Here is a 72,089-nt window from a genome sequence, read left to right on the forward strand (position 1 = left end):
AACTGTTCCTCATCTCCAACTTCTTTTCTTTAGGGGCTCAACAGAACCATACATTTTTAGATATCTTCTCTCCTATATAATAGGTCAGGATTATAATGCACCACAGTGGCTCTGAAATTTCATAGAAGCTCATTATCAGTGAGCCTTTGTTCAAAGCTTTGCACCAAGGTTTCAAGCATGATGAAACTCAAGGGTTGTGCAATCACATTGGGCAGATTTAGTATGTGCAAAATGTCCAGCATAGCATGGAGGTGGTAGTCAGTTTTCCATTACTAAAAACACATCACTGGAGACAATCATCTGTTATAGAGGAGAGATTGTTTTAACTCACAGTTCCAGAGGCTTCAGTCCCAGACTGGTCGGCCTCTTGGCTTTTTTTGGCCATAATGAAGCATCACATCATGGCAGCAGCCTGCCACTGGGCAATGTAAGATTGCTTACCTCGTGACTAAAGTGTGCAAAAGAAAGAAGAGACAGGACTAGGGTCTTGCTATCCTGTTTAGGAGTGCAATGACCTAAAGACTTCTCACTAAGTCCAGCCTCTTAAATGTCTTTCAGCAGACCACACTGGAAATCAGGCCTTTGCTTCCTAGATCTTTGGATCACACCTGACATCTAAAACACAGCAATGTCCCAAACACCTCTGTTTCCCTGTGCTAGGAGTCGGGGGGGGGGGGGCATGAATGATGTGAGCTAGATCCATCAGCTGACACACCCGGTGGCTCTTGAATTGCAGCTGCCTTTTGGAATCATACCTAAAAATAGCTCTAGTCCCATTTGCAGAAGTTCTGACCCGAAATGATACAGCTGAGCTCGAGAAGGAAGAGTTATTCTTGATCAGCAACTGCAAGGGACGACTCATCCTCAGCCACCCCAGTAATTAGCACTAATGATATCTATCTCCCAGACTTAGGCTTTGAAGATGAAATGAGACCGTATGGGCCAAGGAGCTTGGAAAGCCATTTAGATATGTGCTGGCCTCATCTGTCGTAATCATGCGCCTCAGAGCTTGAGCAGACGCTTTTACATTTGACAAAACTATTCAATCCAGAGTGAGGCCCTTCCATCACACCCACCGAATCGATCACTCTGGTATTTCAATCTGGGCCTGAAAGCCTCCAAATAGTAAAGCACCATTTCCAAATTGCTTCTTAAGATGAATATCCTACCTTTTATGCGGCAGTTTTGAAACTGATTCAATCAGAAGAGCACTTTGATGTGGTAAATACCCACACATCAGTTCATCTACTTTCAAATTAATCAAAATATTTAGGCATCTTCACAGAAATCTCTAATAGGCCTAAAACAAGGCAGTAGTTATTTACTCCACAGTATCAGAATTTTTTTTTGAAATCTCTATTTGATTTTCATGCAAGAAATAAAAGCTGGTTTCATGGAACTCTGTTGTCAGAATAACTAATGTTTTGAAAACAAAGTGATTCAAAGCCTGTCCAATGTGGCTGTTGAGTGTGTATCTCGATGAGTCTTAGAAGGAAGGGAATTCTTCCTTCATCCATGCTCAGTGTCTCCCTGAGAGATGGGTTCTTCACCACTGTGGACAGAGAAGGGTTCATCTGTTAACGGATTTAAAGGCAATGAGATACGTTGCAAAGACACTCAGGAGACATTGCAGGACCATCAACCAATGCTTCCTGAAGAATCTCTTGCCCGTATTGCTCCACATGCTCATGTCTCAAATTGGCTCGAATGCTTTAAGCACCATGGGAGAGGTGGGAGGTGGATGAGAAGGGGCAGAATCCTGGAAGAAACCTGCTTGGCATTAAGAGGTGGCGCACATATTTCTCTAAGGCAAGTGAGCTCTATAATCATGAGTTCAGATGAGGGCAGCACCGTGAATTTCCAAGTCACATGTTCATCCCTTCCAATACAATAGCATGTTTGCCCTCCATCACCAGACTGCATTTGTGTTAAAGCACTTATTATTATTATTTTATTATTATTCCTATTATTCCCCCCTTTACTATTGTCATTTTAAAATGTACTTTACCAGCTAAGTTAACCCACACATACCTCACCCTCAGTCTAGACTAAAAAAAACCTCAGGAATTATGAGTAAATATCTTGACATTTTGGTTAGCTCGAACTGGAGTGGAGAGAACCTTCAAGCATTAGTGATTGCAAGCATAACCTTTGTCTATACTGACGTGGGCGAGAGGATTCAGGGTTGCATTGGAAGGTGCGTGGGCAGAGGCAGGGGAATTTGGAAACGTATGAAATTGCTTACGAGGCTTGTATGTTGTTGCTCTTTCCATGACACAATATAAAAATAACTAATTCGGTATTGCAAAAAATCATGTTTGGATTACAGAAATGGAATAAACAGAATATAAACGTAAATTATATATAAATAGAATGTGAACATGTAGATAATAGGAAGTATATTCTTTTAAGAATACATGTGATGTTTAAAATTCATTTCAAATTTCATATTGCATGTAGGAACTCTTAATTTTGACATGCTTTGTCAGCTGGGAAGATTCAGCACAGAAATGAATTAGGAGGATGTGAAATCTGGAGAATGCAATGGAGCAGAGAGATGTGGACACATCCCAGAATAAATGCACATGAAATCTGGGTGGCATAGATTAAAACACAAGCCACGTTTACTTCTTATGCAAATGTTGGCACGTTCGTGTGTATGGCTATGCTTTTAGTTTCAGGTCAGCAGCCTTTGGTTGCAGATCTGAGCTCAGACATAATATATAGGTATAGATGTTCCTTAGCTGAAGATGGGACGTGTCTTAATAAGTCTATTGTAAGATGAAAATGCATTTACTATACCCAGCAGGTTAGTTTAGTGACAGTGCACTGTGGGGTCGTGATGTCATGGCTGAGTGACTGGGAGTCAGTTCCAGCTGGTTGCTACACTCTGTTCACTCGAGAAAGTACCTTACTGCTTATTGCTGACCCAGGAAAAGGTCAAAATTCAAAGTACAGTTTCCACCGAGCGCTTACTGCTTTCACACTCTCTAGAATAAAAATCAGCCTAAATTTGAACCATCTTAAGTTGAGGACTGTATCCATTTCTCAGTCCTGGTTGAAAGGACATTTGCTACCAGGGTAAGCTCCTCTCCAGGCACAATGGAAAGCAAGTGTAATCCCATAAAATATCGCAAGCAACTACCAGGGTTTACCCTTACCTTTTAAAGCTAGTGACGCGACCAGCCTTAAATCTGGAGGTGGTGAAGCACTGTCCCCCTGCCATGAGGAAAACGACAAGATTGTGTTAAGTATAATTCTAATGCAGAGGGGTAAAGAACTGGATGGAGCAATCCAACATGCCAGTCTATCCTCCATCCTTCTCACACGCCTCTCTCACACACCACGTCTACCCCAAGGTCCCCAAACGTCCGATTCTTCAATGGTATCAGATTAGACAAGGGTATCTTGGGATCTATGTTAACTCCAGATGCGTTTCTTCTTGTTCTGAGTTCTAGAAAGATTTTAACTAAAAATTAAGTGTTTCCCCTCCCACACGCAAGATACGATAGTGGACCAGAAACAGGATGCCCACAGCTGGCATCCCCACCCTAACAGGGAAGAGTGAGGTGACTATACCAATCATGGGTTAGAGCAACTGGAAAGTCCTGAGAGGTAAACGCTGCCAGGTTCCCCAACCTTGGGAAGGGAATGTACTTTGATTTAACGTCATTATTGTTTCCTGTGTGCAGCTCCCCAAATCATATCCCATCTTCTCCTTGTGGTTTTTGTCAGCATTCATCGAGAACTTCTTTGTCCAAATCCCCTGGTGATCACTTCTCAAGGTGGCATAGTGCAGCCCACTTGCTCCCGTAGCAGCCTGCTCTGGGTGTTTCCTGAGAAAGGAGGGACCTGAGATATTTTTAGTTTTCGTTTTTGAACATTTAATATATGTATATAGCATATGTTGATTATATCTACCTTCTATTTTCCCAGATTCCCCACCTTGATCCCCTGTGTTGTTTTGCTGCTGTGCTCTGTCTCTTTCTAGTTGGCCAGTCGGTGGGTTTGAGTTCCACCTCCAACTCCCAGTAGGAATGCTGAGATTTCAGATACATGCCGCTGCATTAAACTGCTTACATGGGTCATCAGGCTTGCAAGGTAAATGATTTACCCACTGCTCTGTCTCCTCAGGCCCAGGGTTTTGCTTTTAAGATAATATCCTCAAAGCACAGGCAACTAAAGAATAGAAGGGTAATAACTGGCTGAAATTAATTTAATTATTATACATGTATACATGCCTTGTACCACCATAATGTAGCTTATAGAGATTGCATAGGTATTAAGTCTCATAAAAAGGCCCCCTCTTAGATTTTCACAGAGAACACATACATACTCACAGACATTCATATGCACACACATACACAGACAGAAATACACATACACACACTCACATACACAGACATACACATGCATACACATACACACAGACACATACACACACAGACATACATACAGAAATAGTCATATACACATTATAGACACACACGTACACATACGTGCATATATACTCACATATACGCACATTCACATACACATGCTCATATACACACACAGACACACACATTCACATGCACACAGATACACGCATTCTCACAGACACAGACACTCATGTAAACAAGACTTAGACATACACACGGAAATACCCATACACAGACACTCACAGCCACACACACTCACTGCACACATTCACAGCCACACATTCACAGACACACACTCTCTACATACACTCACATACACATATAGTCACATACTCACATATGCACATGCACATATATAAAACATTAAAGAACAGAACATGAAAAGAAGACCCCTTTTCTATTTTCACACCAGCCACCATATATAAGTCAGCGCGTGCTTCATCATGATTCAGAATGGTTGGTAGAAACTATGAGTATGAAAGATGCTTTATAGAAAGGCATCATCCTGTCCGTCATGGGTATTGACTGGCAGTCTAATGTGGGCTCTTCATCCAGGCAGAACAGCAAATTTCCTAAAATGGTCTTTAATAGAGCTGTAACTCTGGGAGACGCTCACCGAGCAGGAGTAGGTATCCCACAGTGTTGGTGTCTGCGGTCCCCGGGGTAAATCGCCACAACTTCATAGTCTTACCACAGGGACTCTGGAGGTGAAAAGCCTGAGCTGGTGTCTCAGTGGGGCTGCGTGCTTTCTGAGGACCGTCAGGGTGGATTTGTTTCCTCCCTTTCCCCTACTCTGGGGAGCCTCCACTCCTTCACCTCCTGCCTTCTCTCAGGCCATGAATGTTCCAGAGTTTATCTCCCTGCATCATTATGGAACGAGCTTCCCCCCATCCTGGTTCCAATTTTAAGTGCCTTACAATCATAGCGGGCCCACCCCATGGCCAGCATCACCTTGTTATATTAAGGCCAACCAATGAGCAATTTTAATTTCATCTGTTCCCTTAATCTCCCTGTGCCATGTAAAATGGCAGCGGTTAGGTATTAAGCCGTCTACCACAACCTTGAAATAGAGACTGTGTTTTGCAGCCACATAAATTTGAAAGTCCCATTTCCCTGTTGGACTTTTGCAACTCTATCACCAAACACTCAGAACTCTTGGATTCAAAAAGCGTCTGACCCCGTCCAATCCAGGACCTCGTGTGTTTTCCTTGCACGCTGCATGGAAATGAGCAAGAAAGATGTCGAGAAAGAGACAAAGGAAGAATTGGTTTCTGGCCTAAAGGAGCTGAAAAAGCTTCCCATTTTTCAATCATTAATTGCAAATTAATACTGAATTAATTAGCGTGGAGGGAATGCAGGGCGGAGGAGCGGAGAGAAACATCTGCATAGGCAGAAGCTTTGATTGCCAAGCTTCTGCTCCGTCACCAGGCGCCAAGCACAGCTGCAGCCGGGGAGCCTGAGCCTCGTTTGCATTTTGCTGCTGACATATTGTGGCTTATGAATACCTTTTTTTTTTTTTTAAAATCCGTCTAGGTCATTTTCTTAATCTCTCGGACTCTGTTTCTCACATGTAAAATTGAGTTAGCATTATCCCTTTCATCGAGTGGGCCGTCATGTTTTTTTTTTTAATAAGGTTTCATCAATTAAAGTGATGAGAAAGGGCAGAGGAATAAAGTCTAGGTGCCAGATACTGTGATGGTAATGGGGACCACCTTGCCAAGGTTTTGCTCCATGTATAGCTTTCCCCAGAGGTTTACTGCATCAGCCATCACTGGCTATGTCCGATATTGTCCCTGTATGCAGACTAGCCAGCATCTTCCACCCTTCAGCGATCTCATGCTGATACCAAGGAAAATAAACTACAGAAAGCTGAGACTTTTTTTTTTTTAATTCCCAGGAGGCATTTGTTTTATGCGATGAGAACATAATGATTGTTTACAATGAAAAGGCCTTGGAAGGCCTCACTTGTTCTGAGATTATTCATGCAGCAATTATGCTATTGATGTCAATCTGTTTCGTGATAATGCATTATAAACTATTCTAAACCCACTCAACAAAGTACAGTATAACGCTTGCACTCTTCCTCAGGCCCTCTCTGGCTAAGATATCAATTTAGTTCCTTGATTAGAAAAAGCCAAATAAGAAGGACATTTTAAAAAGATATAAACAAAGCGCAGAGCAGTCAGAATCTAAAAATGCATTGAAGCTTGTTATTCGAGTGTGGAGAATCTCAAAAGAGAAATTGTTGGTTTCTCTTACATCTAGAGAATACCATTTATCTTGTACAAACACTGTCCAAGCAAGCCCCTAAACTGCAGATATGATCAAAAGGAAAGGGATCTATTTGTGCCAGAGTCTGACAAAACAAACCGCTAGCCCAGCTTGATCTCGTATCTGGTTTCAGACTGGTGGATGATAATGATTTGAAAAATCTACAGACATTTATTTTAGAATTTCATACATGAATACACCATATTTATGTTATTTTCACTCCTGACTTTTCTCCATCTAACACTCCCCAGGCCCACTATATCCCCCTTTCAATTTGTGTCCACTTTTTCTATGATCAGAGAGAGAGAGAGAGAGAGAGACAGAGAGAGAGAGCAGAAATGGAGCAAAGAATATCGTTTGAATGAAAACGCAATGTACTCCTTGAATTTCTTGGAACTGAATCTCACTCTCATTTTACAAAATTTCTTCGTTAATGACCTTAACTACATAACTAAATAAACACACACACATACATACATACATGCCATAACTACATAAACAGAATAAGAAAATGTGTCACTGGCACGCCTACTGCATGCTCACAGCTAGCCCACGAAATGAAAAGCTGGCTCTGTGAAAGGCACTTTACATCCTCCACGGGGTCTTCCTCCCTTACTCATTTCTTTTTCCTCTCAGATACAATTTGAGCAAATCCTTTGACTACGAGTCAAGCAGAAGCTGGGGAAAGCAAGGCAATGGCTTTGTGTCCTGCACATCTTGTCAGTCTGGTTCAGGTTGGGAGTTAGTTCAGGCAGTAAAGTGTTTGTTTGTGAGCACAAGGATGGGAGTTTAACCCCAGAAACTTTGTTTTTGTTTTCCTTTTAAAGCCTGGCATGGTGGGACCTACTGGTAATCTCAGCACTGTGAAATCGAGCCGGGCCTGGGGACCAGCCGGTCAAATGCACCTGACACGCCCCAGTCCAGTGGAGAACTGTCTCAAAAGGATGGACAGGTGGCAGCACCTGGAGAACAGGCCTGAAACTGTCTTCTGGCCCCCACACTGGTGTGCACACACGTGCACACGCACCTGCTCTCGTATACACCTGCACACACAGGCTCGCACACCTACAAGTAAGTGAACTAGAATTTAAAAGTCAGCATAGAAACAAGAGCAAAGGAAGACTGCTCCAGGCAGCGAAGAGGCAATGCCTCGAGGGTAACGGGCTGAGGACCTACAGAGGAACCCAAGTCTGCTTGGGAACTGAGGGAGCCTCTGCCTTGGACTGCTTAGACAGCAGAATTTTAAAATCTACCTCTGTTGTTTCCAGAGAGGAGAGGACTGGTATCGCCAGCTATCTGAACACATCAGATGATACAATATAGTTCTATTTTTAGGCCTGCGACTCAACCATGAAACTTTCCAACAGAATCCAATGTGTTTTGTTAGAGATGCCACCAGCAGTCACGACTAGCTGGCACTGCAAAAACTGAATGTCACAGCAGAGGGAATTACCACAGTGAGAGAGCTAAGGGAACAGTCTTAATGTTATTGATGTCTGGCTGATGGTGGTGTGTATGTTTGTGTGTGTGTGCGCGCGCGTGTGTAAACCCGAACATCTAATGAACCCAGTGATTTCCCCCCATCAATCACGATGCCTGTATTACAATACTTTTCCTGGGGAGACGTGAGGCCGCTGATAACAGACTCAAGAGATGAATGCGTCTGAGCTCATTTTAGTGTACCAGAGTTGATTGGGGTTACTTATGGAGTCTGAGTGACTCAGGCAGTCACACTGCCAGAAAGCCCCATCCCAGCATAGCTAGTGACCTCTGCAGATAAATTACATATCCTCTAAGCCTCATATGTGCCAGGATGAAATAATGTCCTTTTAAAGATAAAATTATTATCTCTATAGCAAAATCCAACTTTTAAAAATATACCCTTCATAAATTTCAATGGTGGCAGAGAAACACACACACACACACACACACACACACACACACACACACAGAGAGAGAGAGAGAGAGAGAGAGAGAGAGAGAGAGAGAGAGAGAGAGAGAGAATACCTCACAAATTCACAAATCAAACCAAACCAAACAATTTTAATCTTGCTACTTGCTTCCTTCTGGTTCTAAATTTGTTCTTCTGGTGTGATTATCTAGACTTTAAATCTAGCTGATTAAAAGTTCACACTGCTGGTTCGGGGCAGCCTTTCCTCCCAGAAGTCCACCATGCTCCTTTGCTGACATCCTCCTTGATTCCATCATTTACCCCTTACAGTAACGTCTGAGAACATGGTGTGTGTGGGGGGTGTTGGCATGGAAGCAGAGATGATGTTTCTGGCCTGGGGGGGCTTCCACTTCACTCCCTAGTGTGATGGTCCTTGTTCCTCTTCTGTTTGAATTGTCCATCACATCTCTCTGCCCTGCATCTGCTGCTACCTGTAGCCACGCCCTCTGACCTTCAGGGTTTTGTACTCCACAGCCTCTAAGCTGCACAGAGGAACTGCTGAATGGAAGTGATGGTGAGGAACCAGGAAGAACTAAGCCTTGTGAAGACGCCACCTAGCTGTGCCTCACTGCCACTTCGGCCTCTGTGTAGTCATTCACAGCACAGAAGACTCATTTGTTGCTGCTGTTGAGTTTACCCCACTTTTTGGTGTAAAATGCCCTCTTCCGTCCTGATTCTACTTAGAGGCTTACACAGCATCCCCAACATCCCATGGTTCTCAAGATGAGAGAGAAGACATTTACCTCCCCCTCCTCCCCACCCAGTGCCTTGTTCCTGCCTGGGAGAGAAGATACTTGCCTCCCCCCACCCCCACCCTCTTTGTCTTGTTCCTGCCTGCCTGGCATCCAAGAGGAATGCTTCCTCTTACTTGTTAAGAAAACCTGTCCTTAAGAATTCTTAAGAAAACCTTAAGAATAGGCACAAGTGGAAACTACTAGAAGAAATAACAACTGGACACTTTATTGGGCAAAATATGTAACGTACAAGTTCAAGGAGTTGAGAAGGTTCTGAACAGGTCAAGTGTCAAGCCACACCACAGTCAACTGCCGAAAACGAGAGTGCTTGACATCAGTGGCAGAGACCACCCCTCACTTGCAAGGGAAATAATTCTAAGCGTGGAAAACTTGTCTGTATGATGCAATCAGAAGTGGTACAATTTTCAAGTCCTAGAAGAAAGAACTGTTAGCCCAGAATTTTGTGTTCAGCAAAAATATGCTCCCGGAATGAGGTGGGAACCCGTGACGTTTACAGAAGACGGCATGAGAATCTGCCAACAGCAGGTCTGAGCGGCCTTGTGATGGGCATACCTGTTCCTTGACTGCATCCGTCCCAACATCCGGGTTGTGCTGCTGGACCCCAGTTTTTACCGGACGTGAAAGGAGAATCTGGTAGACAGGGTGCAAGGGATCTCTGCATCATTTCTTACGGCTGGATTTGAGTTTACAATAAACACAAATGAGAGCCTAAGTAGAAAAATTTTTAAAGGCAGTAACTGAGATCACACAGGTTTAGTTTCTGGTGGGTAGAGGATGTTTGATTTTGCTGGATAAATAAGAATTCTAAACATGGACATATTTATGTGATCTTTATTAAGGATTTGTTATCCTAAAACTTGCAGGGAAGAGAAGTACCCCTCCTCTCTCCTGACTTCGGTTTGTTCTCTTGGCTTTGTTCAGGGTGCCTTAAATGACTGAAGGAAGGATGCTTTCTTGAGACACCAAGTGCTCTCAGAAGCAATTGGAAATTCTTTCCAAAGCATCCCCCCCCACACACATTTTTCGCCTCTTCCTTACTGTGGATGCCAGTTTGACACACTTTGTCCAGCTGATGGAGATCTGAATGGTAGTGAATACTGTACTAAGTTTAAGTTGCTGGGCTCCTGCTTAAAGTAAGCTAGCGCTCAGCGAAACTTTTGGAAATGCGTTTCCCGCTTCTGGAGAAGGAAGAGGGTCATACTTTTGACCTGATGGAGCTACCTGCGCGGAATCTGTTTCCCACCGCTAGAAGCAGTCGTTCAGTCTGGTAGGCACAAGTGTTGCAGAAAAGGAACCTGAGAGCAGGAAAGGTCTCTGAGAACACATTTCGGTTCTCAGAACTGTATAGAACTGTTCCCAGCTTCACAGCGCCAAAGCAGTAGTGTATACACAGTAGGCTACGAAGACAAGATTATTGGGTTATCGGTCGATTTATGCTTCTAAGATAAATGGTGCATAATGGTGAAGTCATAAACACAGTGAGGCAGTCTGGAGCCATCTCATCACAAATCTGTGGAACAGCGCCCTCTCGTGGTCAGAGATTGCCTTGTCGAACGAAGAAATCAAAGCCGAACAGAAAGCAGCCTTTTTGTTGCCAACTGTAACTTGGCAACAACATCCATAAATGTTCAAAGATGGTTTCAGAACTAAAGAAACAGGCCACGCTTCCACGGTTCCTAGCAGGGAGCTGGGTAAAAAGCCATTCACATGTCTCGTCGTCTTTTCCCTTTGCTTTGGATGTTCCAGATTCCCCTTCAACCCGCTTGATCCTCTGGACTGTGTAGCTTCCCCGGTCTCCTGAGCACGGCTCACCATCATCCACACGTTAAGATCCCCGGTTTCTAGCTTCTATCAAAATGTGTGACCTGCTGTCAGACTCACGTCTTTTCTCTAGAACGAGCTATTTCCCACTAGAATTACATTCTAACTTCTGGGCTCCAAATGTGGAGCGAAAGCCGTTACGTTTCAAGCTTTCAGGAGAAGTGAAAATTGTTTAGGGAAGTTTGCTGAGCGCAATCAGGCTCAGCCTAGCGTAGCTCGGGCCTTAGGTTACTCAGTTCTGGATTGTTATGTGGTAAGGAAGAGCCAGTAACCGACAACTGAGGACCAGTGTCCACCAGGCCTCAGAGCCCTGTTTCACAACAGCTCCCTTACCCCAGATAGTTTTACTTATCTTTAAATTGTTCTTTGGCTATTTCTCCGAAGTTGGAAAGCATACACGGATTGCCATGCTCTTCAGGAAACTATGGCTTTGACATTCTGGAATTCTCTCTGTCACGTAAAAATATTCTGTAGAGTAGAGATTGTCAAATATTACATGGGGGAGACGGTGAGGAAAAGTGTAGCTGCCCTAGCATGTAGGTTGGGACTTAGACATAGTTGGGTAAACCACAATTTAAAATTCAACTTTAAAAAAGTCTATTTCAAAAATATTTCAGAATTCTATACCATAAACGATATACGAGACATTGCGTTTTGAAAAGGAACCACTGTAACAAACCAAAGCAAAACAGAGTAAAATCTCAAACCTAATTCATGGAGATGGCCTTGAACTGAAGGGCACAGTGCCGTAAAGATGGCCAGAGGTCACTTGCATGATCCTTGCTGTATGAGGAGCCATGTTATTCAACTGAAGGAAATGCCTGAGATGGCAAATGGATAAATCTAGAAAAAAACATTTTGAGTGAGGTAATCCAGACCCAGAAAGACAAGTATAATATGTACTCACTCATTAGTGGCTTTTAGACATAAAGCAAAGAAAAACCAGCCTACAATCCCCAGAGAACCCAGACAACAAAGAGGACCCTAAGAGAGACATACTTGGATCTACATAGGAAGGAGAAAAGGTCAAGATCTTCTGAGTATATTGGGAGCTTGAGGGTTACAGGAAACGGTAGAAGGGGAAGGGGGAGGAAGGGAAGGGAGCACAATAAAAGCAATAAAAAAGAAATGCCTGAGATAATCAACTTAGAAAAGTTGATTTGGGACCACAGTCTTGGAGTTAGTCTCTGATGAAGTGACCTCTGATGTGTTGTGTGGGTGAGGCAGAGTATAGCACCTTGGGGTAGCAGCTGTATGGTGAAGCCTAACTATGTTTTATGACTGAGAGCAACAGAGAGACCAGCCTGCCTTTGAGACCAATTCCTTTGAGAACACATTCCTAATTACCTAAAACCTCCAGTCACACCCTCTCTCTTAAACCTTCTCCTGTGGAAGAGCTGTCCCCATTACCCTTCTGCCTTGTGGTGACATGGGTAGGGGAGAAATATCCATCCCCCATCAATGCCGGAGGCAGGTGGGAGAGCTGGCCCTGTGGTCTAAGAGCGAGACAGCCATTCCTGACCCCCAACCAGTTGCAATACTCCGGAGAAGCAGGCCCTGCACCTCACCAGGGCCTTCCAGTAGAGCCAACCCTGTTAGCACAGGTGTAGGTGAGCCAGCCCCCAAATTGTGCCCATGGGAGAGCTGTTCCCATTTCTCATCTGATAGACCAACCCGACAGCTGGCCCAGGGTTATGACTTGGCCTGCTTAACATCCACCTCATCTGCCGTCTGCTGGAGCTCATGAAGGGACCTAACCTACAGATCCAAAGCTGTAAGATCTCCACAATACAGAGAGGCAACAGGATGTCCAAGAAGAGTTCTAGTGGGGGCCCAGAATGGATCATGGGGTGGAGATTTGTGGCCTCAAACCGGACCAATGACTCTGCAATGAACACTTGTAAGTAGAAATTTGGACAGAAGAGTATACAGTGTGACTTATTGGGTCGCATTGCAGCTTACTTGATGAGATTTTAAATTTTTTCTCTGTTTTTATCTTTCTATTTAGTTTCTTCTTTTTGTTCTCTTGAATTTTCTTTTGTTTGAAGGGGTTCAGGGGTGGAGGGTGGATATTAAGGGACAGGGAATGAGTGGGATCAAGATACAAGATGTATAAGACACTTAGAATAAATTAAAAATTAAAATTATAAGCAAACAAAACCAACCACCAAACAAACAATCAAGGAAAAAAAACTTGTACTGTTTCCTGGTAGCTCCACTCTGAGGATCAAGCCTTTACCATATTTATGTTTGGGAAAACCTTTAATGTCCAAACTACAACATCCTGTACTGAGTACCATTCCGCAGTAACACATATGGTCTGCAGAGCGATCTCAACCTCTTCCACTCTTTCTTGTCCCGCACTTTACAGGTAGAGAAGTAGAAGAATAACAATTATATAGAGTACCAGGGTGGCCTAACGAAGACATCCCAACTCAAATCTCAGAGGTAACTGGGAGAACCAAGCTGTACTCTGTTACTGGCTCACCAGTGAAATGGGGATGATTTCTACTCCGTGTCCTGTACCAGGCAGCCTCGAGGCCATTTATTTGGGTAGGTGCCGAGTGTGTCAGCTAGAGACACAACTGTGAAGATGAGTATGTCCTTTCCCTCATAGACCTCATGTTCTAAGAAAAAAAAATGATGCAAAATTAAGTCATGACAAAATGCACTAAGGACTGGGAAGGCGTCGATTCTGGGGCTGCATCAGGGGAATAAAGCCGAGCTCAAGAAGAGCACACAGTGCCGTAGCTGCGGTTGCTTTATGTGGAGGAGTACGCTGATCAGCCATTGCGGTTGCTTTATGTGGAGGAGCATGCTGATCAGCCATTGCGGTTGCTTTATGTGGAGGAGCATGCTGATCAGCCAAAAGGAGGCGATATGTTGATCGGGACCCGGTGATCAACTCAGGGATCTCACGGAGAAACACTGGGGACTATGGGAGACAAGTCTCATATGGGATGGCATATGTGAAAGCCCCATGGCAAAAAGAAAAGGAGATAAGTTTATACAAACGGAGAGACGTCTAGCACCAAACTGTGGACACAGAGAGCCAACAAGAGTTGAGAAAAGATGGGGGTCTTTAGTGCATGCAGGTGACTGTGGCTGAGGATTAAGTAGATAATGTCGGGTAAGGAGCACCAAGACTCTGTTTTCTCCTCTGTTGCCCCAAAGCCAAGTGTGTGTGTGTGTGTGTGTGTGTGTGTGTGTGTGTGTGTCTTAGGAAAACTTTGAAGATTTTTTTTCCAGACACTAGACCATGTATGAAGATGATTGGATGCTAGTTTTCTTTTAATAGCAGCTCTCTATTTATTTCTTATATTTTCTCTTTCTCATTTACCCAAATAATATATGATTATTGTAAAATTTAGGTAAATGAAATAAAAATCACTAAGTACCACAATAGCCTACTGTGCAGAGATAAGCATCATCATGTAAATGCACACAAGCGCTTCTGTACTCCACTTTGTTCTTTCTCACAATTTATCAAATTTACCACCAGAAAAGGAGAGCGTGCCTTAACAGTAGGTGTACTGATAAAAGAAGCCGTAGCTCTTCCTCACTTTTTATGGTTTTCTAAATCTATTAAAAGAACTTGACTTTAAAATTACCAGCACAGATTCACTTTTAAAGAATTGTGTCTTAGACAATATATAGACTGTAATATATGTATATCACATATGTATTTCTCTATTACTGTAATATATTCTCTAAGCATATAGACTATATTTTCTATAAATATGTAGAAACACACACACACATAAAGTTGTTAGAGACAAGGTCTCTCTATATAGCTTAGGCTGTTCTGGAACTCTCTTTGTACACCAGGCCAACCTTGAACTCATAGAAATCTGTCTGCTTCACCTCCCAAGTGCCGAGATTAAACATGTGTGCCACCATGCCCTTGTACTTAATGTTTTTTAACTTTAAAGCTACACTATATTATTAGTTAATTAAATAATTTCTACAAATTTACTTTCTGTGTATAGTATTTGTCCGCACATATGTACGTGCACCACACGTGTGCCAGGTGTCATCAGAAACCAAAAAGGGCATCAGATCCCATGGAAATTCAATTCTGGATGGTTGTGCATCACCATGTTGGTGCTTTGATCCAAACCCTGGTTCTCTGCAAGAGCAGTAAATGCTCTTAGATGCTGAGTAAATCCTATCGGTGTGTGCCACCACAACCGGCATGCTGAGTCATTTCTCTAGCCTCCTAATTAAAGATTTTTTTTTTGACTCTTGTTTAAAGTTAACTTTGAGGAAGAAAACAAAGATGGACCTCAGAGCTCTGAGGAGTCTGAGAGACCCATGGAGGCTCCAAGGGGTGATACATCTGCAGAAAAGGGGGGCATAGAGTCCTCATTAGCTCTGAAAGAATGAAGAAGAGGAAGAGAAAGCGGAAGAAGAGGGAGGAGGAGGAGAGGCAAAGTCTTATGGGAAGAGACTTTTAAAAAGTGAATTCATGAAATTGGAAAGAAAGATTGGAAAGAAAGACGGCAGAACAGAGTCCTATGAGGTAGAGAATGACAAATCTGTACCTTTCACTGCCGCATCTTAGCTAGTGAGTCATGCAGCTGCCAGCACTCACGACTCGGAGAAGTACCACGACCTAGAGCTCCCACAGAGGCAGGTCGTTGCTGAACAGGGCCGGTCCAGCAGACCCCCATCACAGAGCCACCGTGGCTGCAGTCATTGCTGCTTGCTTTGCTGAGAAAGGACAGCAGTGCCGGAGGTGGCAGTCACTGAGGGCGAGGAGGAATATGGCAGCCAGGACCCCGACTCTGGGCATCAGCAGGATATCTGAGATGATTCTAGGCAATGGTCCAGTATTTACGGGCCTTCAGAAACCAGAAACCCTGAACCAGACCGACGATTTATCGCAATGAACATTTGCATGTCAAACTGAGCCAAAAATAAACGGTGTGACCCACTGCAGTTTCCAGTGCCCCTGTGACAAACAAACACGTGATGGGGAGGCAAGAAAGATGGAAGAATGGAGCAGCTAGTACGTGGTGGAGAGGGGTGGAGCTAGAGACACCATGGTGGTGACAGGTGCTTGAGAAGGCTGCGGTGGATGGCGGAGCTAGATGCCGCTGGCTGAGTAGGGCCCAGAGGATGGTGTGCACCAGCGGGAGCATGCACAGACTCAGCCCCCTTTCTCACCAGCCAACAACCCGAACACACTGTATGATCACGATTACCACGGTTCTGAGCAGAGTCAGGATGTTTGAGATGAGGAACAGTTCATTTTCTAGATTAGATCCCTTGAAAGAACTCGTGGGTCCATGCTGCCCTGGAGGACGTGCTGGTGTCCGTGGTCCACTATCCCAGGCCATGCTGAAACCTGAGATTCATGTGGATGTCCGTGGTCATGCAGCAGCTGGGGTCATGTTGATATCTGTGCCCCACGTTAACACCAAAGCCATGCAGATGTCTGTGGTCTGTATTGCCTGCCGAATCCGTGTTGATGTCTGAGGGCTGTTCTGCCGCCATGGGCCGTGTTGATGTGAGTGGCCTGCCTTTCCACCTGGGGCCATGCCGATGTCCACAGTCTGTACTGCTGCCTAGGGCCGTGTCTGGATCTGTGGTCCTACTGCAACCCAGGTCCTGGTGATGTCTGTGGCCCTTGTTACCACCACAGGCCATGTGAATGTCTGTGGTCTGTGCTGCTTCCTGGAACTGTGTTGATATTTGTGGGCACTTAAGACCATGTTGATGTCTGTGACCTGTACTGCCACCAGAGACCCTGAAAAAGGTACGTGGCACTTGCTGATGGTGGAGACCATGTGGATAACTGTGGTTTGCGCTGTCTCCAGAAACCATGTGGAAGCCCATGATCCACACTCCCAGACTGTAAAGGGAAAGGAAGCTACTTTCGCAGTGGTGCCTATGACTGCAGACTCACAGTTGAGGAAGAGGGACATAGAAAGTTCCTGTGACAATTGTAACCCCTCTCCCAAAGTAGCAGCCCAGGCAGAAAGCCATTAAAGAGAACTCTTAGGAATTGTGATAAGGCTGCTGAAGAGTAGCTCTCCACAACTGATGGCTTTTGTCAGGGTGGGGAAGGACTCAGTTTCTTTAAGGGGCTGGCCATTGGGAGTTTGACCAGGCTGCAGTGAATATATGGGCAACGCAAATTGGAATTATTTTTTTTTCTCCTTTCTTTGGGGGTGTGTGGTGAGGATGCCGCTAGTTAGTTCTCGGCCACTTAGCCCTGAAATAATCACACAGAAACTGTATTAATTAATTCATTGCTTGGCCCATTAGCTCTAGCTTCTTATTGACTAACTCTTATATATTAATTTAACCCATTTCTATTAATCTGTATATAGCCATGAGACTGTGGCTTACTGACTAAAGTTCTGGCATCTGTCTCCAGCAGGGTTACATGGTTTCTCCCTAACTCCTCCTTCTTGCTCCCACATTCAGTTTAGTTTTCCCTTCCTACCTCTATTGCCTGCACAGGCCCAAGACAGTTTCTTTATTAACCAATGATATTCACAGCAAGCAGAGGGGAATCCCACATTTGGGGGGTGATGGAAATTGCAAGAGTGGGGGTAGACCTGAGAGGACTGGAAAGTGAGTGTATTGTGGTGCATGATGCGAGATTCCCAAATAATCAATAAGAATATTATGTTGGGAAAAATAAAATTAACATTGGTGTCAAACTCTTCAGAAAATGATGGAAAAAGTCTGAGGATTTTGTATTGGCCAATGGTAAGACTTCTGCCTACACTGGTGTTGAAAACTCATTTTTTAAAAGTTCCTCTTTTAAAAACTTTTCTAAGGCATTCTCTCACCAGAAAGAAGTTAAAATAGACGCAAGTTACAGTTAAAATGTTGAACAACTTAGCAGAGTGTATGGGACATGGTAGACACTCAATGCATGCTGTTTTTTTCTCTTATTTCTCTTCTCCCTTCTGAACCCAGGAACACAAAAGCTACCTGATTCGTTTTCTCAGATTAGACGAGGAGCTTCTGCGTCCTCCCCTCTCCTCTTCCTGCCTGTCCTAAGCTTGACTACTCTACCAGCTTGATGAATTAAACATGAAAACTTCCTTGCTTAGGTAAATTAATTCCTCTTAGTTATAATCAGGTATTTATTATCTTTCAGCAAGCCCTCAGTCTAGATATAGTTAAGTCTACCTTGTGTTGGGAATGGTCCTTGGGTCTGTTGGAGGAAAGGGTGGTCGCACAGGAACCATGGGACTAAGCGGCCATAGCACCGGGACTGTTTGGCAAATGATCTCTGCAGTGCTTTGAGAAGCGATAACTCCCTCCCCGTTCTGCATGGTTGGCACAGAACATTGCATTCCCAGCAGAAACCACGACGTTTTCATTGGATTACATCATGCTCCATTGTCTTCTTTCTTTTGAATGCAGAGAGCAAAGATTGCATTTGCCCCAAGAGAGCTAAGATAACATAATGATGTGTTTCTCACTTTTTCTCATGCCCTTGATGAACACACACACACACACACACACACAGAGAGAACCCTCAAGTGTGAAGAAACACTATTTTTCATTTCTCATTTCAAACATCTTTTTATGTGTCACTCAGAGGAAAAAAAATCTCAGTTTGAGGAAAATAATCTAATATTTATTACTTAATTTTATTCTTAATTTTTAAAATCATGTGTGTGGCATGTTGTATGTATGTGGTGAATGCACTTGTTAGCATGGGTGTGTGTGCATACTTGCATATGCGTGGCTTTGAGGACCGGAGTGAGGTCTTTCCTCCATTGCTCTCTGTCTTTACTTTGAGTCTCTTATTGGAACTGAAGCTCACAGAATTGGCTAGCCTGCTCTCATTGAGCTTCAGGGTTCTGCCCCCCTCACCTCCTCTTCCCAGTGTTTATGTGGTTCCAGGAAAAAGTCACTATACCAGGCTTTTATATGTGGGTGCTGGAATCTAAACTCTGGTCTTGTTTGCTTGCCCATTAGATACTTTATTGATTGAGACAACTTCCTAACCCAATCATCTTATTTTAAAAATATTCCATTGAGAGATATTGTCTGATCAAGTTTATTCTACTCTCTGAATATCCCCCTTCCCAGACATAATTTAATACCCTCTCCTTAATCTTGGCAGAAGCTTGGTAGCAAGCTCAGGATGAAGTGGAGAAATGGCCACGGCATCCTAATAAACCATATTGCAGCTTTCATCCACTGGGAAACAATTGTATGCAGATGAGAAAATATTGAACATCTCTGACAGTAATTTAATGTTATCCATTTAAAAGTTATCTGACAATTTTAAAAGTGGAAAATTTTGTTTCTATCCCCATCAACAGATATTAAACTTTCCACAATCCCTTATGGCTATGTCAGTCTTGATGTTCATAATGCCTTTTTAGAATAAAACTCAGCAGAAAAATCTCCATAATAATCAGGAGGTTTGGAAGAAACAAAATTACTTTTTTATTACCAGTGAATAACATCTTAAATCATTAGAATGTTTCTCCATCCAACCCATCAGTTGCCGCTGACAGCTCAATCCCGACTGTATAAGTATTCCATAGCTTGGTAGTTGGATGTTGCATGGAGTGTTGGGGCCAGCTTCATCCAGGTTACAATCTCTATTTCTTAAAGGACTTGCCCAAAGTCCCACAGCCAGATGAGGCAGACTGAGCCTATGACAGTCTGATCTGATTTCCATGCTATGCTGTTCTCTGAGACCCAGATGTTTGGTGACATCCTCAAGTTATCTTCTGATATTCGTTCAGTACTGTGAAAGAAATTCCTGTTGAGTGTGTCAAGACCTGAGCAGGTGTGATGCACTCTGTCTCTAGGTCCTAAGTTTCAATACACAGGTGGGTCATACAGTTACAGAGAACCATTCTCCAAAAGTCAAGCCACAAGTGTTCATTAAATGTCTACTGAGCACATTTAATTACCCATGATGCGGTTTTCTATGGCAGAAATAGCTCATCTACCTTTTCCCTGGATTAAAACCACTGAAATATTTTTATATTTGTCTTCACTTTTGATTTTCTCTACATATTTTTTGACTGTGACCTCCTTGCCCTCTCAAACTTCAACTTGAATTTCATTTTCTCTGTCTACTGAGATTTAGTCAATTTATAGTAAATCTTTTCCCTCTGTGATTCTGAGTAAGCCAGCCCCTATTGTGAAAGACATTTTCAAGAGTATTGCTCTTTTTATATGCTTTTTTGTAAACCACTGTTTTGTAGTTGCAATGTCATGTCTGAGTCATCTTTGCCCTCTCAACATTAGGTGTCAATATCATTTGAGGACTATTTGCCTCTAAGCCGTTTACTGTTTGGGCTTGTTCAACTATTACTTAATCTTGTAGAAGACCTGGGTTAAGTTTAGCACCCACATTTTAGCTTCCAACCATCTGTAACTCTAGTTCTGGGGATCCAATATCCACTGACTTCCACAGGCTCCTGCATGCATAGACACACACACACAAAGAGAGAGAAAGAGACAGAGACATAGAGAGAGAATAAGAGAGAATAAAATAAGCAAAACAGTTATTTTTTAAAAAGAAAATGTTAAAAACAATAAAAAATTGTTGGAGGCACTATTAACTTCATTAATTCATTCAGTACATGTTTTTGTTGGTTGCCTGCTTTGGCTTAAGTATAATAAGAAAGTATAATAGGTATTTCTCTGTCCCATTAGCCAGCTCCCAAATATTGACATGGATATTTATTATTAATTATGAAAGCTTGACCTATAGCTTAGTATTATTCCACTAACTCTTATAACTTAAATTAACCCGTTGTATTAATATGCATTTTGTCTTTATGGCTCTTTACCTTTCTTTAATTTTTTATGATGTCTGACTCCCTCCATGACTCATTAGCATCTCCCGCATGCCTAGATTCATCTTCCACTTCCTCTCTCTCTGCCCAGAAGTTCTGTCTATACCTCCTGTCTAGCTATTGGCCATTCAGCATTTTATTACACCAACCACAGCAACACATTTTCACACAGTGTACAAATATCGCACAACACAGCTTGGTATCTGACTTCATAGCATTTACAGTTTGGGCTTAGAGACAGATGTGTCACTGACGAGAAGAATGGTTTGTGGACATTATAGCAATAGAGAAGCCCCGCGGGCGGGAAGGGCGCATGGTGAGTACAGAGAGCCGTCAGATCGCACAGGGCATTCTAGTTGTGTTTAAATGTTCACAAAATATTTTAAATTCTAAGGAAAACTACTGAAGAACATTGATGAAACTGCAACATCATTAAATTAATAAAGAAATTCATTCCCTGTCCAGGATGACTATTGGATGAGGGGATAAAAGAGGAGGAAACACAATGGCTGTAAGTCATAATTACGTCAGGTAAGATGTGATGTCTACAGTAAGAGGGAAAGGGTGTGGACTTAGGAGACTTAGGGGGTAGAAACCACAGGTATGTGTGTGTGTGTGTGTGTGTGTGTGTGTGTGTGTGTGTGTGTGTGTGTGTTGGAGACAGACAAGGTCAAAGATGCTTTCCAGGTTCTGGATTTAGCAGCTGTATGATGGATCCCCTGGAGAGAGAGTTACAGATGGTTCGGAGCCACTATGTAGGTGTTGTCGGTCTGTGATTAAATGCTTATCTAAAATGATGTCAGAAATGAACAGATGCCAACCTCAGCTTCATTTGTCTTTATTTTGAACCTGAAATTTCATTAGCCTTTAGAAAGTTTTCAAGCGTGCCCTCGAAGACCATGATGATGGTGGTGCAAGGGAGCTCGCCCAGTGTTTTCAGAAGGCAAGCTTGGAACACTAAGTCATATCAAGGAGTGAACTTGGAGTGCCAAACCCTGTCCGGAGGGCAGTTCTTCATGTTGCTGGTGAGAACGGAAGGTGGAGTAGAGGAAAGGCATAGAGAAGGCATCAGAGGCAGGCCTTTCCTGTTGGCAAAGGAGCAATTTGCTGAAGGTCCTAGAAGGGATGTATCATAGTCTTTCATGAATTGAGGTCTTACAAGAGCTATGTGCATCTTAATTCACACCCCCTCTCCTCTGTGCTCAACTTTGTTCTTCACAATCACAAAGAAAATATTCCTCTGTAAAGTTTAAAAGCTGAATGGAGCTTTGGAATTCCTAACACCTGATTTCCTGTAACCTACTCCACGACATATACTTCAGAAGCCCATATTGTATGTCCCATGACTCTGCACATCTTACCAACTAATGCAGTAGATTTAAAAAAAAAAACAAAACAAGAAAGCAAACAAAAAAAAACTGCTCTAAATTTTAGCTTTCTGCCACCCACAGGGTCCTGTCCCTCTGCCTCAAGCACTGAGCTAAAGATAAACCAAGATAAACCTGCTCATCTGGCTCGAGGCTTTATATAAAGCACTAGATGGCAGCAGAGGTTCTTCGTGAATTGGAGAAAGGCCCTGCACCCTGGACCACGGAGGGAAATGGTCCAGTTTCCCGTGGTACCTGAATTGAAGGCGGAAAGGACACGAAGGAGGAAGGCAGCAGTCAGCTAAGCCACATTCCATCAGTTCAGTTTGCTCAGCATCCTTGTGGCTGGTCCATCAGTTCAGTTTGCTTAGCATCCTCGATTACAGCTTCCTGAGTACGCTTGTTTGAGGAAGTGAATTTATTTGCATTTTCTTTATAAGGCACAAAATTAATTTCCTTTCAGTGAACTCTAATTTTCCTCACTGGATTTCATTATTACATAGTGGGTTACTCCTTTTCAAACGGAAGCCCATCCTTAGGTATTTTTGCAGCCCCCTTAACAAGGCAAAGATCTTTTAAAAATAGCATATGAAAAGGAAAAGAAAAATCACCAAGAATACAGATTTCACTGCTAAAATATTTACAAGTGATTCTAAAATATTGGGGGCATTGAACTCTATTCTAAATAAGTCATAAAAGAAAGCATTAAAAGTGAAAGCATGGTGTGATTTCTATTTCTGTAGCAGTAAACCATCACTGTGTTATAGTGTTTACTCTGTGATATTCCCCATTGGCCTTCATTTTTCTCTTATCTGGAACTGTCTCCTGAAAACTGAATATATTTTTAAAAACTTCTTTTTGTACTCAAACTTGTGTTCTTTCCAAGTATTATCTCATGTTTGAATCTCAACGCTCACATGATATTGTCCGTATTTACCTGGTGGTTAGTATTTCCTACAATGTGGTGAAGCTCTTATTATTATTTACATAATGCAAGTAATTGACATGGAAAAGTGTTGTATTTCTTACTAGGTGGTAAGTAAGAAATTACTTACTTAATTAAATTAAATTTCTTACTAGCTCTTATTAAGTACTATTTACACAATAGGCTGTAGTTTACAGATGATTTTCATAACTACCATCTCTGTTATTCTTTATTACCTTATGTTATACAGTGATTATTATTATGTCCATCTTACTGATGAGAAAGGGAGAACGAGAAAGGCTGAGTAACTTGCCTAGAGCTTGCAGACATTTTAAGCGAAAAATGTTGATGGAGGTTTAGGTTCTTTTTCTTTACAGTTTTGGAATGTCTTATGATTTCTCATCACCTTCCAAAAGGCTATAATGGTGAAGGGTTGTGTTTATTTATCCAGGAAAGCACAGAGATGCAGAAAGAAGTAAGATAACAGCCCCTGGTGCATTTTACAAAGGGCATCTGTGGTTTCAGTAGGAAGCATTTGGGAGTTAGCAAGGAACAATGAATGGCCAGCGCATGGTTAGAAGGCAGCACCAGAGGTGGGCTGGGTGTGATGGTGGTGGTGGTGGTGACGGCCTGCAGGTGACATAGTCAGATTTGAGAGGTGTAGGAGCCCACTCTTGCAAGCTCAACTAGGTTTCCTGGATAGGGGATCCTTGAGGCCAAAGAAAGACAGAAGAAACAGAAGACAGGATAGAATCGGGAGGACTGTCTGGTCATGCCGAAGCAGCCAAACAGTCCAGAGTTTATTTCAGAACTTGCTTATATACAAAAACAGAACAAAGCACAGCACAGACGGTCAGTCAGTGTTTAACCACAAAACCATTCCTGTCCTTGAGTGAGCAACCTCCTCTCCAGCATGTACTTGCTGTTTGTAAGCAGCCTTCCTTTCTATCTTGATGTTCCTGAGGTTTGTTGTCAGCAGACTGGCTACTAGATAGAGTGTTCTTTTCTCACGGACAAAATCAGAAGTTAAAGGAAAAACTATAGGTTTTAGGAAACCTCACAGCCCTCAAGGTTATAGGAAAAAGTAGAACAGGCAAGCTTGGACTCAAATGAAATCTTTAAGTCAGAAATGACTCCAGATGGAAACTGAGCCACACGTGGTCTCCCACAATTCCCCCCTTTTTATTATATTTTAAGGACCTCTCAGAGCTTCTCAGAAGACTGCGTCTGCCTTGGGGGTTCCTTACCACACTATAGTCTTACCTGTCACGGGAAAATGGATCCTAGAGCTCCATCTTCTGTCTTAGGTCGAAAAGAGGCAAAGAAAACTCACCTGCCTCTGACTGAAAGTCTCTGGTGTCAAGTTTTTAGGGAAGTGTGTGGAGTTTTACTCTGTGAAGTTTCGAGCTCATTTTTCAGTGAGTTCATAATCAGCTTGAAAACTATAGGTCAGCAAATTAGGACCCAAAGAACCCAAGCTCCACCAACTGCAGTCCTGCTAGGAAGTGAAGTAAATGCTGACCATGGTGGAACAGCCTTTCTAAATTGTTTCAGGAATTCTTTAACTGCTTTTGTTGCACCCATTTCAGCACTTTTCAATTCCAAAATCTCTTGATGTAATTTAGCCAGATCTACAGAGTCATTAGAATCATGCCAGATTCCCCCACGATGTGCTTTAACTCTTTCCCACCCGATAACAATTTCATTATACACAAAAGATGTAGCGCAAATCCACTCATAGTTAGCATGACATTTCAACTAGACTCTGGATTTTAAGTTTTGGAGCATATCCCCTACAGATTGTATTACATCATACAAGGCATTTAATGTATGTTTTATTTCTACATCTATGGCTTGTTGTGTCTCCAGTGTCATAGAAACATTCTTAGACAATTGATGAACAATTCTGGTATTTTGAATTGACTGAGACAAAGCCACCGAAGCACTGCAGTAGTAGTCAACGTAACAACAGGAGCAGAAACTCCTGATGCAACTAATCTAATAGTTTTTGTCTACCTAAAGTTTTTTAATTTTTTTAAATAACTTTTTGTCATCAAACCAAGGATCATTTACATGCACAGGCAGCATTACAAAAGAAGATTATTTTAACACCAATACATGTGTATGATCATCCATTTGAGAAATACAATTAGTCAAAATACAGTCAGGGCACGATACATTAAACACAATACCATTCGTGGAGATTTTCATCTCTTTCACCAAAGGAGCATAAGGTGTTTTGATACAAGCCAAAACAGTTCCTTTCAGGGGCAACGGGTTTTGATTAACTGGATTGACCCACGGCAGCAGAAAGTTTCCAAATATAAATTTGTGGAAATTTTGTACTGGAATATCAAATTCCAGCTGGCAGTCCTTGATCCCAAGATCATGTTGTAGACAAAGGATAAGAGTCGCCATAGTCTTCTTGATTTTCAGACCAGTCAAGAATGTACTGTGACAACCCTGTGATGCTGTGCTGTAATGGGATAATATCAGTGCATTGTCTCCACAACAAAGTTTCATTAGACTCTTGCAGTTCCTTCGTGCATGGAGGAAATCTTAGAAGGGATGAAGTATCGTTTACCCAATTACTTTGAGGAATCAATCACTTTGTAAAATAAGTATATTGTTAATTATGTCTCATAATTAATTTTGGAAACATTCCAAGACATCCCTCCAAAGCAATATTCTTTGCTAAACATACAAGAATTTTTTTTACCATACCCAACATGAGAAAAATTTTAAGTAATCAGAAACTCTTGTATGATAGGTTGATCCAAAAAATGTGTGTTGTTGACTGTGACTACAATCTCTTTTCCTTCCCAAAGAGCAGGAGGTAAAATAGATGGATCAGGAACATAGGCCCAACAGGTCTCACTCTGGCTTTTCTGGAGTATCACCAGGAACATCAGAATAGCATCTTTCTGTTCCACATACCGTACCAACTAAACTTTAATTTCATTTTGTGAAAAAGCACAAACATGCCCTCTCCCTATACCAGAATATTGTTGGAACTGTTTTATAAACAAGTAGATAGATAGATCTTTCCATTAAGCTTGAGCAAATTATGTGGTGGTGCTTTCCCACTGGTGATGCTTTTATGCCAAAATCTATTCATGACAGATTGCTCACAGACATCGATTTTAAAATTTTAAATTTTTAAAATAAAGCACATATATGGTGACTGTGGGTATAACTCTAATTCCCCCTGTTGTTGTCCTTTCTTAGTACCCCAACCATTAAAACATCTATAAGTAAATATATAAACAGCTGTTTGTTGCCTTCTTGGCCCATATTTACTTTTTTATATTTATATACAAGTTACTTTTTATTTTATAATTATTTATTATGCAGTTATACTTGAATTGCTTTTAACTTGTTTTGTTGTGCAGCTAACCTCTTTTTTGCATTTACATTGTGCAACTGTTGAGTTTTTTTGTACTTATATCATGTGACAGCTGAGTTTTTTTGTATTTACATTGTGTGACTGTCTAGTTTTTTATATTTATATCTCGAGATTGCTGATATTCCCAGGATATATTCATTGTCCCTCCAAGCCCCCTTGGAATTTGCAGTGTCCCTACGAAGACACCCCTCCCCAGAAAGCCCCACATTGAGTGCCACCTGTAGGAGCCCACACCTACAAAGTCAGCTAGGTTTCCTGGATAGGGGATTCTCTAAACCAAAGAAAGTCAGAAGAAACAGAAGACAGGATAGAATCAGGAGGTCTGTCTGGTCACGCCAAAGCAGGCAAACAGCCCAGAGTTTATTTCGAACTTACGTATATACAAAGACAGAACAAAGCACAGCACAGACGGTCAGTAGGTATCTAACCACAAGACCATTTCTGTCCTTGAGTGAGCAGCCTCCTCTCCAGCATGTGCTTGCTGTTTGTAATGAGCCTTCCTTTCTATCTTGATGTTCCTGAGGTTTGTTGTCAGCAGAATACTGTCTACTAGATAGAGTGTTCTTTTCTCACAGGCTAAATCAGAAGTCTCTCATAGCCTTAAAAGTTATAACAAAAAGTAGAACAGACAAGCTTAAACTCAAATGACTTCTTTAAGTCAGAAATGACTCCAGATGGAAACTGAGTCACACGTGGGTTCACACAGAGAGGTATTTAGGAGGTAGACTGAACAGGGCCTGGATTGACTGGGAACAGACAGAAAGGAAGAGGATCATTAAGGACGACTATTAAGAGGAGCAACAGGATGCTTAGAAGTGATGGTGTTTGTTGAAATTGGAAGACATTAAAAATGTATTTAATTTTATTGGGATGTTACTTGATCTCTATCTAATTTTCAACAAAAATAACTGCCCACAGGAGCTTTTCTGTGTCCCTCGATTACAGCGTGGAACAGTTGAATTATTTTCCCAGAATATTTTTAGCCTGTATTTTCCCAAGCTGACCTACTGCCTCCAGGAAATCCCCCTGTTTTCCCAGCTGTGGAGCCGAGCTTCCTTCGCTTGTCCGTGACAGCAACTGTAGGCATTCAGCACAGCTTCGGGTGCATTCTGCCTGCAATGTGGCATTTGCCTGTGGCTTTGACTCTTGACTTGTACTTTAGAAGTATTTACTGAAGAAGTAATGAATTAGTTGGTTTCTACATCCAGTTCAGCACAGAAAATGGTTTTTCCATTAAGAAAAGGATGCTTTCATAGCACAGTGTATCTAAACCAAAGATGGAGGAAGGAAGGGATTAAGAGCTATTTAGGCTCTAATCTAAAACAAGGTTAAGTTCCCATTGGAAATACATTGTTTTATAGACCAAAAAAAAAAAGACTACCTGTGATCAGAATTAGGAATGATGCTATTTTAGAACATGCAGAGACTGTTGGATACCTTTGGGGTAGGGAGCCGACACAGATGTGACAAGAACAAGGTAAGTGGGAGAGTGGTTGTTTTCAGAAACAACAAATCACTGGTTTGATTTAAATCATAAAATAGTCACTGATTAATCATCCCACTTATTTATTCTATAAAACATTGATTACTGTGGATGAAGACATGAGGAGGATCCTCTTTGGGGGAGACAGAAACGTGGGGCGCAAAGGCAATATGATATATCTTGTGTTGTAACAGAGGTGTGTAGACACTGCTATGGGAATACAGATGAGAGAAATTAATTCTGTCTGAGTGTGTGGTCAGAGCCAGATGCAGACAGGAAGTGACATTTGAGCTGGTTTTTAAATAATGAATAGGAATTCCCCCAGTAATCAAATAGAAGGAGCAACAGAGGCGAACAAAACACACAATCAAGTTATAAAAGAATTATAGCATCTGTCTGAGGAAACATCATTGGATGGACTAAGAAAGGAAGAATGACGACGTAGGTTAGCAGGAAATTTTAGGGCACATTTTGAAAACACATGGTTTATATATATTCAGGGGAAAATATACTTATGGTTTAGGACTCATGATGTCTGGCAGGGAGAAATGCCTAATAAATACTAAATAGAAAGAAATTTCTTCAGCAAGGGAGATTTCAAACATACAACAAACATCCATGTACCAGATGTGAACATCTGGAAACTATTTGAGAAAGGATGCTCTTTGCCACTGTAACTATGTGCATGCTCACAGGAAATAAACTAGCACCTACGTGACCAGAACAAGACAATAATAAGTGATATAAACCATGACTTGAATATGTCAAGACACTGGATGTAGGTAATTGATATGTAAAGATGTCCATTCTTAAGACTGATTTAGAATGGTGATGTTTCAAAGAAAATCTCAGTAAATTTAAATGTATGTAGGAATACTGAGATCCCATAAAGGCAATTCTGAAAAGCGGGGACTAATGGAAGAGACTTCTTGTTCATGGATATAGATTGAAATATCTGAGATAGAATGGTATTGGAACCAAACAGAACCTGACCCAAAGATCACTAGACCAGCAGAAAGAGCTTAGAAATAAATTCCACGAGGCAGAAAGTAAGTCACATAAAACTAACAGGTAAAATAATTTATTCTGTAAGTGACGTTGACAGAGTGTGTGAACCATAAAGATTGTAATTGCACCTTTATGCTGAGCCATATTTAAGTGCTTGACTTTATCGTATTAGTCAGGGGTCACGATCTCATGACAGACCGATTCTTCAGAAGAAAGTTTTATTATAACAATATCCCATAGAGTCTGTCTGAAGGTCCAGGCTGGAGACACTGTGTGTAGGCTGTGTGTAGGAGTAATAGCTCACAGCAGAGTGTGAACTGGTCCAACGACCAGTAGGGTGATAATTGTGACCAACACCATTACTTGGGGATTCAGCTTCACTGCCACTCAGCCCTGAAATGCTATGTTTCTGCACCAGACTCGAGATGATTGCCACCAGAGACTTTCCACTAGCTAGCTCTTCGTGACCCATGCCTCTGGTGGATGGGCAAATGCGATTGGTCCGTATGCCTATGCTAATGGAGAACAGTTCTTGTTTTCTGCTTTGAGGAGGAAGGACCAGAGGCTGAGGATTCTCCATGCACAGTCTGGGTGTTTGAGATATTCTACATCATTCACACAACTTGAGGACAGCCTGTGGGATTAGAGAACACGGTGCTAGACTCTTTCCTTTGTTCACATGAGGAACTGGTTAAAAAGGTTAAAGATCAATGTCACCACGTCTTTGAAACTAGGAAGTGGCAGAACAAGGACCCGAAGTTTTTCTAGCTCCAAAAGCCATGTGCTGTCAGCCAAGGACACACTGCATGATGACTCACACACAAAAAGAAAACCTGAGCAAAATCCTAAAAAGACGGGACTTTTCAAGCTCAGTGCAGAGGGACCAGGGAGCAGTAGACGATGAGAGGAAGGCAGGATGACAGTGGCAAGGTCTGTGTCCACTCCAGTCACAGGTTGCACCCACAATTGCCAGTGTGATGGTATTTGGAGAATTAGCTCATAATGTTGGAATCCCCGTGATGGCATTAGCACCCAAAAGAGACACAGGAGAGGAAGCAGATTGTTCCCTCCTTCCCTCTCGGGGTCCAACCAAAAGACGGACATCAGTAAACCTAAAAGAGATACTGAGGCCAATAGCCCCTTCATCTGGGACTTTGCGCCTCCCAAGCTATGGGAAATCCATGTGTCTAAGCCACCCAGTTAATGGTGTTTTGTCACAGCAGCTTGAGCTGTCTAACACAGGTGGTGTGGCTTGGAATCCAGAGCAGAGAAGAAATGAATGGCAAAGGCCAGTACATGTATGGCCCACCTGTTTGATGCCAGGAAGAATCCAGTGATACTCACTCCTCTCCTCTGCCTTGCTCACCCTTTTCCATTCTCACATATACAAAAATACCCATTGTAAGTAAACATGCCTTTAAGGAAGGAGCAATAGGGCTAGAAAACACTAAGGAATTGTTCTACAAGTGAGGGGAGGAGTCAGAGCATGCTACTACTTGAGTTAGCACAGTGGAAGACAGAAACAAATGCTCACAAGCATTTAGAAGGCCATTGTGTAAGAAAGAATTTCCCTTTATCTCTCTCACACTCCAGAAGTGAGAAAGTGCTGGAATGGGAGAGATTTTCAGTATGGCTGAGAGCAAGTAGGCGGTGAGGACCAGAGGGAGCTCGGGGAGAGAATGAGGATCTTGATCTTTAGGTTCTCTTAAATTCTCAGAGGGCACATAGCCAGATATCACCAAGTTTTCATTATTTAAATAAGTAGAATATAATTATTGAAATAAATGATCCAACAACTTTTGGGGCCATAACAATTTCTGATAGTTGGGAGGGGGTGGCAAGAGGAGAGGGTGGCCTTGTTCAGAGAGATGCTCTGGTTCTCTCGACATCACTTTTCTTCTGTGGACCACAACTTAACAGTCCATTCCATGGAGAACATGGAAGTGCTTACTGAGTGTGAAATAGCAGTGACAAGCCCAGAACTGACGACACCAGGAAGACAGAAAGAGCAAAAGGGAAGCAGGATTTCTTTCCCGGGAAAAGCAAGTAGCTATAAGGCAATGATCACAATAAAAGCACCAAGTCTATTTTTATAATTATTGAACATCTGTGGTGTGACAGACACTACAGACCAAGTTTTGCAAATGCTGTTTTAGTTCATTTAAAAAACCCCAGGATATAATCATATAATTGCCCATCTCATAGATAGATGTGAAGTAGCTGATGGCAAGTCATGCTGGAATTATTACACAGGTCACTTAAATATGTTATATGCAGGCATTCAGCATTTGAAGTTCATGCACATGACAAGTTCATGTGACAAAGAGCCATTTTTTTCATGCCAAATGAATGAGACAGACAGACATGTCTAGCAGTTCTCTCTTATCTGCCCTCTCTTATCTGGGACAGAGCTGGACCGAGTTCTATAGCCAGATGGATCCAGTTCAGATTGATGGGGGTTCTGGATGTTTACAAAAAACAATTTTGTGTTCATCTACCCATCTGCTTGGTAGCCACGCAACCATGAAATGGAACAGCTTTTGCATATTTATTCCTGCCTCTTCCTGTTATGCAGGAATGGGGATTACATGGTCACTTAGGAGCCTGACTGTCCATTTAGGAGCACATCATAACATCCAATAGAATACAATGATAGAATAAGAACATTTTTTCCTTCTTCTTATCCTTGAGAGAGATGACCGTGGTGCAGTGAGCCATATGGGCACTATTTGAACTGACTAAGTCGTTCTCAGAGATGCTCACCTAAGTCTGCAGGTCAGTTCTCCAAGTGATTCATCTGAGAGCAGACAGAATCCACCTTGTCGGCCAGTCCTTTCCTTTGTCTTTTAATTGTATATATGTGTGTTCATGTATGTGGGTGTGTGTTCCTGTTTGCGTATGTATGTGTGAAGACCAGAGGTCAATGTCAGATTTCTTCCTCAATTGCTTCTCCACCTTTGTATTTTTACAGTGTGTGCGTAATAGAGTGCATGTATATGCGTGTGTACACATATGTGTGCACATGCACATGCCATAACAGGTACACGGAAGTCAAAGAACAACTTGTAGATGGGTCAGTTCTCTTCTTCCAGCATGTGTATTCTAAGGACTGGGCTCAGGGCATCAGGCTTGGTGGCAGGTGCCTTTACCCACTGAGCCATCTCACTAAATGCAGTCTTATTTATTGAGATAGTGTATACTCTAAACCTGGAGCTCATCAACTGATGGAGGAGGGTCTTCTGTCTATGTGTTACTTTCATTGGTTAATAAAGAGACTGCCTTGGCCTTTTTGATAGGCCAGGCTTTAGGTGGGTGGAGTAGACAGAACAGAATTGTGGGAGAAAGAAAGCAGAGGCAGGCAGACGTCATGGCTCTCCTCTCCAAGATGGAGGTGGGTTAGAATCCTCTCAGTAAGCCACAACCTTGTGGTGATATACAGATTATTAGAAATGGGTTAATTAATATGTGAGAGTTAGCCAATAAGGGGCTGGAGGTAATGGGCCAGGCAGTGTTTAAATGAACACAGTTTCCATGTAATTATTTTGGGGTAAGCTAGCTGGGATCCGGGTGGGAACGCAGCCCACTGTTCCTTATTACTACAATCAACTGACTGGCTGACTAACGACCTCTAGGGATCCACCTGTCTTTACCTCCCCAGCACTAGGATTTCAGGTGTGTTACCACACCCATCCTTTACAGAAATTTGGGGGTTTGAACTTGGGTTCTCATGCTTGCATGAGAGGTACTTTACTAAGACTCCCTCAACCCTCTATTTTGTCTTTCTTAATAACCCTGTTTGCCCTCTGTTCAGGCAAAGGAAGTCAAGGGAAGAATGAAGAGTAAAAGCCAATTTATAGCAAGTACTCCTGAAGTTTCAGTGGAAAGTCTCTGAAAATGGAGACAAAAACAGACATTTATTATCTGCCACAGGATTATGAAATATGCTTCTTTGCAATAGCTTGTAGATGATAATATTTTCCTCGGAATATTGTTTATATAAGCGCTGAAGTCTGGGAACAACATTAACAAGTGTGCATAATTCTTAATGGATTTTTTCAGGCTCAGCCTTTTTGAAGATCTGTAACTTCCTCTGTGTCCCACAAAGAACACTGGCCAATATTGGACCCTGCTGACTTTATATATGTCTTATCATACTCCACATTGCCCTTTAGGAAATCATTGACCTTAAAGTTACCTAGACTCAAGCCAAGCCGCAGGAGCTGTGCATAGAAACTGTGATACTTTCTAGACAGGAACTTGACCATAGCCATCAGACACAGAGCATGGCCACACTTACTTTGTGTCTTGCTTTTCCCTCTGCCTGTTTTCAAATGAAAACAAAGAAGTAGCTTTCATCACTTGGCATGAGATCCAGTTAACTCATAGATCTAAGAAATGATAGAACTAAAAGAGACATTACCTCATCAGATAGAGCAATACTTTTTTAACCACAGACTGGTAAAACCAATAGAATGAAATGTCATCAGTTAAATATGGTTACAGAATCTCCTGCTCTGTTATCAATGAGAGGAAGCTGTGTCTGAGTTTGAATCAGAGCTGACCTTAGTAGTTTGTGCAACCAATAGAAGACAGCAAGAGTGTCATTTCGGTACTTCTAATGTTAGATCGTATGAACTTTGTTGCTTCCATTTGGGACTCTTGGAGTGTCATGGACCGGACTTGACAGAAATACCTCTTGCCAGGGTAGGCACATGTGAATTTAGAAATATTAGTAAAAAATATGAAGGCACATAAAAAAATAATAAGATGGAAAATACAGCATAGTTCCAGTAGGGCGTGCCAGTGATCCCTGAAATCACCCGCAGCTATTTTTCCATAGCTTTTATACCCAATGCAAATGGGGGGAGAAAGAGGGTAACAAAAGACTTTATTAACATGATATGCAGGACAACTCAATCAAATCACTTTATCACTCTGAGACATCAAATCATTAGCATTCTGTTGTCTAGGTAGCAAATCTGGCGTGAGTGAGAAGGAAACATGGAACACACAACAAATCCGCTTAGGAGTTTATTAGAGGAGTTGCATACAGGCCTAGGGATCGATGTGCAGAGAGAGGGAGGGAGATGGTGCGTCCAGCTTTTAAAAGCTGCCTAGCACATACACACAGGGAGTTGGCGGAGTGACACGTCACACTGATGATGCAGATGATGGACGACTCACGCATGTGTGCAAGGGTTTAGCTGAGTCATATGTGGATGTAACCACGCATGTGTGCCCATGGGTCACGTGGGGACCTTTGTGCCTGAGGGCCCGTCCTTGAGTGCATGCTTGACTTTAGAACCTGGAAGTGCAGTCTTATCTGTGGCTGAATAATTACAGTGGAGACAGGTGGAATCTGGGAGCTTGCTGGCTAGCCAGCCTAACTGACAGGGAAACAACAATCTTCAGGTTCAATGAAAGAGTCAATCTTAAAAAATAAGGTAGAGAATCCTAACAAAAGATACCCAACATCCTCCTCTGGCCTCCTCATGCACACACATGAGAATGAATAATCTGTATATAGATGAGTATGCAACACACACACAGAGGCTAAGAAGACTGAGTATATTTTGTGTGTGTGCACGTGTGCCATATAAGTGTGGGTGTCCATGGAAAACAGAAGAGGGCACTTGCATTGAGTTCTCTGAAGTATCTCAATAAGAATTTACAATAAGATCAAACAAGATATAAGATCAGCAAAAGTAAAAAAGCAATAAGGCTCATATTGGAAATGAGTGAACTATAGACTGAATGAAAAATATGTATGATGAATAAAAGAAAACTCTGTTCTTAAAATGGCCATCAAAAGAAAATTATACTGTATATATAATATATATACATTATATGTATATATGTAATATATATATATATATATATATATATATATATATATATATATAACTAGAACCCAATGGATCATTAGTGAGCATTCTAAAAATAATAAGTTGGAAAAACACTTGATTAAATGAAAGTTTTCTAGGTACACATAACTCACCAACATCAAACCAAAATTAACAAACTCTGACATAGGCCAGCAACAAGTTAAAGACACTGAAGCAGTGATAAAAATCTTCCAAAAACAAGCATGTCAACCAAAGCAGAGCCCAGGAGCTGGTGGATTCATTGCTGTATTTCATCAGACCAGTAAAGAAGAGCTAGCAGTAATGCTTCTGAAATCCATTTTCTGAAATCTAAAGGGAAGGGACTTGTTAAAGCTCACTTAGTGAAGACCAAATCACCCTGATACCGACACTTGATAAGGACCCAGAGAAAACTGCAGGCCCATGCCCTTGAAGCGCATAGATGCAAAAATCTTCAAGGAATTTCATGCCAGATTCAACAATACACAAAATCTCATACAGAAAGATCAAGCTGGCTTCGTCTCAGGGACGCAAACATGCTTCAACAGACATAAATCAACATAGCAGGAAGTCAAAGACAAAGTCACACAATCTTCTTAAGAGATGAGGGAAAGTACTTGGATCAAATTTGCATTGATATAAATCTTGGTTTACTGATACTAATTTAAGGTCAATTTTGTTATATGTATATGTATTTCTGCTCTTGATTAAGGTATTGGGATTGTGTAGTTCATTTTAAAAATGTAATGTATAATTAGGAAATATAGGTTGTTAATGGATAACCATCAATATTAGTCAAGCTTGTAGTCATGTTAGTTAGATTTTCTAGATATATAGAGATATATTTCAGTTAAATAGGTATTCTTCATATCTTTCAAAGACAACAGACTATGACATTTAATGTTTTAATAACTTAGGGCTTCTCATGACAATGAGACACGTCTACTCCTGGCAGCATCAGCTACTTCCTGAGGAAGATGGGCATCAAAGAGGCTCCTTATGGAGTTTGATAGCCATTTGGGCAAGAAACTGCTCTTGCCTGGACTGTTGTATAAACTGGACACAAAGAACCCGCAGAGAGAGGACTGCTGAACTTGTCTAAAGATGAGATGATCCTTTGGAGTTCCTGATTCATAAAAGAGTCTGCGTGACATTCTATAGGACACAGCAGAAAGTGACTAAACTGTCTTTAAAATTTTCCTGCTTCATTGAAATGTCTGATGGATACCATGGGCCTGAAGGCCAAAGATGGATGTCCCAACGGTACAGAAAAACTTTGGGTGACTGTTATTTCTAGAATTTTGGAAGTTGTTTACTTCCTGTTTATTTAGGTAATATTATATCCTTCTAGAGTCTTTGATGGAGTTGAAGAATAGATAGATAGTTATAGTTTTCCTTAGTTATGATAAAAGATAAAATAGATATAAATATTGTGACTGTAATTCTTGCTTTATAACTGTTTTGTTATATGTAATTTTACTATGTTAAAATGAAAGTCTTTCTTTTTTGTTTAAACAGAAAAAGGGGAAATGGCGTAGGAGGGTCTTCTTTCTATGTGTTATTTCATTGATTAAATAAAGAGACTGCCTTGGCCTTTTGATAGGACAACAGCTTAGATAAGCGGAGTAGACAGAACAGAATGCTGGGAGAAAGAAGACAGAGACAGAGAGCCACCATGAAGTCACCAGAGTAAGACATGCTGAATCTTTCCTGGTAAGCCACGACCCTGTAGTGATACACAGATTACTAGATATGGGTTAAACTAATATGTGAGAGTTAGCCAATAAGAGGCTAGATATAATGGGCCAGGCAGTGTTTAAATAAATACAGTTTCTGTGTAATTATTTTGGTGTAAAGCTAGCCGGGAGCCAGGCGACAGGAAGCAGCCCACTGTACCTCTTTTCAACAATCTCCTCTTGATCAAAATCCTGAAGAAATGAAGTATAGAAGGGTCATACCTTAATATAGTAATATAATAAAGATCATGAGCGACAAACCTACAGTTGACATCAAATCAAATGGGGGGAGAAGTGAAAACATGTTCCCTGAGGTCAGGAACAACCAGAGGTCTCCATTTCTGCTATTCATTCAATGCAGTACTAGAAACGAGATATTAGAATCAGGTAAGAGAAAGAGTTATTCAGATTGGAAAGGAAGAGGTCAAATTACTCCTGTTTGCCAAAGATATAAACTGCTACATAGAAAATCCCTAAGACACAACCAAAGACTTTAAAAATACTAAACAAATTCAGTAAAGTAGCAGGATATAAAACCAATAAATAAAAATCAATAGATTTTTCAGTACACAAATAATGAACTTACTGACAAAAAAGAGAAAGAAATCAGGAAAATAATTTCATTCACAATAGCTAAGAAAGAAACACTCAGAAAAATACCAACTAAGGATGTGAAAGGCCTTTGCAATAAAATTACAAAACAATGCCAAAGAAGTAGAAAGACACCAAGAAGTGGAAAGATCTCCCACAGTCATGGGTCAGTAGTATTAATGCTGCTTAACTGCCTATACTATTAAATAGATGTACAAATTCAATGCAGTACCCATAAAATACCAATGACATTCTTCCCAGAATTAAAATTCATTTAGAAGGGCTAAGGACCTCTAGTAGCAAACACAACCCCGAGCAGAAAAAGCAATGCTAGGGGAGTCAGATACCTGATATAAAACCACATGGTAGGACCACAGCAACAAAACCCCCATGGCATTGGCATTAAAAGTCCCACATATAAATCAAACTCAAAAGAAGACTAAGAAATAACCATCTCCCACTCTGCTTACTGATTCTTAAGAAAATTGTTCCAAATGTGAGAACTTAACTCTGGTTTCCCACCATATTAAAAATATGAAAAACCAAAAAACCTCTAAATAGAGCAAGGACCTGAGGCCTTGGAGCTACATGCCACATTAGAATTTTATTCCTCCATACAGAACAAGACTATGTCATTTCTGTGGGAAAGTATATGAAATGTTATTATTATGTAAGTAGAATATGAAAAACTTACAGACTGTTTTTTTTCTCCTGTGTAATAACTTAGAAGACATGAAGTGAAGGGTGAATGACTACGAGGACTGGGAAGGGTTTGAGGAAGCAGGTGAAGACAAAAAATGGTAGATCCGATCGACGTGTCACTGTGTCTTAGTTTAAGTTTTTACTGCTGTGAAGAGACACCATGACCATGGCAACTCTTATAAAAAAATTTAATTGAGGTGGCTTGCTTACAGTTTCAGAGGTTCCACCCATTACCACCATGATGGGGAGCACGGTGTTGTGCCGGCAGATGTGGTACTGAAGCTGAGAGTGCTATATCTCGCAGACAGCAGGGAGTCAACTGAGTGACTCAACAACATTGAGTGAAGTTTGAGCAAAAGAACCCTCAAAGCCCACCCCACAGTGATGCACTTCCTCCAACAGGGCCATACTTCTAATAGTGCCATACCCTTTTGGGACCATTTTCTGTCAAACCACCACAACATATAATGTGTGTAAATGTGACAAAACTCACTAATTTATACTATTGGTGTGTAATAGTCATTGTGCTAATGAAAGAAAAACAACGAGGCTAACTTACTTTTGAATATATAAATAAAATGTTATGAATTTACAGTGTACACTGTGTTTTGAAGTTCATGCATACTGTGGAATCATTAAATCTAGTTAACTAACGTACATGGCATAACGGTCTTCATTTCTGAGGTGTGAACACATGACTTGCCCTGCTGCTGTTTTCCATGTGTACAGGGTTTTACGAGCTATAGTCACAGTGCTGTACAACAGCACGTATTTCTGTTAGATAGGTCAAATCTTGCTTCGTTTGACCTAGTTCTTCCTCTACACACATCCTCTTGTAGTCACTGTTCTATTCTCAACTTCTAGAAGATCAAGTTTTTCGATTTCCCCTGTGACAAGATCATTCTACATTTGTCTTCCTGACCCTGGATTATTTTGCTTGGGACCACATCCTCCAGGTTTAGGCAGATTGTCACAACTGGCAGAACTTTCTTCTTTTTTTAAAAATATGAATATACATAAATGTATTTATGAGATTGCACTTTTCCGTTGATACTTAAAATTTTTATATCCTGACTGTATTTAATAGTGTTTCAAAAAGTGTATATATGCAAGACATGTATGCAACATATCTAAAACATGCAAAGAACTTCTAAAAGACACAAGTAAGAAACCGATTTAATTAATACATTGGCTCAATGATATGAGCAGAAATCTCTTCAAAGAAGATACAAGAATGGCATGAACATAGGAAAAGGACCTCAACACTATACTAGGGAAATGAAACTCAAATACTGAAATATTATTATACATTCTGGTTGATAAATACAACTCTAACAAAGGTCAGTAAGAATGTACATTGGCAGGGGCTTTCTGAGATGAAATTCAAAATGGTACAGCAATTCTAGAGGACAGTTGGGCAGTACCTACTTAACATACTCATCACACAGACCAGAACTCACTCTCATATTCACTAAAATAAGCTTTCAAATTACATACACAGAAGAACCTACACATAAATGTTTATAGCAGACTTATTCATAATTGCCTAAATGTAGAAGCATCGAGAAGGAGGAAGGACTTCAGAATGAGGAAGAGCTGAGCTTTGCACAGATAAGGAATTATAATTCAGTGCTGAGAGGAAATGAACCACACAGCTATGGGTAGACATGGGTGAAATTTAGGTAAATATTATTTAAATAATTAAAGCAATATAAAAAGCTACATACCATGATTCTAAATGCACATTATATCATTGGGTGATAATGATATAACATGGGTTTGAGTCCTTCAATGCAAACACATGTACTACTGGCAGAACATTCTGTAGTCATTGTACCAATAAAAGAAAAATAATCAGTTTTTTAATATATAAATAAAAATTATGAATTTGCTGTATACTCTGTGTTTTGAAGCTATTGTATACTGTGGCATCTAGCTAATCAACATGTGCTATATAACACATTCCTCAGTTTTGGGGTGCGAACATATCAGGTGCACTGTTAGTATTTTCCCTGAATACAGGGTTTTACTAACTCTAGTCATGATGTTATACAGTAGATGCCAGGAACACTTGGGTTATCATGGTACACTTTGCCAAAGTCTGTAGTAATCCTAAAATCGTTCTAAAACATGTCTATTGAAAAGAAAATGGCAATGAGCTAAGATACAATTTAAAAATAAGAAACAATAAAATACACACACAAAAATAAGGAACTCTTCGGCCTTGTCTTAGCAGGAAAGAGAAGATGAGCTCATTCAATATACATAATGAAACACGGATTCTTATTGCTCGAGAGTACACATTACGGACCTGACTTGTTTGTATAAAAATGCTAACAAAGTGTTAAGGCTACATGGCTAGCAAATTTATTTTTTGTTCACCAAAACACAAGCACAAAACATTTCTGACTCAATTATAACATGAAAACAAGTTACATCTCATCACTCTTGAATAAAAGGTTCATTTCGAAGTGCATCCAGCCTTGACATACACGATATGTCTGGGAATGTTTGCTGGATAGAAGTCTACATGTGATGATCATTGTATACAAGGACGGTAACCAGCTAATATTTCAGTGAAGCCTTTTTGTTCTTCTAGCGAGGTGCTAGATTATTTGTGGAGGGCAATATAATCAAATATTTTTACTTGAGAAGATCAGGGTCAAAAAACAGTGAAGTACATTTTCCCGAGAAAAACATTGAATTATTTTATTCCCATTGGAAAAACAAGTTAAATCATATTTGACAATGAATCTTCCCATTATCTAGCTAGTAGCTCAAATGCATCCTGGAACAGTATCAGATATATTTAAAGAAGGTCGTTGATATTCTATGTCTATGCAAGAAATGCATTCCTCCTGAAGTAACTCAGGGCCTGATGGAGTCATCTGTTGTTTGACATTGCCTGGTCCTGAACGCTGGCTATCGTCTTTCCCTAATGGCCTCAGAGGAAGATAGGATATTCTAAGATCAGCTGCCATCCACATCGACTCCTGGCTCTCATTATGTCTTACCTGGATTGTGACAGCATTACCTCAAATGACATCCCACCAAGACAGAGCCTTACCCCATTGGTTCCATCACGTATATGCCTCAAGAGCTATTTTTAACTAATACAAAAGATGTTGCATCATTTTCTGTGCCTGAAGCCTGCTACTCAGAGGAAAACGTACATGGCACTTCACACTTTAATTGTGGCTCATCTTTTCAACCTTTTCTTTTCTCTTCTTAGAGTTTCCACATGCTTTGTAATTTTATAACACATCTCTTGCGTAAGCCCAAACCTTGGAGCTTCCTTGACTCCTTACTCCGTTTTGGTTCTATATCCAGCGATGAATCCATAGAGTGCATTGTATTTTCTGCTCAAAAGAATGTTTTAAATCCCTAAATGATGAGCAAAATTCAGTCACTGTAAATAATTGGGAAATACACCAGTGTTTCTTGAATAGCTCCCTTCTGTATCTCAGGTCTGTTTTAAGAAATATTCCTGAAACGCAAAGCAAGGACACTACCCAAGCTGTAGCAGTTGTTACAGCGACAGAACAGTACCACAGTGTTTCTCAACACTTGACGCGAACAGTCCAGTTCTGTGTCGACACACGAGTGAAGGGGCCCTGTCGGGACCAGCATTCTTGAGAATACAGGAGACTGGTGGAAGAGAGTCAGCTTGTCAGCACATGGTGCTTTCACACCCTCTGGTCTGAGCTGTTGTTTCTGAGTAGCTTTGGCTTTAGCAGGGATGGTTGCTCCTGCTGGCTGATCTGCAGCCAAGTATGTAGGTCTGAAAGACAAAACATATATACAAATATCTCACTTTAAAGGATTTCCTCAAACCTGCATACTCAGCTACTGTAACTTACCTACAAAGTTTAAGACAAATTAAAAACATCAGTTTCCACTTAAGTGATCATGGAAGCCGTATTCTGGAGTTAGCGAGAAGAGTTGGAACATGTTATTTAATCAAATAGCAAGGGGAGAGGCACACTTTTCATTGGGTTGGGTTTATATTATATGTTAAGTAGAACAATATAACATATAACAATACTACAGTAACTCTATAAAAGAAGTTATGAAGGAAGTCGCCATGACTGGAGAGACAGAAAATATCTTTTTCTGTTGGGTCTTCAATAAGGGAGCCACAAAGTTGGTAAAAATCCTGTGGTGTCTGTCAGAAAAGGCAGATTTGAGCAAGAAGCAAGAAATCTGAACTTTTGATGAAAGAATTCCAAATATTTATCTATATTTTGTTATCAAAGCAAATTTAATTTCTTTTGAAAAATTTCCCCATCTATTTGATGATGTCAGCATTCTCGCTTAAGGGATTCTGCTGACTCCCACATGTCTTGTGGAGAAAGCTCATACTTTACCTATGGTCTAGACCGTCCAGAAAACCAGCGTTGCTCTCCTGGGACTCAAAGCATCTGCATCTTGATGCCTTCTCAATCCACCAGACTGGTTCCAGATATCTGCCTTACTTGTTTTCAGCCTGCCTGGAGAGATCTTACTTTTGGACCAGCAAGCCATTGTTTATCTGCAAACCTGTGGTGGCAGCAGCAGTGGTTGAGGGTGGGGTTGGGTTTGGGGTCTGGAGTAGGGGTGAGGGTCGGTTCTAACTGTTGCTAATCTTACCTGTATCTGTAAGTGAACATTTATTTACTGTGTCTGGTGGGATACAGTGTGGTAATCTTGATGAAAATTGTTACAGTCTACAATAATTTATTAACTATAACAGACAGGGTCTTGTTTCTTTTTACTCTTGTTGACGTTACATGTCAGTAATGTTGCCCTAGAACCAGATTGCCAGTAGATATTTCTTATCAACTGTGCCACTTTTTTTGTGGTTGACTGGTTTATTGATTGATCAATAGGGAAGGTGAATACTTCAATCTTTGCATCAATCTTGATTTAAAGAAGAAGTCACACATATATTTTACTAGGTTTTAGTTAGTATGAAGAGCAATGGGTTGTCCTGTAACATTTTTTCATATATGTCATTGTATGTGGCAATTTTCATCCCTTTGCTTGCTTCTCCCAAGCAAATATCTTGCTGATACTCTTTCTCCCCCACAAATCTCCTCCTTCAGAGCTGGAGGGAAGGTTCAGTGGTTAAGGTCATTGGCTATTCTTCCAGAGGACTAGGGTTAAGTTCCAGCACCCATGTGATGCCTCATACTCTCTATAACTCCAGTTCCAGGAGATCCAGTGCCCTCTTCTGACCTCTGTAGGCACTGGGCACACAAGTGTTGCACAGTCATACACGCAGGCAAAACACGCATACATATGAAATAGATTAATATCAACAACCTCCCCAACCTCTTTATATATTATATATAATATATATTATATATTACACATTATATATGTGTGTGGGTAATGTACACATATGTTTTATCTACATGGCTAAAATCTGGCTTCTGCATGTAAGAACGTGGGTGGCTTCCTTCCTGCTCACTACCATCTTTGCTATCTTGCTTCTTTTAGATATGATTTTTTCCCCTCTCAAAGTTTCCTTCTACTTCCATGCTATACAAATACGTAAACATAAATGCCTCTAAAATAGAATTTCCTAGGATACTATGGGGGCTGATCCACTGAAGCTTTAGATATATCAAGTAGATGCAATCTCCAGGAAATTATCAGAGTTAAGAATGCATTGAGTCGGTGTGACAAGAGGGGAATCCGTGTGACAGGAAGGTGAATATTGACATCCGAGACAGTTTCACAAAATATGTGATACATTCCATCATGCAGGCCTGGAAAGTTTTGAGTGCACATTTGTATTAACAAGACATTGGTATATTGGGTTCCGTGCAAAATAAATAAAAGAAAATCTTACTTAGACAGAATAGTGAAATGTTAAAATCCAAATAGAGAAGAAAAACCACTTGGGGGCAGACAAAAGTGACTTTCTGGGAAAAGAAGAATAAAATACATGTTGCAAGGGAAAAAAATGGACCTTCAGGTATGAAATGAAAAGCAAATAAATAAAAACAAATCCTGGAATAAATCAAGCAAATCTGAAGTTCCTGTTAGACAATGGATTGCTCTTTACATATAAATTCTGGGGAAACACGCAACCCAATTACTTTGCAAAAAGATGTTACTTGGTATTATTCATAACACTGAAAAACGTGTACCCAGTGAAAGCTGCTTAAATTAATAAAATTACAACAATGTAACATATAAAAAACTAAACCGCAGCTATAATGCATGCCGGTTGTTAAGGAAAGAAATAAAGGGGATGCTCACAAAACCAGGCTGAAGGAAATCTGTGAAATAAAGCTAAGTGTTTTAGAGTCACGTGGAAAATGACAAAATAAATGGTTAAAACCACAAGGGCAGCTCAGGCATCAAGAGGGTGGTGTTACGGCCCGCAAGATCCTCAGAGATCTCAGTTACAGTCTCTGTTGTCTGGAATAGAACGAAACAGACACGTTCCTATATCACCGATGGGACTGAAGCTAATAAGAATTTTAATTTAAAAATTAACAGTTCTAAAAATAAATGTTTATTTTTTTTGAATAGACTGTTACTTTAAAATTCCCACGTGGGGAATTTACCAGCTCTGCTGACTTTTAGAAAAGATGAAAGGCAAACTGAATCACTTGAGATGCAGGAGCCCAAGAGTCTTTATATCAGATGACTAGCATCTAGTTTAAGGGAAAATTCGTCCATGCTTTTACTCCTATAGATCTTGGTATGACATGTGTGACAATATTCAGGACCATTGTGATTCTGTTTATGTGGTTTATCTTTTGTCACCTGAAGCTTTGAAGATTTTGTTCTTATTTTATAATTTCATTTTTCTGGGCATCTGATTCAGTCTCTAAAATGATGTGTTTTTTTTTTTCTTTGTTTTCAGAATTTTTTTTCTTTTTTTTCTTTTCCTTTTGAGACAGGGTTTCTTTGTGTGACAGTCCTGGCTATCCTGTAAACCTTGCTCTGTAAACCAGGTTGGCCTCAAAAATCACTGAGATCCTCTTGCCTCTGTCTTCTAAGTGCTGGGATTAAAGGCGTGCCCCACTACTGCTCAGCTGAGAAAATTTCTAATGTTATTACTGTCATTAATTATTGTTGCTGTATTGGTGACGATGATTTTTTCTCTGGCAGAGTTTTACTATGTATCCCAGGCTCTCTTCAACTCATTATCCTTCCTCTGGCTCTTGAATGTTGGGTTTGAAGGTGTGGGCTGCAATGACGAGTCTTCTTAATATTTTAACAAGAAATTCCAGGAGCATGCTGACTATCTAGATTAACACTTAGTGAGTACGCTCTGGCTTCGAGGGAGAGACCCCACCTCAAAGAATATGGTTGAAGGATGATGTGAAAGATTCTTGACACCAACTTCTTGCCTACACACACACACACACACACACACACACGTATGTGTGCCCAACACACATGAGACATGCACACATAACACATATACATGGAAAGAAGAAAAATAGATGATTTCCTTCTCCCTAAGACCTTACTACAAGTTCTCTTCCGATTGGATTTGCCACCTTTTCATACCATTTCCCCACTTTAATTTTCTATTCTACTTTCTGAGGGGTTTCCTTAATATTATATCGAAGTTTCTCTAACTCTCTTTCATTTTCAATATTATATTATTTTAATATCTGAACAATTTCTCTGAGAAATTTTAAGCTATTTTTCCTTCTTGTTTCACTTTGTATTTATTTTTACGCTCTCGATTCTTTAATTAAAAGAATTCTTAAAGGCATTTTCTAAGTACTGGTGGTACTCGACTTACCACCTTGGAGAATGAGGCGGGGCACACAGAGATGCAGTCTCTCTGCACATGACTAGACAGAGGAACTGCTATTTATTACATCCGGGAAAGAGCTACATCTGTCTGCAGTTGCAGGTTTTTATTATTTTTTTTCCATCTGAACTGGTTGGGTAAGTTTCTTCTCTCTCTTCCCTGGAGAGCAGACCTCTTTTCAGGTGCATTACAAGAACACAGTGGTGCACTCAAATTCCCCGGATTTGTTTTTGGAACACTCACCTGTGATGCGTTGGTCTCTGGCAGCAGACCCTGGCTTTTAGGATTTCCAGGAAACAGGTGACACACCTTCTGCTTTGGTTGAGGAGATGACACTCTGCTTTTGTCTTCTGAAGATGGCTTAACTTTTTTTTCTCCTGAATTTTATGCATTTTTCCTACTTCTGGCTTCAATTTCTGCTTTCCTGGGTCTTTCAACATGGTGCGGTGCCCCATAAACTCAAAAGGTTTCAATTCTCCTTGGCTTGCTGTAAGTTATTGTTCATTCTCTGATTCTAGTTTCTCAAAATTTTGCAAAGTCTGAGGTCTCTTCTTTGCTTTGTGCATTTAAGGGTGTGAGCTAAAGAATATTCCTCATGCAGAAAGGAAACAAAAAGATAAATACTGGTTCTACCTATTGTGTTTGTGTAGCAGTAAGGTGCAAGTCTGCCATGCTTCAAAAGCACAAATTAAAAGGTGCTTGTGTGTTATGTCAGCTTTTCCCTGCTGTTTTATGTCTGGAGACAGAACTGTGATAGAGCACCCTCCAGACCCTAGCAGAATCTGCTCTCAAAAATGTGTGTCACTTATGAATACAAAGTCATTAGTTATATCTTTAACAGAGAATAAATGCTAACGAATTTAGAGCTAACACATGCTAATGAATTTATATCTTACAGGATTTTTCCTTTTCAACACGAAGTTGTGGAACTGATTTTCTAGAAAGTTGAATAACATCTTTCCCAGGCCAGAGAAGAAGCTCGAGGTGTCATGTAAGTCATGTGCCAGGATCAGGGGATAGCTGACACGTTAAGGGCTGCCATCCACACGGTTTGCAAGGGGCTGTGGATGAGAGATGAAGAATAAGAAAAGGAAGCAACTAAATGTCCTGTCAAAAATCAGACTTCTAGGCTTCTAGGCTTCTGGTTTAAAGCCTTTGTTTTTAAATTTGTTTCTTAGTGTTCTCCTTCTGACCCGGATGAACATCCTGCTTATGGACTTATTTATGCAGCCCGAGTGGAAAGCTCTCAATAGATTTCAACAGAATTTATTTCGTGTACCTGGCTAGAATAATGAATGGGATGAAAGTCCCATCCCTTTAACCAAGAACTGCTTACCTTTCTTACAGCAGCTATAAGTCATTTTTAAAGAGGCCATTTTTTAAACACAGGCACACATAGTACTACAAAATTGATTAACATCTTTATGAATACATTTTCCCGAACCAACCAATTAGTACATTAATGCACACCGCTCTAGAATCTGGTTTTGTAGAAATGAAGGCAAAAATTGGCTTAAAGCATTATTCTATCCATTTTTAAACACCAGGCTTGTATAGAATACATCATTTATTATTTCCATCCCCCATGTGAATACATTGCCTTTTAAAGACTTAATAGGAAGAATCTGAGAGCTATAGCTGCTATCAAAGTGCTGGGCTTTCATCTGTCCAGGAAGAAATGAAAGCTGAAAACTCCCATGGATTTGTTTCCGTGGATTTGTCATAATCTATCCTTTCTGATGTCTATATCAACTTGATTCTTATATCCTGATACCCTTTGTCTTTATACAAATTAGTGCCTGTCATATTTAATATTCTACATGCACTACTGCCTTTTCTTAACATAAATTTCATATTTTAAAAGCACAGCTCCATATTTTTCTCTAATGCTACCTAAATCATCCTAAAAACCACTACTTCCTCCAAGAACCCCTCTGCTACTATTTTGTTATAGAAAGTGTTCTCTTCTTAATTGAAAATTAAAAAAATATTCTTTATTTATTCATTGTACAGATGAATAATTTGCTTGTCTACAGTAACAATGATCTTATTGTCTTCTTTAGTTGTTGACAACCAATCCTTGGGAGGGATAAGACATATCCATTTTGATCAGTTCAGAAGGCTTCTTATAGCATCTGAACAAATAGTGTTTGGACTTAGGCTATCTTTGAGATCCATTTCAGAAAAAGGGCATTGCATTCCCACAGGCTTAGTACTATACTGTGGGACTTAGAGTTGAGTCACCAGCCACCAAGCATACCCAAATGGGTCACTCCAGTTTCCTTGTCTGGTCTACTATACTATTCTCATGTTCCTATTTCTCCCTCATATTCTTGAGTTGTGATAGCCAGCATTTTCTGCATCCTTAATACCTACTTTGTTTCCAATATCCTAAGCTATATTTTTAGAATTCTGCTTTGATTTTGTCTACATGATGTGGACTTTCAAGAATGAGACCCTATCTTGTTTCCCATCAGGTCACGTCTTAAGAATGGAAGCACATTCCTATGTATGGACTTGGTGCCTGAATTCAACCCTGGTTCTTCCTCAAGTCAAATGCCATTACTCATCCAGACATTTGGTTTCTGAATTCTAATACGTTTCTGGAAACTCTATTAGTCTGTTGAAATATTTCCTTGTCTGGACTGAAATAAAGTTCCATGTCTCTTAACTACTGTATATAGCTCAAGAAGAGAGATAGAGATGAAAGGATGCTAGTTATATACCCTCTAAGCTGCTGGAAAGGGGCACTACCACCCACATTCCTTCACTGATTGATGAGCTCGCTTATTACCACAATTCTGTGAAAATAGCTATTCTTTCCTCTGCACAGGGAAACAAATGAAAAAGAAAGGAAAGACCCAAGTAAATAAAACAACAACAACAACATTACCCTCAAATCCTGGCAACTTGACTCAGGCTGTAGAAGCCAAACCAGACATTAAATAAATGTTTGCTTTTGAGATCTGGCATCTCCTCAGCCCACCACATTGCAGTTTGCTCTCTGTGTGTGTGTGTGTGTGTGTGTGTGTGTGTGTGTGTGTTTTAAGATGTATTTATTTATTACGTATACAGTGCATGTATGCCTGCAGGCCAGAAGAGGGCACCAGACCCCATTACAGACTGCTGTGAGCCACCATGTGGTTGCTGGGAATTTAACTCAGGAGCTCCGGAAGAGCAGGCAGTGCTCTTAACCACTCTTTTCAGTCCCAATCATCCTTTCATTTTGGTTTTGTAGTATATTTGTTTCTACGTCTCTGTTCTATAATTCTTTATACTTATTACTAAAACAAATAAAAACAATTTAGAACATACAATTAGGTTAATAACTGAAAAAAAAAATCAAAAGCCAGCCTCATGATTTCGTTGTCACAGCTCTACTGAAATTTTTTATGTTGCTGATGGCAAAACAAGCATATCTAAGACTTGCTGCAAAGTGTAGAGACCAGAGAATCAGCTCAGAAAATTAAAGGGTGGGGAGATGTTTTTAATTTGCTCAGCATGAGTGTCCAGGAGACCATTTTAATTATGGTATTGGTTTCTAAGAAAACTATTTACTTTGGACCACTATGGAAGATAGAGTCAAGCATCATTAGTGGGATCAGGAAGAGCAGCTGCTGACTGACAGTTAACTAAACAAGAGTGTGTAACTGGAAGCCTTGAAGCCTTATCTGCAATATTAACGGACATGACTCCTACCTTTATTTTTGCTAATGTTAGTGCTCGATTGCTTATTCCATTAAAATGACATGAGAGAGAATGTAGTTATGGGGTGTCCAAATGAGAAGCCCTGCAAAGTCATGGAGCTTATGCCCATGAGGACAATGCCCTCTCAACACCTGCCAACTAGAAGTGAGATGGACACTCACTGAATTTTGCCCTAACCTGAGTCTTTTTAGAATGGTCAAAGGATAGAAGAGATCTGCAGCTTGTATTGTATCATGTCAAAATTGCCAGCACTTCACTTTTTAATGAGAAAATGAATTAATTCAACAAGAGGCAAACCAATACTGGAAAATATGTTTAGTGTTGTCTTGTTGGGAGGTATCAGTTAGATGAAAACAATTACTTTATTTCTTGATGTTTTGCCTGATAGTTTGATTTTAGTTGCCATACATATACCTGGGACTACAATAATGTCTAGTTCCTGCACATGCAATAACCTTTAGAATAGCATTCTAGCACATCAGAGAGTGTACATCTAAAATGTGCTCAGAGCAACTAAAAGCTTTTGAGAGTCAAAGAATATTCTTATACACTGCCTTAATTTGGTAATTTAGATTTATGGTCTTATCATCTTGGCTTTGGGATTCAGGCTTATCTGAATCCAAACTGCCCTCCAGATCATGTCTGGTGTGATGGACTTGTTTCTTCCAGAGCAGCTGGACAATGGTCAGTCGGTCATTATCCTTCTTTAATAATTGCTGTTTACGTCCACTCTCTGTGACAAACTTGAACACGGGCAAAGGAAACGATGCTGCAGAAAGCAAGTCATGAAGAGATGCTGCTCAGACACTGGAAAATGTTAGACCTTCTCAAGCAGGAGCAGGGTAGAGAAAGGAGCAGCAGGGCTGGGGTGGAGGAAGTTAAGGACAGTGTAGAAACAAATTCTTTTGCATACTTGGCAAAGATGAACAACGTAATTTATTCCAAAGCAACTAGCAAAGACCTGGGCACATAAAACAGGCACTTTAACTCCTTTTCTTTTCTTGATAAGGGCAGAGTTATCTAAAAATAATTTTATTTTGGTAATATCATGAGAGGGAAAAGGAAGGTTTAGAGGACTCTGGACAAGGGAAGAGCGAGATGATTTTATCCTAAAATATACTTATGTAGGAGTGTAATATATTGAGCATGAATTCCGTTGTCCTCCAGAGCCACCCGCATGACCCCTTATGATCTCACTCTCTAATTAACAAGACTAACCACACATGCCCATACTGCTCATGGCCAAAATTTTAAGATGCAAATTTATTGTTTAGTATTTGGGTGCCAGAATAGATATTTGAAGCGCCCCCAACCCCTATAGAGATGAGAAAGTGTTGGCTTGCCAGAGTCCACATCTGAACACTAAGAGCAGGAAACTTACTTAAACAGTAGGTGTTGAAGAACTGGTGTTAAGGGAGTGTGAACAAACAAAGATTCCCCAGATAGAGGAATGAGGAGAAGATTCAACAGAAATCAGAGAAATACACACTGACAGTCCCTTGATGTAGGTGGGTCTTGTTTCTATGTGTTGCTTTCATTGGTTAATTAATAAAGAAGTTGCTTGGCCTGATAGGTCAGAACATAGGTGGGTGGAGTAGACAGAACAGAATGCTAGGAAGAAGGCAATGAGGCAGACACTATAGCTCTCCTCTCTAAGATGGATGAAGGTTAAGATCCCTGCTGGTAAGCCACCACCTCGTGGTGCTACACACATTAATAGAAATGGGTTAATCAAGATGTGAGAGTTAGCCAATAAGAGGCTGAAACTAATGGGCCAAACAGTGTTTAAAAGAATACAATTTGTGTGTTGTTATTTCGGGTGTAAAGCTAGCTGTGTGTGAGCCGGGCAGCAGCCCGCCACTCCTTTCTACAGTCCCTGGTGGCCAATGTGCTTGGAGCTGGAAGGGGGGAATGATGTAAGGACTAATAGCCCAGGACTAGCACTAAGAGCAGGGTTCCCATGACTGGTTTCCCCGTCTGGAGAATCCAGCTCCTCTCTCAGCACAGCCACACTAAAGCCCTATCCATGGCACCGCACGCTTTTGCCTTGCTTCTGGATTTCTTCCTTCTCATCTTTTTCTGCTCCCACTGTCTTTTATCTCCTCCTATTCCTGAATTGTTTAGATCCTTTGCCCATGTAGAAGCAGACTATGGGAGTTTTAAGAGTTAGAGACCAGATTTTGCAAAGTCAGAGTCCTGTTCCACCCACCAAACTTCACAAGCCTGTTTCCCTGTTTGCACAAACATGAAAGAGGCCTGGATATTTTGCAAATCCTCCAGATGGTCTGACACATCCTCTTATTCTTGACCTGTGAGCACGCTCTTATCTTTTATATCACCAACAGAGATTCTTTCATGGTTCCCATTCACTTCGCTATTATGTCAAGACTGCTGGTGTTTCACGCAAGAAGCCTGCATTGGATGGGGCCTTAGAGCAGGGAAATGTATCATGGTGGGAGGCCCAGAGCGTACAAAAATGGGTCTCTTGGTAGTCTCCCTCCCTCTGATGATAATGAAAGAATCTCCCAAGGGGCATTAATGTTTTTCAAGGCTCTGAGATTTCCTTCACATATGATATTTTTTCCCCTGCTCATCGACTTCTTCATCTTAATGAATTCATAAATTTCTTTTTCTCTCCCATCATGTACCTCTTTGAGGTAAATGAAATTTATCCCAACGATCTCTTTAAGAGTGGCATGATTTGTCCAGAAATATCAGGCATGATTATGTATTATGTGCCACAGCGTAAGAGATTTTTAGAGGAGGGACTTCCCTTAGTTCTCTAGATGTCATGGCAAAATGCTGCATATTTGGTGGGCTGCAACAACAGCATTATCTTCTTATGCTTCTGGAGTGTGAAAGAGCCAGCTCAGCATACCCGTGTGACTGGCTTCTGGGGAAAGCCCTTCTCCTGACTTTTCAGTCAGCTGCTACTGGCTTAGATAGCATTTCTATTGCTGTGATGAACACCATTACCACAAGCAACTTGGGGAGGAAAGGGTTTATTTGACTTCCACTTCCACACCACAGTACCTCATTGAAGGATGTCAGGGCAGAAGCTCAAACAGGGCAGGAACCTGGAGGCAGGAGCTGCTGCAGAAGCCATTGAGAAGTGTTGCTTATTGACTTGCTCTCCCGTGGCTTGCTCATCTTGCTTTCTTTTAATATCAAGAACCAAGGGCATCACCGCCCACCATGATGTGAGTTCTCATCATATATAAAGAAAACTCACCATAAGCTTGCCCATGGGCCAGTGTGGTTTGGATAGTTTTTCAGGTGAGGTTCACTCTATGACTTTGGCTTGTGTAAGGTTGACATAGAACTGGCCAGCACTTTCTCCCTGTGGATAATTATGTGGATATGCAGTTCTTGGTCTTTCTGCCTCTACTTCTCCTCTCTCTGCTCCTCCCTATCTTCCTGCCTTCCTCTTTTTCTTCCTTCTCCTCCCTCCTTCTCTTTCCCCACCTTTCATCTGACTACTAATCCTATGGGTTGGCCCTTATTTGAGCTCATTTGAGCTTGATTATCCCCTAAAGTCTTGTTTCCCAATACAGTCAAAGTTGGACTCAGGCCTTAAACATATGTGTATTAGATTAATTTAGTTCATAGCAAGCTGTGTTTTCTTTTCTGAATCTAAAACTTTCTTAATAGCATTCAAGGTACCTAGATTGATTATCATACGAGAGACTCAATGTATATGTAAAAAGTCCCTGTAAAAATGTAGAATTCTCTATAAATGTAAGATATTGTTTGTTAAGGACAATAGCATTGAAGGAATATACAATAAATAGAAAAGAGAAAATACTCTGACTTCTGAGTTATATATAGACTTCTAAAAAAGCCAATGACTATCTCAGCAGCTGAGAACAACAGCTGCCGTTAGAAAGTGCTAGGATAGACTACTACTCTTTAAAATGTGTAATCATTTTAATGGATTATGCAATATTTGTTTCTAAATAAGTAGTTAGCTTTGGGAAACTCGGTAATTATATCCCACACTACTTATAAATTGTATTTCACACATGAATGCTGAATTTACTATCATTATAGCATCTAAATATCACTAATAGACCTCACCAACACATCTGAAACCCTTCCAGGGCAGAGCTCCACTTGCAATAAGTGTCAGATTTATGTAGCAATACTGAACAATTAAGAGCTTTGCCACTCTGGTCCCTTAATTAGTACTCGTTACTTTTGCACACTGACAATGCATCCAGGACTGCCTTTAAAAAATTTACACTGGCATGGGGATTCACAATTCAATCAGATCTACTAAATCAAACAAATGAATATAGTTTTGAAAAATGGTCCTCAGGTCTTCTGCCTTCAATTTCTTGGGATGTCACTTATTTGTGGAGCCATGTTGTTCTTGTCTTTACGTACTGCCGCTAGTGAGCATGAAGCACGCGGATTTCTGCAAAGGCTATGCTCAGGTTGACATCCTTCCTGTTTCTGTGTTGATCTGCATGACAACTGAGGAAAGACATGATTCTCAAAGGACATATTTTTCTTCTCCTGGCACCCAAGGGACCCCCTCCTTCCGAGTCTTGGGTTAGTTTGTCTTTTCATTCTATAGAGATAACTAACTGACTTCCCCCCACTTCTCCTTCTCCTCCCTTCAAAGCCAGTGTCCCTCAGCTGGAGATTACGAATGGGTTTTTGGGGACCTGAAACCCATGCAAATCCATTGCTTTCAGTTGTTTCTCAAAGGCTCTTCACCTGAAGACCTGGAAGCCACAGAAATGCATGTCAGTTAATGATTGTGAAAATTTTTGCCAAAGGACTTTCTTTACTGTTTATGTTGTTAATAGCAACAGTTGAAAAAGAGCTTAGTTTACCCTTTTGTATAAGGAACTACTCATGTCATGGAAAACACAAAAATGAATAAGACCCGTGACTCCTACTTTTAAGAGCCATACGACTTGAAGCATAGTTAAGGAAGGCGTGCCTACAACAGTAAAACAAGACAGACGGTGACAAAGCAAAACAAAACAAAACAGCAACAAAAAATAAGTCCCACCCCCAAAAAAGCAGTTGTAGCACATAAATAGCAGACCAAAATACTTCAAAATGCCAGGTATACCCACAGAGTATCTCAAAACGCAGACAGTACCCACAGAGTATCTCAAAACATGGAGAGTACCCACAGTATATCTAAAACATTGAGTTTACCCCTTAGAGTACCCAAAGCACTGAGTTTACCCATAGAGTATCGAAAACTTGAGTTTATCCATATAGTGTCTCGAAAATATGAATGCATTTATAAAGTTTCTCAAAATGCCATGTAAAAAGATAGAAAACTCAGCAAAAGACCAGTAGCCATGGTCCTGATCAGAAAAGAACAAAACCTAAAGTAGCTATTATTTCCTCGGGAAAGGAAACCAGGGGAGGTGTTTGCTGTAAGCAGGTTTCAGAGTTATAGTGCCAGGAAACTACTGGACAAGGATGAAGATAATATACAAGTACAGCATCCTGTAAAATAGAGCATCCTTAGAATGACTTTCACAGAGAGTTCTTTACTCACTTTCTTCACTTTAAAAAGGTGAACTGTGTCTAACATCTACTGAAGATGACTCATCTTTTTTTATAGCTAAGATGGAGGTTCTCTTGATGCCTGGAATGCAAGAGCACATTGGTTTTGATTTGCTGTTAAAGGAGCACAAAGGATAAAGACACAAGGGGAAACTGAGGTAGTAGAGGGGTGTGGTCAATGAGGAGGAAGGAGAATGAATCTACTAAAACACTGTTGGGGCTAGCTCGATTTGGGAAATAACCAGGCCAGCTTAAAGACAATCACATTTTTAATTGTTGTAAGGGGAAACTCACGCCATAAGAATGGGAAGTCCTAATTCCTCTGTGTCTGGCAGGAATCTCCCAGAGAGAGTGTGTACCTAGTCTGTCCCAGTTTTTCTTCTGGGACTCCAGGTAAGAATGATTGATTAACAGAGCTTTCCCATCATCTCCCCCTTTTGTCTAAACAAAATCGATCCAAACTCTAGACAACTATATACAATAGGAACAGATACCAAATATAATATTACAAATAGTATAAACAATATAAAGCAAGGAACACATAACAAAAGTTTCACTAAACATTCTGTACAGCAAAAGAAAAAGTCAAGAGTCAGAAAACACACTAGGAGAAAATAGGTGTAAATGTTATACAGTCGACAAGGAGTGTTTCAGAGATACAGGGACATCTCAACAACCCAACAGCACTGAAGGAGGAGGGGAGGCTCCCAGGAAGGAGGATGTTGGCATACTATTGGAGAGGATGTGAATTAATGGAACCATTATGGAAGCAATATGGGGCTTCTCAAAAAAATTAAAAATAGGTGTCATGTGACTCATCAACCCCACCACTGCCCCGTGTGACTTGGTGTTGTGTCCACAGCCTGGCTGCCGTTCTCCAGATGGGCAACACAGAAGTCAAAGCTGTGTTCTTTGCTCCTAGGACACAGCAGGCTGAGGACTGCCGTTCTGGGGGAGACTGTAAACGAGGCCTTTAGACTTTTCTCGGGACCCTGAGTTTCTAAACACCTGAGTAGGAACTAATGATTAAAATACACTTGCTCTTCATCTGCTATCAAGAAGAAATTAGTCTAAAACAGGTAAAATAGAATGGTACTAAGTAAATGGTACTAAGAATCTGATCTACACCTAATGTAGCAAAGAAACTGACTTCTTGGTTTAGGATACACATTCTTGACTGTTGAAAGTCTAAGTAAAAATGTCTGATTATCTACACACAATGTTAATTATATAAAAAATTAAAAGTTCTTCTTGTGTTTTGATCAGGGCTTCAGCTTACCTGTGTCTTTCAAAGACCGAGCAAATACTCAAATACTGCAAAGTGAACAACTCTGCATTTTTGTTTTGACTAGGAAATATATGGTTTCTCTTTCTCCAGGACTTGCTCTGATAACCTATGTTTTGCTGTTTTAGTTTTTCTCCTAAGGGGAAAAATATTAGGAGGAAAAGGAAACCTTGATGACAAAGAAGTCAACGTCTAGTTTTGGAAGGAAGGCTAATTCCTCAGAGCTGCATAATTGCCATCTAAGGTCACTAATCTTGGTGCTAAATATTTAAACAATGAAAGAAAAGTTAATTAAAAGCAAAAACAAATTTCTTGCCTTCGCCCAAAGTGTACATGCCATCTGGTAAATCTTTCAGAGAGCCACAGGCCCTATAACATATTATTCCAGGAAGGACAAAATAATTAATTTTCTTTCCTTTGAGACTTTCAGATTAAAAAGAAACCCCTTTTTCTTTAAAAAATGTAGCCAGTTTTAACCTTCTAAATTTTAGTGGTTTTAGTCTCTAAAAGTATCACACATTTATACAATTATTTTGGTCACAATGGACCATCACTATCTCCCTCTAGCTCCCCCTAGTGTTCTCTACAACTTCAACTTCATGTCCTCTTTGTTACTGGCGTTCTTTTTTTTTGTTTTTGAAAGTAATTTTATTAAATTATAAAAGTTTCCATTTACGCCCCTCTTCCCAACACCCTCCCACTCCCCCCACTCCCTCTCCTCCTCCCTCTTCGTCCCTAAGGGCAGTCAGGGTTTCCTGCCCTGTGGGAAGTTCAAGTTCCTCCCCCCTCCCTCCAGGACCAGGAAGGTGAGTATCCAAACAGACTGGATCCCCAAAATCCAGTGTATGCAGACGTTCTTAATAGCCTGGTGAGTCTAGTGTACTGTCCAATGCACAAACATATGGGGCTTTCCACTAGTGTGTTGGCAACCTAGGGGCAGTCAACTCCCCGAAGGAATGTCATTTTCCCACCCTCAATAGCTGTCAAGTGCCCATAGCTCTTATGCCAGGGGTGGAGCTTTCAGGGAGACCTTTAACCTATCTATACTGGAATTCTCATGCCTTGATGGTATGAAGGTAGCCACAGTTGTTGTGAGCTGCTGTGTACAACAGCCAGGAGCTGTTTAGCAGTTAACAGACTTTCACAACTCTCCTCTCCCACCCTCCAGCTCTTACACTCTCTCAGTCCCCTCTTCCTTGACGATCCCAGAGTCTTGCATGGGGCTGGTTGATGCGGACACCCAGCCACAGCTGAGTACCCGCAGTTATTCATACTTGGTACCTTGACAAGTTATGTCCCTGACTAAAATCTGCTCACTGTACTAGGGAGCTTCCCTGACTAAAATCTGCTCACTGTACTAGGGAGCTTCCCTGACTAAAATCTGCTCACTGTACTAGGGAGCTTCCCTGACTAAAATCTGCTCACTGTACTAGGGAGCTTCCCTGGCTAAAATCGAAAACAATACAAGTTTGTGAACAGAAGCATTGATATGTAGAAGGCAAACAGACAGCATGATCAGAAAGTGAAGTGATTTAAAGCACTATAGTTTGATAGGTTTTGACCAGTATTTAAATCTAAGTAGCCATTGTCTCAATCTAGTCAAGGAGTATTTTCATCCTGTTGAAAGGACCCCGGTCTAACAAATGGAACTTTCCATCAATTCCTTTTTCCCTTCCCAAACCAACTTCTGTTCTATATTTTTTTATAGTCCAGATTGGTGTTATTGTTCCAGAAATTCATAGAAATGGCATCAAGCAGGATGTAGTCGTTTTGTTCTGGCTTTTCACCTCGGCATAATGTTAGCGTGTCCACCTATAATTCATTCTGTTCTAACTCCTGAGGGTTGCTGCATTTCAGGGGACTAAACTCTTGCTTATTCATTGACCCATTTGATAGGCATATGAGTTATTTCCAGCTCAGGGCTGTTGTGAATAATACAAAGCCTTTTGATTTCCCTTCTGTTTAGTAGTGCCTCAGAGGGTGTTTGGAAGGCTGTGGGGTAAGGGTATATTTAACCTCATAGCAAAAGACCAAAGAGTTCTCCAGAGTTGTACCATGTCAGATTCTAATCAGCACGGTAGGAAAATCCCAGCTGTTCACAATTGATCCAGCTACTCAGAAGTGTTTGGTGTTTCTATGTGTTGTGAATTTTTTCAAGTAAAATTTAGTTCTTGGAATATTGGCTATAGAAATCTCTCTCTCTCTCTCTCTCTGCATGTGCATGTGTATGACATTTTTGAGGCATGGTCCTGCTTTATAGTCCAGGATGATCTCAAATTTGTCATCCTCCTGTCTCAGAGTTCTGACTGTCAGGCTTATAATATTTACCACTATATCCAGCAAGAACAATTGAGACATGACAGGAGGAAGAAATTCTCCAAAGAAGATTTGTCTGTCCCTTTTTTGTGTGTTCTGTGATCAATCAGTCTTTCATCAGATATTGTCAATTGCTCCAGTTTTTATTATTATCGTTTATAAGTTTCTGAGTTTTGAGTTCTCATGGGTATTCTTCTCCATGCATCAATTTATCTATTTCCTTCCCATTCTCAATGGTTTTAAATACTGAGTCTCTATTACTTAGAGCTAAGAGAACCCCAAACAAAGCAAAATAAACAAAATGTTTCTGATACCATGGACACGACACTTGATAGAGATCTATGTGCTACCGAAGTCTCCCAATAAATTGTGGGGCTCCTAACACTGCCTTTAATTAGTAGAAATCATCTTTTAGTGTTCTTAGTTGTTGAAAACACTAGGTTGCTTCAAACCCTAACATTTGCCTCAAAGCGTGGTGCCATCCTCCACCAAGTGGGTGATTCTGGAGTCAATCAGGTTTTAAACCAGAGAAAAGCACAGAAGGTGATGAACTGGATACGGGTGCTCCATGCTGCAGCCCATGTGCAGAACTGGGTGTGGAGAGCCAGCGACTCCAACTCCACTAAGAGACTCTAGACCGATTATCTGAGATTGGGGCATGCTTCTCTCTCTGTTAGCTAAATAAAATACTGCATTTTATGGAATATGGTGCCAGTTTCAGTCAGTTGGTTTATTGATTAATCACCGCCTGAAGAACCTATTTTCCTTTTCCTGGTCAGGAGAATAGCTCAAAGGCTCTTCGCATTTGAGAGGTGGCGCTTTTTCTAACGTTAACTAATAAGAGGTCAAGGTTTACAAGCACTTTTGGTGCCTAAAGGTTTGTTGGCAACATGTTTAGGACTGCAAACTTTGTCACAGGCACATACATCCCATGTTCTGGCAGTCAGCGAGACAGCTGAGGAGTAAATGTCAATACACATGGCACATTTGCACTGTGTTTGTTTACACGGAGTGGAAGTGAGTTTAATCCAGATGAAATTATTGGATAATGCCTTCTAATACTACTATGTCCTAAATAGAGTCATACAGTTGACTGAGAAACTGAGAAAACCAGAGTTTAGTAAAAGTAGAATCACATATCATAGAGTCTGTTCAGGTTCACAGATACATTAGAAAGTGGAGAAACACATGAATTCCATTTGTCTTCTGATATCACACAGAGTTGATCTCTCCATGATCAACATCCTACTTCAGACACCAGAGTGGTTTCCTTGCTGGAACTGATGAGCCTACAGGGGCTATTATACACCATGCTTAGATTATGCATTAGGAAATAATCATGTTGTCTTCAATCTCTGGGTATGACAGTATATAATGACATGTGTCCAGCAATACAGTTCCGTACACAGTATTTTCACTGCCCTATAAACAGACCTCTTTTTCTTGGCCTATTTCCCCCTTCTCTCCTCCCAGCCTCTGGCACCCATTGCTCCTTAGTTTTGTCTTTTCCACTATGTCAGAGTGTTGACATTATGTAGTACACAGCCCTTCTAGATTGTCTTTCACTTAAAGTTTTCCCATGCCTTTTTGTGGAGTGACAGTTCTTATCTTACTGTTGAATAATAGTCCACTTCATGATTTTACAGTAGTTTATCTATGGAACAATTTTTTTAATGTTACTCGTTGGAGATGGTTGGAAAATGATTGTGCATAAGCCACTTGAAGTAGAAGTAGGAAATAAAAGACCCAAGATACTTTGTGTGTGGAGTGGAATGATTGGATAATTTCATAGCAACAATAGAAGCAAGCAGTAAATGTTTGTTGAAACGAACACAAAGCTGCTTGCTTTCAGGAATTAGATTTATGTGCAGGTAGTAAAAGAAATGTCGACACAATAAGTTATGTAGTTATTATGCCATCTGCCAGAAGACAGGTAGAAACCTTTGAAGGAAGTCTCTTCCTAGGACTGGATAGCCATTGCTTTAGGGCAGTACAAATACATGGAAGGTTATCACTTTTCATTATACAACAAGTGAATATTTTAAATTCTAAGGAGCATGTGTACATCAACAGGGCAATTCCAAACATTTTTTCTGATTTTTAATTGATAATATTAAGCAATAGCTTAATTATTATTTGTATTACTTATTATTTGTACCTACTTTTCAGGCCTCTTATGGTAAAAATACTCAGTGTCCTTGAGTAGTTTCAAAAGGTCAGAGTATCTCAAGCAGGGAAGATAGAGGGGCATTTGTTGTGGAATATTAGTTTAAGATGTGTTACATTTGTTTATTCTCTGGGTTATTTGTTTAGTGATATAAAGATGTGTTGCAGTCTTTCATGTTGCACTCTATAAAGCTGTGTTACTTTGCCTCTCTAAAATACCTGATTGGTCTAATGACCAAGCTGAATGGCCAATAGTTAGGCAGAAGAGAGAAATAGGTGGTGTTGCCAGACAGAGAGAATAAATAGGAGAAGAGAGAGGAGCAAGGAGCAAGAAAAGGAGAAGATAGGGGTGCCAGGGCTCAGCCACCCAGTCACACAGTCCACCGTGGAGCAAGAAGGGAAGAAAGATATATAAAATAAAGAAAGGCGAAAAGCTCAGAGACAAAAGGTAGACAGGATACTTTAAGAAAAGCTGTAATGGCAGCTTACAGAATGGGAAAAGATCTTCACCAACCTCACATCTGACAGAGGACTGATCTCCAAAATATATAAAGTTCTAAAAAAACTAGACATCAAAATGTGAAATAATCCAGTTAAAAATACAGCCAAAATACACTTAAAGCAAATGTCCAACATCCTTAGTCATCAGGGAAATGCAAATCAAAATGACTCTGATATGCTATCTTATAACTGTCAGAATGGCTAAGATCAAAAACACTGATGACAGCTTATGTTGGAGAGGATGTGGAGTAAGGGCAATACTTCTCCACTGCTGGTAGGAGTGCAAATTTGTACAGACACTTTGGAAATCAATATGGCTGTGTCTCAGAAAAATTGGAATCAATCTATCTCAAGATCCAGCTCTACCACTCTTGGGCATATACCATATATGCTCAATCATACCTCAATGACACTTGCTCAACTATGTTCATAGCAGCATTATTTGTAATAGCCAGAACATGGAAACAACCTAGATGCCCCTCAACTGAAGAATGACTAAGGAAAATGTGGTACATTTGCACGATGGAGTATTACTACTCAGGTGTAAAAAATATTGACCTCATGAAATTTACAGGCAAATGGATGGAAGTAGAAAAAACAATTCTGAGTGAGGTAACCCAGACCCCAAAAGACAAACATGGTATGTACTCGCTTTTAAGTGGATATTAGGAGTAAAGTACAGGATAACAAACTTATAATCCATAGTCCTAGAGAGGCTACATAACAAAGAGGGTCCAAAGAGAGATGCATGGATTTCCCTGGGAAGGGGAAATAGAAGAGAACTCCTGGGTAAACTAGGGGTGGGGGGTGGAGCGATGAGGGTGGGAATTTGAAGGAACCCATTGGGTGAACTGGGTGCAGATAGAGGTTTGGGGGTGTGAAGGAGGGCTAGGGAGAACCCTGATGCCAGGGGAATTCCCAGGAATCCACAAGGATAACCACAACTAAGACCCCTAGCAACAGTGAAAAAGGTGCCTGAACTGGCCATCTACTGTAATCAGATTGGTGGCAGCCCTAACAGTTATCACAGAGCCTTTATCCAGTAAGGGATGGAAGCAGATGCAGAGATCCACAGCCAAACACTGGGCCGAGCTCAGGAAGTTTTGAAGAAAGGGAAGAGGGATTGTATGTGCCAGGGGGATCAAGGTCATGATGTAGGGACCCGCAGAGACAGCTGACCTGATCTTGTGGGAACACATGGAATTTGGACCAACAGTTAGGGAGCCTGCATGGAACTGACATAGGCCCTCTGCATGTGTGTGAGAGTTGTGTAGCTTGGTCTGTTTGTAAGGCCCCTAACAGTGAGATCACGAACTGTCCCTGAGGTTTATCTGGCTTTTGGAAACCTGTTCCCCACCCTGGATTACCTTGCCTAGCTTTACTCAGTGGGAGGAGCTTGGTCCTACCTCAAAGTGATGTGCCATGCTGTGTTCAAGCCCATGGGAAGCCTTCCCCTTTCAGAATGGAGACAGAGGAGGAGTGGGTGGATGTGTGTGGGGGGATGGGAGTGAGGGGAGGGAAAGGGAGGAGAAACTGGTAGATATTAAAAATAAAGAGAAAATGCTGATAAAAATTTAAAAAAAAATTAGAGTAGGAAAATAAAAAAGCTGGCTAGAAACATGCCAAGTTAAAGCCAGGCATTCATAAGTAAGAACAAGTTCTCGTGAATTTATTTGGGAGCTGGATGGCAGGACTCCAAAGAGAGAAAGAAAAAAAAAAAGAAAACAACTACAGACATTCTTTCTCTGTGAAGCAGAGGACAGGATTTTAATGGTTTTAATGGTTGGCTCTGCTTGCACAGAGGTGAGTTAACCTGCCCCTTGGAGGAGGTCACTAAATGGAAAACAAATCTAATTAAAAGTTTCCATCATTTTATTTGAGGCCTGAGGATTGGGTTTTCTCTGGTCTCAAAAAGAGTTCTGAGAAAGTCTTAAATGTATTTTTCTTTCTATGACACAGCAACTTTTGATTTTGCCATTTTGATAAATTATATAAAAGGTCTGGAGAGAATAATGATCTATACTAGCATTTCTAACCATTCAATTATTAATTCATGAGATAAAGTACTACTCACTGAGTAACTATTATGTCTCCAATAATGCGCTGAGTCTAAAGAATGCAGCAGAGAGGCAGGGAGGCTGGAGCTGTGACTAGTGGAGGAATGACCTGAGGTCACAGGTAAATTACACAGTTTATGGTTGTTGATGGTGAGGAGGGCTCCACACCACTGAAGAAACAGAACCCTAAAACACTGGCTATGCACAATGTGGATATGCAGACATTACAACACTGAATTGCAAAAAGGAACACTTTTTAAATTTTTTTTAATTCATTTTATTGATCAATCGCAGTTTGCCCTCCTTCCCCTCCTCCTTCCGTTGCCTCTCATCCACTCCTCTGAGAGGCTAAGGCCTCCATGGGGAGCCAACAAAGCCTAGAATATCAAGTTGAGGCAGGACCAAGACCCACCCTCCCCCCTCCCACCCGTATCAAGGTTGAGCAAGATATCCCACCATAGGGAATGGGCTCCAAAAAAGCCAGTTCATGCACCATGGATAAATCCTGGTTCCACTGCCAGGAGACCCACAAAAAGACCAAACCATACAACTCTCACCCACAATAATTGAAAGGACTTTTCAGGGAAATGCAGCGAACCACCATGGATAGCCATCTTCCACTCTGCCTGTTCAGGAGTCTTCCTGCTCACCAACTACAAGGTGAATCTTGAAGCAAGAAGAATAGCCATGTACACAATAGCCTTATCACCCAACATTTTTGTCTTTAAATGACAAAGTGCACATAATCATGGCACCCAGTATGATATTTTATATATGTACTCATTGTGAAATGATTGATTATGAAAGCCAAGCTAATTACCATATCTATCACCTCACATGATTATTGGTTTTGGAGGATGAGAATACTTCAGATCTCTGTACTGTTTAACACCTTGTTATTAGCTGTTGACCCAGACTGTGCAATACTTCTAGAATTTATGCATCCTGAGCCCTGATCAACGTCTTATTTTCTGCCCATCTCAAGCCTCCAGTAGCTACCATTTCACTCTCTGCTTAATAAGATGAGCTTGGATCTCACACATAAGTGAGATCATTTAGCATTTGGCTACCTATGTTTAACTTATTCACTTAGTATGCTATCTCCCTGGTTTCCCTGTTGCTTCAGTTGGCATGCCTGGCGTCTTTTAAAAGGCTGAATGTAATTCCATCCTTTTCATCTATTTATTGGTTGATCCACAGTAAAATTTACTTCATGTCTTGCTGATGGTAAATAGTGTTTCAATAAACATGGGCATGAAAATATCTCTTTGTCATGTTGATTGCATCTCCTGTGGATCCTACCCAGTAGGGGGTGCTGGATTATATCATAATAAGTCTCTATGATTTGTGAGGAAATTTCTACTGACTTCTGACATGGCTATGGAATTTGAATTCTCACAAACAACAAAGATTCCTTTTTTCTACATTCTTATCGCCACCTTTTATATCTTTTGTTTCTTGTTTGTAGTGACAGTAGTTCTCCTAACAGATACGATAGCCTCTCATTGTGGTTTTGATATATTTTTCAGATTATTAGCAGCATGAGTTGTTTTTTTCAGATAGTTGTCTGCCATTTTTATTTATTCTTGAAGATCTTTTGTCTATTTTTAAGTCATGTTTTCTTACTATTAACTTACAGGAATTCTTTATAATTTTGGCATAGTAATTCTTCTGTAGGCTGTCTCTTTACTCTCTTGCTTATTTTTTCTACATAAAGGAATTTAGTTTGATAGAGTTTCATTTGTCTGCATTTGTTTCTGTTGTCTGTGCTTTGAGAGGAGTCGTGTAAAGGTTGGGAAGTCTATGACCCTGGTTACAGAGAACTTTCTCCATTTTTAAAAGTAGTTCTGCACTAACAGGTCTTTAATTCAGGTGGAATTGATTTTTGTGTGTGGTATAAAGTAAGGGTTCAATTTCGCCCCATGCATAGGTATTCAGTTTTTCCAAGATTGTTTCTCTTCTTAAAAGATTTGTGTATTTTATTCTCTGTTTATGACTGTTTGCCTATATGTGTATATGTGCACAGCATGTACTCAGGCCAGAAGAGGGCCTGAGCAGGAGTTTCAAAAGGTTGTGAGCTATTCCTTGTGTCTGTCTGTTTCGTGCTGGAACTGTACTGTTTTGATTACTGTATCTCATAGTACATATACAGTAGGGTAGAGTATGCCTTCTGAGTTGGTCTTCCTTTTCAATAGAGGTTTGACTACTCAGTGTCTTTTTGTAGCTTCATGTGAACATTAGAATTGTTTTCTGTACTCCTATAAAAAGAATTCCCTAGTGGGAAAGGGATGCTTCAGAACTGGGATTCTGTGCTCTGTGGAATAAAAATATTTTAATGTTCCTTCCTTGCACATATATATATATATATATATATATATATATATATATATATATATATATATGCTTTATATATTTCTGCTTTATTTGTCTAACCTAGTTCATCAATATTTTATAGTTTTCAATATATAGATCTTTCATATTCTGAAATTTATTCTTCAGTGTTATACCTTTTGTAAATGGGACCGTTTCTTTGATTTCTCTTTTGAATTCTCACTGTTAGTGGATACAATTGCCACTGATATTTGTATTTTGATTTTGTATTCTGCAACTTACCAGATTTTGGTTTGGGGTTCTGATAATTTTTGTAGTTTTCTTAAAGGTCTACATCTAAGATGTTTGTCATAGTACAATAGAGACAGTGCTATTCCTTTTCAAATTTGAATGTGTTTTATTTTTATTTCTTGTTTTTTGCTCTGGTTAGGGTTTTAGTATTGTTTTGGTCAGAAGAGTGTATATTCTTATTCTTTATCTAAGAGGAAACACTTTCAGCTTTTTAACCACTGAGCTTGCTATCTGTGGACTTGTCCTATAGAATTTCTATTTTGCTGAACTAGACTTTTTGGTATCTGATTTGTTGAGTTTTTTTTAACATGAGAAAGGTTTGCTTCCTGTGTGAGAATAAACTGACACTAGTGCTGAGCTATTTAGCAGTTCAGAAGCATTGACTATGGGGCTCCTCCCTAGCTCCCTACAGAAGAAAAACCAAGCCTGAAATGAACACACCTAAAGGAATTAGAGCTTATCTGGAAAGACATGAAAATCCCATGCAAACAAGTGCAGAATCTAAGGTAGTGAGCAGGATTTTGTGCAGCAGGCTGAGAAAACAGCTGTTTCCTGACAGAGGGACAGAAATGCAGAGAGCTTAGCAGGCAGGCCGCTAAAGCAGGAGGTCGGAAACTCTAGCAACTTTGGTAAATGGACCAAACACAGGATGCAAGGAAGAAAGATAAGGCTGCCAGAAACTTCCATAAGACCGACCAACCAACCAACCAACCAACCAACCAACCAACCAACCAACCAACTAACCAACCAACTAATCAACTAACCAAGTAGTCAGGATCCAAAACTGTAGCTAAGTCATTGTTACTTTTTACAACTGGTAAAAATGAATCATGACATTTGCCATTAAACTAAAATGTTGAGTTATTATCCAAGAGTCGGGGCCATCGCTCCAGGATTTCAGAAAAGGAGAAACACCTACTCTATGTCCTAGGTCTCAGCATATACTGTTACCTACAAGACTTTAGGAACACAACAAAGTTCACTGGTGATGAACATGCGGAATGAACTTGTTCATTCATAAAGAATCTATAGATGCTTCTGCCATTATAATTGCTACTTGCCTTGGTCACAAAAAAAGTGAAGCCAGAACAGACAGAAGCAAAAGAAAAGGGGACAGGCAGGTGAGGGGAAGAGGTTTCTTTCATCCATAGCTCCAAATAGAGAGGCAAGAGAAATGGTCTGGAACTATTTCAAGAAGAAACAGAGGTTGAAGCTTGAGATTCTGAGGGATGGGTATGAGGAACTGAGAGCAGTGGTGTAACTGTCCTGGGAGGCAGGGGCTAGAGAAGGTGGGAAGTGGCGTAGAGGAGTAATCATTCATCCCTTAGAGCAGAAAGTTATAATAATCCATAAAGATGCTGCAACATGAAATAACAATTACTGCTATTAAGAGGTTTGTGAATGACTTCCACCATGTAACAGGAGAAAGATCTCAGATGAGGATGGATGAACCAATAGCTGATGTTTTCCATTATAAGTCTATGATACTAAATCCCTCGTGTATGTATACGTGAGTTTTAAATCTGGAGGAGATTGCTGAACCACATTTGCTTCCAGTCTACAAGAGGAGTACAATTACAAACCAGGGCACAGACATCTCTTCTGTACCATGATGCATAGTCTTTACTAATTTAGTTTCTTGAAGTTGGAGGGAAAACCCCTGAGAATTGAGATAGAAAGGAAAACTCCAGGTTTTAGCCTACTTTTCTTAAAAACTATTTTTGTTATTGTAACTACATAAGACAAAAGCCTCACCATCTTAATCATCTTTGATACAATGTGCCCTCAATGCACTCTCAATAACACTGATGAGTTTCAATTTCTTTCTTTATTTTGATTTTTTAATGAACAACTTGTACCTATTAAACAACTCCCCTTTCCCCCCCTACACAGCCTCTGATACCTCCTATCCATTATCCCTCTAAGGATTTACCTATTTAGTTCAATCACAAGAATCATAATATCCTCTTGTGGCTGACTTCTTCCATTTATTTTCATGCTATCTTTCAACAGATAGATAAAGGGGTTTGCCTAAACCCCTTTAGGCAAAATGCAAGATTTCAAAAGGCATAGAAATGAGAGTTGAAGTATTTATTCCATACAAAACCTTGAAGGTACCAGGAAAAGGTAAGTCTGCTAGTCCATAAGGAACAACAGTGACTGCTGGCTACTCTAAATCCCAGGGCTGCTATGCCAAAGCTTTCTCATCACAGCAAGAAAACAGTTTTTGTCAGAGAATAAAGTTGTGCAGAATCTGACGATTTCCATATTTTTCTGATGAAAGACCTCTAACAAAGATAAGGTATTGGGACCCACACTTCAAAATGCAACTCAAAACCCTGTATATTTGCTTCATTCATTATCCAAGTGGTTTTATAACATATGCAATTGCTGTATGCACAACTTAATAAAATGTCTAAATCTTACTCTTTACTACACCCTATGACTGACAGACATGAAGACATTTTGATTTGGCCCATAGAATTTCTGTTTTTATCTATATGTTGGCGATTTTCTTTCATGCTCTGCACTTCATTAGAGAACAGTGAACATCTCCATATGTGTTTATAAAGGAAAGTCTGTGCATGTGTTAATATGAATTATAACATCCCTAAAGAGATTAAACCATCTCTTTTTATTTGTATTGATTTTCCTTTGTCAACTAAGATTAGTTTCAAAGGTATAACAATTTGTAGGAAGACTCAGGGCAGGATAGATAGCAGGCAGGTCATTTTCCGTGCTTTCCTAAATAGCTGTCACTCTTGACAGATACCTAGGATGCAGTTATGCAAGGAGATGCTAACCCCCCAGCATTTCATTAAAAGCAAACTGCTGCTGTTGAGTACTTAGCATACCCCAGAGCACAGGAAAAACCGATAGATTTGCAGGCATGCCCTTTGGAGAGCTCAGGTGCAAAACCATGCAGATTGATTTATCTCTTGTAAGCACACTACAGGGAGAATTGTAGAGTTCTCAGAGGTGACCATTTCTGTGTGAAAACTGAGATTAAAACATAGATGTCAATGTGATTTCTTCAGTGAGACGTCTGGTTCACAAGTTAATGACATGATGGCTATATGGAAGTGGTGGTTTAGTCAAGGAGAATTTAAAAATGTTTTTATTAATTCTTTGAGAATTTCATACAATATATTTTGATCATATTTATCCTCAACTCCTTCCCTTAACTCATTCTAGATTTGCCTCTGTCTTGCTACCTTCATAGACTTCATGTCTTCCTTTTTTCATTTTTTTCCAAAATCACTTATTAACTATAGTTTGTGCTGCCTATATTATCTGGGTATGTGGACACACACTGGGGCATAGTTGACATTCCAAGAGCCATATCCTTAAAGAAAACTCTCTCAGAAAGAGAGAAAGAAAACAGAAAGCCATCAACTGTCCATAATTCCTCAGTTAGGGGTGTAGTTCATAAATACTTTGTCACAACAAGGAGAGGTGGGCTATCCACAACTGGTGAATGTCACCAACAATGACACCATACAAAGGATTTTTCTGTTAAGCTGTTTTAAAGAGGAAGAAAGGATCTATTAATGTCAATACCAGTGGAAAGATAGGACCAAAGATGCTAATAGGCCTTTTGAAGTATGGGGAAAGACACTGAAATTCTACCAGGCTTCTGAATGACACTGGCCAATTCACTTTTGGAAAGATGAGATGCTGGAAACAGGAAGTAGTGGCTGAGAGCTGAGGGAGGCCTCACAATATAAATATGCTCAGAATGGCTTGACTGATGCATAAGTCATAGGACCAGGTTCTCAAAGGAGCCCGCTAGAAAAATTCATGTCAAGTAGCATCCATCAGTTAGTTATTTATGACAGAAGGGTGAACAAGACATTATTAATGACAGGAAACAGTGTAGTGTTGTGTGAGTCCAGAAGAAGTTACATACATTGTTGGAGGAAAAACTGTCATCAGTGGTCCTAACCAGCTATGGACTCAAAAACTACAAGGATGTTCTGCCTGAGAAGATATGCTCATTGGTAGAATAGTGGCAAGACTATCATAGGGATACAGTGTGGGAAGTCCTTCTATATATGTGTTGCTTTTATTGGCTAACGAATAAAGAAGCTGCTTTCAGCCAATGGCTTAACAGAATATAGCTAGGCTGGAGAAGATATATAGAGAGAGTAGGTGGAATCAGGAGAAATCATGTAGCCCCATCAGAAACAGATGCCGGACAGAACTTTACCCAGTAAACTATAGCTACGTGGAGATACACAGATTAATAGAAATGGGTTAAATTAAGATATAAGAGCTAGCCAATAAGGAGCTATAGCTAAAAGACCAAGCAGTGACTTAATTACTACAGTTTCTGTGTGGTTATTTCGGGGATGAGCAGCCAGGAACAAACAAGTGGCCTCCTATAACAGGGATAAGCATCTGCTTTCCGATTTGAGACTGGAGGGAACTCAGTTTGGACTGTAAAACTGACCAAGAACCTGTGGCTGGGGAGGTCAGAGGCCTTGAGTGAGACAATGTTGTTTTGCTAAAGGCTAAGTGTCAAGTTGTCTCTTAAAGATTTAAGCATGTACCCTTGGGTTAGTGCTACTCTTCTTCTGCAGATAAACTTAATTCTCTATGGGTGTGAGTTAATGCATTGGTACATCACTGGTCAAAGTGATGGTGGAGCGCTCAACCCTAAAGAGAACATCTACTTCCAAGGTTCAGAGGACATCTGGAAGAAGGGGCAGAATGGTCGGGAAGGGTTGCTATGATACACTGTCTTCTGGATATGACAGCGTTCAGGAAGTCACTGCAGCTGTCGTTTCCTGAACAAGATTGGGCCCACGACCATTTCATAGGGGAGGGACTCATGAAGCTCCACCTCTCACTGAGGAATTGTGCGTGGTTAATAGTTTTGGGGAAGTTAATAGGTTTTTCCTTCAGTGGTGTAGTCAGCGGTAAGTTGCCTATGTAAATAATATCTACAACTGCTTCTGCAAGCAGCTATAATTAAACTCGGTGAGTAAAAGAGCAAAAGATATCAAAGATGGAAGAGGCTTGTTGGGAAAAGGAAGGGCCCAGAGGTGAGAAGGAGAAGGTAATAATGGAAAGTAAAAGTGACTTATGGGTATATACATTATGAAATTGTCAAAACCCATAATTTTTTTTAAAAAAGTACAAATCCTCCAGTAACACATGGTATGAACTAATTTTGTTGATGAGTTAGAGAAGAACAAAGAGCAGGTATCATTTAACGATGTCCTAAATTCAAAGAAACCCCAGGAGAAGAATATTGCATGCATCCTAATGTTGCCTAAGTGAGCCATGGCTTTCCTGTTCTGTTCTTCACCTGTTACCCCACTCAAGTGTTTCTCCTAACTCACCTCACTTGCTGGGCCTGGCGGTGCCTGTTGCTCTCCCTCCTCTGCCGCAGTTTTTGGTTTTACACTTTCTGGATATCTAGTAGGATGCCAACGAGGAAAAGTTGCTGTTGTTTTTGTCCGTCCTTCTCCCAAAGCACGTCTCACTGCTCACTGGATATTAGAAAAGGAGGTGAAACATTAATTTAATTAATGATTAAACATAATCAGACTCCATGTGCTGCGAGTCTCAGAGGACATTGGTGCCACTTTGGGCAGTGGGTGGGACAGAGATTCATCACTTCTATAAATCAGAAATAAAGACGTGATGTTTATTTTTTTCTGTTTTTGCTCTCATCTATGTTCAAAATCTGTGATCCAATTGAACAACCACATGCAGGTACATGGTATCTTAGACTTGGGAGAGGTGTCAGGTGTTCAAATCCCCAAATAGGGCAGGTCACTAGGTATAGCTTGACATGTTCAGAATTTTCTTCAGGCAAAATGGTTTAGGCTGGTGCTCCTCTCATAACCCATTCCAGGATTATCAGGGAACTGTAAGTAAAATGTTTAATAAATATCCAGAATCTAGACATGTTTTCCAACTTTGTGGTAGACCCACTGGTCCTATCCACTATTGCTTCATGCCTGGGTGACTCTACCAGTCTTATGATCTATCTGCACACATATACCCTCAAGCACTACAACT

Source organism: Myodes glareolus, chromosome 4 (genome assembly GCF_982192425.1).
Source record: "Myodes glareolus chromosome 4, mMyoGla1.1, whole genome shotgun sequence".
NCBI lineage: Eukaryota > Metazoa > Chordata > Mammalia > Rodentia > Cricetidae > Myodes > Myodes glareolus.